Genomic DNA, 72,089 nt, shown 5'->3' with positions numbered 1-72,089 from the left:
TATAATGCTCTGTGTGTACTATGTTCAAGCACTGCACAAGGGTAGAGAATTCAACATTTTGAGAATCTTAAACAGCTAAATTATTTAAAAACTAGGTGCTTGTGTTTATGGTTGTAATGATAGGCACAAAAATGTTGAAGATAGTGCTTGGTGAAACTGTAAAAGCCTGAGTGGAGTAGGTGTTAATCTGTGTCTTCCTACTGCTCAAGTGTTTTACCCATTGTGGTGTTAAAGTACCCTGATAAGCAGTGGACAGGAGTTCAGTGAGATTTCTGTAGCAACTGACACAGTTCTTTATGTTTCCTGCTGATTTACACAAGTCAAAATCTTACAGAAAAGTGGCCAGTGCAGTATTCAGTCAAAGAATTCAGCTTTAATTGGTGTACATTCTGGATAAACTTGTATATGTGTGTTTGTGTTTGAACTGTAGAATATATGCTATGATTATTTATTTGCTTTCTTACTTGACGCATTAACCCATTTTGGGCCCAATCAAAATGAACTGTTCCAGAACTGTACCCCACACACAAACTACTGCAGTGCAAAAATATATGCATTTTAAAATGAGTTTATCACTTAGAACGGTGTGTACCATGTGTCTCCTTATATCAAGCTGGTTAGAAAAGAGAGAACACTGTAGTCCAAGAGTGGGGAACATCCGGCCCGCGGGCCGTATACAGCCTGCAAAGTCATTTGGACTGGCTCGCGGAGAGAGATGAGCAGCAGATCTGCGGGCGAATGGCGGCACTGCGGGCAAACGCAGCAGGCAGATCCCCTGATCCCACCTTCCCCCCCCCCCGCTTGCATTTACCCACTTGGCGGAGGCACACTCCCGAAGACGCCCTCTCCCTAGGGGAGTCCCGCACCACGAGAGCAGGCAGCAGTGGCAGTGATAGCAAGCTGCTCTCGTTGCTGCTGCTGCTGCCTGCTGTTGCCAGCACCACTCGCTGCCACCGCTGCCGACAGCAACCTGCAGCACTGGCGAAAGCAGCCCATGCCACCATGGTGAGAGCAAGTGGAGGTGCAGTGACAGCAGGGGGCACTAGCGCTGGCGAAAGAACTGCTACCACTGACACTGACACCGCCGCCACTATGAGTGGGCCGCAGCGGTGGTGGCAGGGAGAAAGGGGACACAAGCGCCCTTTCTCCCGCGCACGTGACATCACTCCTGGAAGTGACGTCATCATGCACATTGCGTGATGATGTCATTTCTGGGAGTGACGTCACATGCATGGGAGAAAGGGCGCTCCCCGCATGGGACAGAACATAAACTTGGCCCTCGGCAGAAAAAAGGTTCCCCACCCCTGCTGTAGCCTATCAAACATGTATTACTGAAATGAAATGTAAGGTGTTGTTCCAAATGTTATTTCCACCATGTTGTCAACAAAGTCTCACTGCTGTTTCTTTTCTGATAGGGGAACTGGCAGACGTGGTGCATGGGTGGAAGATGCTTAACTTTTCCCCACCAGCTGACTTCCCCTAGCAAATTGTCCTACTAACCATCTGCCCCCCCCCCATCATCATAAACATAGGTCTGGAATCTGGGTTGGGGAAAGAGCCATTAGTGGAATAAATTTCATGGGAGAAAAACTGGGTGGAAGAAGGGTCATGAGCCTTCTGCCCACCTACTGGGCCCCAATTTGAAGAAGAGAAGGCAGTGGCTGGGCTTTGAAGATACAAGGAAGAAACTCTTTCATGTTTCTCAGCAAGAGCCTTTTCCAAAGCAGAAAAGTGGGGTCACTGACACTAGAACATTCCATCAAAACAAACATTGGTGTTGGGCGCTTGCCCTCAGGAGATATCTTTTCTTCACCACTGTGATAATATGAGTACATAACATTTTCTCATTATGGAAAAGGGTTGCCAAAGCAACAGAAGGCCAAAGCCTTTGCCACCTCATCTTTTGCTGTCCCCCCCTTACATTTTGGGAGAGATCTCTGCTGTTGTTGCTCTTTTAACAGCGGCTACAGCATAGCTGAAGAATTTTCTTCAGATCTCTTTAAATTTTCCTCAGAAAGGGAATTCTAGATCCCAACCACAGAGTTCACAAACTAGTTTTATAAACAGAAATCAACAGTCACAAAAAAGAGTTTTTTCCAACCCCCTTCATACATGCTGCTGTCTGTTTGTTTTAAAATAAGCTTTTAGGGACAAGGGCATATTGTATCTAGCGCTTATTGCTGCCAACATGATAATAATTAATGTTTACATTAGGGCCAAGCCTTAAAAGTATATGTGAGCAGAACCTTATATCCCTTTTATAAACCTTTTAAAAATAAAACTAAAAAGTATGAATTAAATATTTCAAATTCCCTGTTTCTTAAAATAGCAAAAGAAGACACTTCATTCATAAAGTATACCTCTCAGACACATCAAATATCTTAAATCTCATTTACAAGTATGAATGGTGCCTGAAAGCTCAGCTTCAGAAAAATACTTGTTAATTTAGCAGGCATTTAGAGGGATCTATTATACTAGCATTTACCACTTGCTGTCTTCCGTCAAGTTGACACAGGAAACATATGAGAAGAAGGTAATTTGATTAAGGAGCAACAGACACTCTCGGTGCAGGGCGGGGGGGGGGGCTCCTTTGACAATATCTTTGCAAGATAACACTACCTTGGAAAATGTCAAAGCAGGACTTAAAATGATTTAAGAATCTAGGGGCTGATCAATTTAGGCCTTTCCCTCTCAAAGCAAAAGAACTGGAATAGGCTAACCAGAATCACACATGACACCTCAGTAAAGAGTGGCCATGACACGCTATATATTTTTATCCCACAAGGAAAGCCACCTGGTTAAAATATCCTTTGAAGCAGAAAAGCAGCATTCATTTTTGAAAATAATAAATTAAATTAAGGCAAACAAAAAAACCCAAACCAGCATCTATGAACACATTTCTTAATCAACACAATCCATGCTCAATGAACACATGAAATGATGTCGGAAGTAGACATGGGCACAAACCAAAAAAATTTAACAAACCAGCGGTTTGGGGTTCGGTGCCGATGACGAACCCGAGATCGCGACCCACAACGAACATTTCCCGTTGCCGAACCGGTTCATGGTTCGAGGTTCGTGGGGCGTGGAACGGCCCCCGTTGGCACTTACACAACCCATATTCCTGGGGAGTCTTTTGCACGCTCTCCTACAGCCATCACCCAAGTTTGGACAAGATTGCAAAAGGGATCATGGAGTTATACCCTCTCCAATCCAAGGCCCGAGGAAACTCCCACTCGATACAGTTAGAGCGACCGGTTGACGTTCGCTCAGTGTGCAAAATGTGGGTATCGACGGTGGCCACCAGGCCTGGCGGGCACGGGGAGACAGCAACAAGCCGCCTCCCCTCAAGAGGTGGGGGTCTGGCCACTCGCCAGCAGCACCCCCCATGTGCCCGCCCACCAGACGAAAAATGAGCACGTTGGTATTCCCAGTTCAGGCCGGAAGGTGTGTACTGGGGGCAGCTGCCGGGCCTGGCGGGCACGGGGAGATGGCAACAAGCCACCTCCCTTCAGAAGGCGGGGCTCTGGCCACTCACTGGTGGCACCCCCCATGTGCCCGCCTGCCAGGCCAAAGAGGAGCGCACTGGTAGTCCCTGCGACGGCAGGAATGTGGGTGAGGACGGCGGCCGCCGGGCCTGGCAGGCACAGGGAGACGGAGATGAGCTGCCACCCCTCAGGGGGTGGGGGGTCTGGCCACTTGCCAGTGGCACCCCCCATGTGCCCACCCACCAGGCCAAAAAGGAGTGCACTGGTATTCCCGGAGCAGGCCGGAAGGTGTGTACTGGGGGCGGCCGCCGGGTCTGGCGGGCATGGGGAGGTGGCAATGAGCTGCCTCCCCTCAGGGGGCAGGGGTCTGGCCACGTGCCAGCAGCACCCCCCATGTGCCCGCCCACCAGGCCAAAGAAGAGTGCACTGGTATTCCCTGCGATGGCAGGAATGTGGGTGATGATGGCGGCCACCGGGCCTGGCAGGCACAGGGAGATGGCGACGAGCCGCCTCCCCTCAGGGGGCAGGAGGTCTGGCTGCTCGCCGGCGGCACCCCCCATGTGCCCGCCCACTAGGCCAAAGAAGAGTGTGCTGGTATGCCCCGAGTGGGTGGGAGAGGACCTGTCATCATGAGGAGGGAGAGGGGGAATATCCCCCAGCATCCGTGGGTCCTCACCCGAGGGTCCCACCGAAGAACAGTGTGGCGGAGGCAGGCAACAGTACACACCTTCCTGCCTTGCCAGAAAATATGGAAGGGAGAGGACATGTCATCATGAGGAGGGGAAGGGAGAATATCCACTGACCCCTGCTCAGAAGAGCAGGTGGCCCCCTTTCTCCCCACAATGGATGTTTCACTGGGTGAGGAGGGAGACAGGCTCAGGTGGTGCCTCTTCAGGTGCCGAGTCAGGGCCATTGAAGACAAGTGCTTTGGGTTTTTGCCCCTGCGCACCAGGACCTCACAGGCATGACACCGCACCACACGGGGGTCATCAGGAAGGGCCCAAAAGTGCCTCCATACAGAGGCGTTGTAACGCCGGCCGCTAACTGTCCCAGGGGAAGGAGGATGAACGGTTACAGGCTGCGCTGCGGGGCTGGACACGGATGATGGGTTGAGGGGTGGACTGCGGGAGGGGACACCACCGAGAGTTTGGGATGGGGACGGGAGGGATCTTTCATAACACACATACCATTCCTCCAGGGATCCATCGCCCACCCACTCCTCTTCAAAATGTTGAGAGAAATTCTCTCCCTGCCTGCGCAAAGACCTCTTGGGCCTCCACAGCCCACATAGGTGAATTGGGGGGGGGGGAGTGGGAGGACTCCCTGTGGCCCCCGAGCCACACCGAAAACTGCTTTCCACAACTGAACCAGGAGGACTGCCATCGCACTTCACCCCACCACCACCCTTGGCAGCCAACACAAGAGGAAGACTCATTGTGCCACCAAACTAGAATTAAGGACAGGAAAGGAGATGACTCTGTGTGCCCTCTGCCGTGGTGCCCACTGAGCTTGGCCCCAGGGCCTGGCAGCAGCCCTGGCACCAGATGGAGGGAGGGACTAGAGCCCTAGCTCACCACGCCCACAGATCTGAACAGAACAGGCACTAATGACACTGTGTGAGCCCTCAGTTGAGGTGCCCATTGAGCTTGGCCCCAGGGCCTGGAGGCAGCACTGGAACCAGAGGCTGGGGCTACAGCCATAGCCCAGCACACCAAGATGCCTGGGCAGAACATGCACAGTGACTAAGAATAATAATAGTAATAATAAGAATCACAATTAAAATGATTAGGATTGTGATAATAACACAAATCATTTGGTGAGCCCTCAGCCGAGGTACCCACCAAGCTTGGCCCCAGAGCCTGGCAGCAGCCCTGGCACCAGAGGGAGGGACTAGAACCCTAGCCTACCGCTCCCACAGACCTGAACAGATCAGGCACTGATTAATAATAATGTGAGCCCTCAGCCGAGGCACAGCAGGTGGCCGGGGTGGCGCGCGGGCAGTTTCCCAGCTCCACAATGTGTGCCCCCATCCTGGCGCCCCCTTTAGTGCCTCAGCACTCAAGGCAGCTGCCTGACCCTCCTCCATGGATGTGCCAGCCCTGACTCTTATGCTCCTTACATTGGGAACTCAGAATAAATTAGGTGTTCTGTTCGTCTACTGGCCACCTCGCTCCCCAACAAGCATCCTCTGTGAGCTGGCAAAGATGAAGACAAAGACCATGCTTCATTGTTGCTCCTTCTGGATCAATCTGCAGCCTTCAACACAGTAAACCATGCCATCCTGCTGAGGCATTTGGAGGAAGAACTAATTATCAGGGGATGTGCCTTGGACTGGTTTAAATCGTTCCTCATGGGACGAATTCAAAGAGTTCCTATTGGTGACAAGCTATCCTCAGTGTGGGATAGCTTCCCAGTTCAACTTCCATGGTAAATCTGTTCACAGGACATATCTGACATTACAGACCTAAACTGATTTAATAGTAATTCTTTCTTTCCTGGAAATCCTGGTACTTATAGTTCTGTGAAAAGAGCTGAAGACCTTTAACAGAGAATTATCAGCCCTTTAACCCAAGCACTGGTTGAAGGCAGAGCTTTTTTTCTGGGAAAAGAGGTGGTGGAACTCAGTGGTGGAACTCAGGACTGCACAATGACATCACTTTGGGTCAGCTGGAACAAGGGGGGAGTTTTTTAAAGTTTAAATCGCCACGTCGAAAATGGTCACATAGCCGGTGGCCCCACCCCCTGATCTCCAGACAGAGGGGAGTTTAGATTACCCTTCGTGCCACTGGCACGGAGGGCAATCTAAACTCCCCTCTGTTCGGAGATTGGGGGGGGGGCGCACCAGCCATGCGACCATTTTCTCAAGGTGCCGGAACTCCATTTCACCATGTTTCAGCTGAAAAAAAGCCCTGATTGAAGGGAAGCCATAATAGTTACAAAGAAAATAATATACATTGGTAGCATGAATAGGACCTAGCAAAGATTTCCTTTCAAACACCCCAATGTGTAGTGCAAGACAGATATTCCTTTAGTCATTTCCTTAAAAATTTGCATGTAAGCAATATGGTTTCCGTCCTAACAGTACATTAGTATTTCTGGTTTTTAAAACACACGTTCAAGGGAAGAGAGCTCATTGAGGCTGACAGCTGTCATATGATATCACCATAGATTTCACCAACAGCAATTTTTATGATATTAATCTCCATATTTGGGGGCAAATTCTTCCTCTCAGCCTCACCACATGTAATAAAGCAAGAGTCATCACTACAGCTGCTGTAGCATAGTGGTTAAGTGGTTCAGCACTTTACTGGTTCGAATCCCACTACTGCCATGAGCTCAGTAGGTGAGCTTTGGTAAGCCATTCCTTTCAGCCCCAGCTCCCCATTATTGTGGGGATAATAATAACGCTAACTTGTTCACTGCTCTGGGTGAGGCACGAATCTGCCTAGAAGAGCGGTATATAAGCACAGTTATTATTATTACTACTTGCAGGCTGGTCTCCAGAATTTGACAATATTGCTTAAAGTTCAAAATGACTGGAGGAAGGGCCTATGTCCCACCACAATCAAAAATAGAATGAACTTTTCACTTTGCTAAAACAGAACAAGAAAAAAAATCTCTCAAAATACCACAAAGAACTGTCCAAACAAATAGGCAAAATCATGCTGCCACAGCTTTTCAGTACACGTTCCTTCAGTGCAGTAGAAATGAAAACCTATAAATATCACTCAAAAACAGAAGTAAAACTAGCTGGTGTGTCTCTGCAAACGGGCAGTCCTCACTTTCTGCTTTGGCAATAAAAAAAAATGAAAAGGAAGGATTACTTGGGGAAGGGGCAGGTTACCATTGTTCAATACAAATATTTTCACACTAGGTCTTACAAATGTGTTTGTATATATCTTACTTTGACCAGTTATTCCAGAAAAAGTTTGAATTTGATGTTTTACAAATGTCACTTTAAAAGCTGAAAAATCTGAAGGCTACATTTAGAGGTGGGGGTTGGGAGACAGACGCCTTCTCAAGGGTACATTATCATCATATTCTTATGGAAGAATTCTCTTAATTGTTGTATTAATTATCCAAGGAGTAGGAGATATTCATGGGTTTGGCAAGCACACACCACTTCTTTAACCTAAAATTATACTTCTTTTACACTGAGCAATTATACTTCTTTTACACTGAGCAAAGAACCAGGCTCAGGCTAATAGACTTCTTTCTGTCATTCTCTTTCTTTGCCATCTTGTTGTGGTGAAAAATGCAAATAAATCAATGTACTAAATATAAATGAAACAAAGCATTTTTGAAAAGTTCCTATATAAAAATGAAAAAAACCCAGCCACCCTCTTAAATACGTTAAGTATGAATTTTTAAACACTGCCTTGTAATGAAAACAGAATTTGGGCTTTTCCACACTGAGTTATTGCTCCAGCTTGACTTCTTAACAGCATCGGTTTTTCCTCTCCCTTACACTCTGTATGGTTGCTGGTTGCTCCTCTCCCAGTTTTTCTTGCAGTTTCTCCCATTTCCCACCCCCAGACTACTTTTTTGGTGACCTGAAAGGAGGAAAAATAGGAAGAAGATGGAAAAAATGGGAAAGCAATGATACTGTGTGTAAGGGAGGGGGGGGAATGGTACAGCTTTAGTTAAAAAAAGGTAAGGATTTTTTTAAAAAGCAAATTGCTTCATTTATACCCCACTTTTCTTCCCAATGCAAACCCAAAGCAGCTTACATCATTCTCCTCTTCTTCATCTTCCAACTCACAACAACCCTGTGAGGTAGTTTGGGCTGAGAACATGTGACTGGCCCAATGCCACCCTGTAAGCTTCCATCGCAGAGCAAGGAATCAAATCTGGGTGGCCAAGATCCTAGTCCATCACTCTTGCCAAAAGTCCTTTGAGGTTTGTAGCATTTCAAGTGTTGAGGGAAAGGGATAAAATACAGATAAAATCTAGGGGTTATATTATCCCATCACACACAGTTAAGGGCCATGCATTCTGTTAGCACAAGGCACATCCTGCCAGCACAACAGTCTCTTTTACTGTTGGGCTGGCTGAATGTGCTGTTCACCATGTGTCTGGTACTACCATACAGCCCCAGGAGATCAAAGGATCTGAAACAGATGCCATCTATAAGAGCATATTTAAAAGTGCTGTTGTAACTTCTGTCTAGACTGCCAAAGACATTCTGGTCCACACCCATATGTATCTATACTGAGGAATGACTGAGTCAGACATAAATATGGTACCTTTAAACTTCTCACCATAGGGTTTTCAAGGTAAGAGATTAGTAGAAGCAGTTTAACGTTGCCTTCTTCTGCACAGTACAAACCAGGGCTAGCTAAGTGACATTGCCATTGTCTCTGAAAGATCTTCCGCCAGTGTCACCTTCCATTACTGCTGCTGCCCAGTAGCTATCCTTCAAAGATTCCTCTGCCCCCTCATAACTGGAACTGTCAGTTCTCTTCTGTTGGTGTAGCTGTTGATTCCTGAAGGAGGTGGGTGAGTCTGGTGTCTCAGGGCCAAGCTACAAGTGACGAATGACACTTGAACAGCAAGTGTATTTCTCCCTGTTCACTTGCCCTCCACTCAATCCACTTGCCGTTCAAGTGTCATTCGTCACTTGTAGCTTGGCCCTCAGTTTTAACCATTACACCTTGAGTGACTCTTCCAGGAGCTTAGACTCCTAACCAAGGCTGTGCTCCTGATGGTGTTGCTCTCACCTTCACTGACACATTCTGTGGGGTAGAGAAACACCATTCTGTTGGTGAATTTAACGTTCTAGGTGCTACAGGAGGGAGGGGCCAGTTCTGGAGTGGAATTTGATTAGAGGGAGAGCAAGTCGGTTGGTGGAGGGGAGTTGAAAAGTTGACAGTTGGTGGCTGAGGAGAGAGAGGGATGCCTCTGAGGGGAGTGGTAGGTTTGAGTTAAAACCCCAGTAACAAAGTATCATGCCTGCCCTATACAACATCCAGCTAGGGCATTATAGAGGAGAGAGAGAGATTAGGGGGTTGGGTTTTTCCCTATGTTATATATTGTCTTCTGTTCACTGCATACTTGTCTGGGTGGAGTTATGAACTTAAATAAATTTTCTTGATTAATGAAGGAATGAAGACCCTCGGTTCCACATAGAACACCAACCGCTTGGGTCTGTTAGGAGGGGAGAGAGAGAGGTCAAGGAATACAAAGGGATGTAACCAGAGGGAGGTTAGGAGGCTGTCCCGCCTAACCAGGAACCCATACAGGGACAGTGGTGGCAGCAACTACCTGGAGACAGGAAAGTAAGACAGCCCCTTCAGGTGCCTGGCTAGGCAAAAAGGGAGGGGTAGGCAGAGCGGGGTCTACCAGTGGGAGGAAAGGCCCTGTTTTGCCATACACTCAAACACCCTCACCATGTTAAAGTGTGGTGAGTTTTGTGGATACCATGGACAGCCAAAAAGATAAATAATTGGGTTCTAGATCAAATCAAGCCTGAATTCTCCCTAGAAGCTAAAATGATAAAATCGAGGCTATCGTACTTTGATCACATCATGAGAAGACAAGATTTTCTGGAAAAGTCAATAATGTTAGGAAAAGTAGAAGGCAGTAGGAAAAGAGGAAGACCTAAAATGAGATGGCTTGACTCAATAAAAGAAGCCATGTCCTCCAGTTTGCAAGATCTGATCAAGTCTGTTAATGATAGGACGTTTTGAAGGTCTTTCATTCATAGGGTCACTATAAGTTGGTGGTGACTTGATGGCACATAACACATACAACCTTTAAACTGCCAAAAAAGAGATTACAAATATATTTATTTCACAAGAGATGGTTTAAAAAAAACTTTTCCCATATTCAAGATTTTTGTGGAGAGATGGGAGCATTGTGACAGAAAATGCACATGACAGCAGACACAAGAGTTTTGCAAGAGTTTTGCAACAGTCAAGTTGCTAAATGTTTCCACACTGAGATTATTCAGATTGTAAACATTTAGTAGCTTCAGAAACATTTGACAAGATCACCTGATCACTAGCACAGTTCAATGAATTTGACCTTAGCTGAACTCAGACAGCAGAGATGCATTTGGGCTGGATCTATTCTGCTAGTGGAGACACTTTCCTCCAGCAGAAGAAATCTTCCGTGCCTGAGGAAATCTAGAGAAGGCTCCTCCTGAGGAAAATACCTCCGTTAGCAAAACAGGCCTGTGGCATCCAACCCACTGAAAACATGTGGCAAGGAGAAATTTCAACAGTGTGAAACTATCAGGAGGTAAATGTCTTTGCACTGTGGTTACTTTTGCAACTTCCATTTCATCAGACACAAGTTGTTGTTTTTTAAAAAAATACTTTCATGCCTCAGGCAACTATCAGCATTTTCTTTAGATTAGACAATGGGCAATTCTTACTGATCTGACTGATTCATGGGCAGATGAACAATCTCAGCATTTGTGGTCCACCACAAACATAACATTTACTAAGCACTTTTTTCCCACCTTTAAACATGAGCCTCTAATTTGTCACACACACTTCTCAACGCTATCTATACCACATAGTCACACTAAGGGGGCGACATGAAAGGGAAAGACAGAAAACTGATGGGAGAAGGAAAATATTTTATTGTATTAATATTCTTACTTGACCTGTCACTCAGGGCCTCCTGCCTCACTTTCTGAAGCCAATTACAGGAATGGCAAGGTACAGTGGTGTCTATTTCGAATCCCACAGCATTGTGGGGAGATAAGAAGGAAAGGAAGCTGAGGAGATGTTATTGAAGAGGGTGAGGAAAAGAAAAGAAAGAGAAAGCGATGGAGTAAAAAGAGGAAATGGGCAGGATTCAGAAAGAAGAAATTGTTTCCAGTCAATTCATCCCCGTTCATGAATCTGTGAGAGTGTAGTATATGTCTTCACTCCTGGAGTACCTTGCAGATGCCACAACATCTCTTCAACTTAGGGGTTGCTAGCTCTGAGTTGGGAAATTCCTGGAGATTTGGGGGTAGAGCCTGGAAAGGGTGGAGTTTGGGGAGGGGCTTCTTTGGGGTAGATTGCCATAGAGTCCGCTCTCCAAATCAGCCGTTTTCTCCTGGAGAACTGATCTTCTGGAGATCAGTTGTCATTCCAGGAGATCTCCAGCCACTATCTGGAGGCTGGCTACCCTACTTTAACTTCAGAAGTAGGGGCTAGATCTCTGATTCTCTGCTGCTTTGTCTTATTTTCAGAGAATAAGAACAGCCCTCTGGGGCTGCCTTCCACCCAACTTTAAATAAGAGTGTGACAAACCACAAATACCTGTCAGTCTCAAAATATCTCACAAGACATTCCATGATGTCCCCGGACACATGAGCAGATGAAAAATCCCCAGTATTAATGGGTTGCTAAAACACGACATTTGCTAAGATTTTTTTTACCCTTAAATGTAAGCATCTATCTATAACACGCAGTTCCCAGCAACCTTTCTGCCCCACAGTTGTTCCGGCAACCCACAGCAATATTTGTCCTATCCCAATCACAGCTGAGAGCCCTACTCTTCCCTGAAATGAAGGTGACTTGGGAAAGCTTTCAAAGTGCAACACAGGAATATGGGCTGTTGTGTCCAGTGGCTGCCATGGCCGTGCTTGCTGGTATCGCATCTCTGCTCAGAGTCTGGGCTGTTGCCCGTGGAGGATCCCTCTGACACCAAAGAAGTTCTCGAGTGGACAGCTCAAGCAGGTCCTTACTTGCAAATACAGCAGTATTCCTTCAGCAGTACGCTCAGCTACAAATAAAAAGGCATTAAGGTCACCATCGGGGGTCAGCTTTGTCAGCTAGAACCAGGTAGGTCCCCTGGCCCCAGCACTCTGTATATCGGCTAGCAATGTTTCATGTCAGTTGCCTTGTTGCCCTTGTATAATTCTTCCACAAGCCTGTTCTTTCTCCATAACACTACTGTACCACGTCGCTGAACACTTTTTCATGGTGATCTGTGAGTCATCACAACTCAAACGACAAAGGAGGCATGGGTATGGCCATTTCTGGGTAGGTGGGCTTGCTTGCTTCCTGTTAGAGGAGTCTGCAACCTCGTGCAATTAAATAGCCAAACTACAACAAAATTCAGAGCAAGAAATCAACAAAGTCTATTTGCATAACTTAAAGTATACGGTATAACATTACTGATAATGGACGTGTTAATAACCTGTGAAGTTTCTGCAGCTAAGACACTGGTCATTGCAAGTCCTTTATTAGGACATGATACACACAAGATCTTGTAATAAGTATATTCAGAAGCCCTGTGCAATTGTTTTAGTGCACTGGCATAAATCTACACATGGCTCGCTCTTGGATTACTGGCAGTAGTTCTTATCTGTCATTTCCCTTCTTATAAAGTATCTCTAAGAAGCTCATTAGTCCAATCAAAATCTTTGCCTGACATTCCCGTCACATATTCGTTATTCCAGCATCCCATCTCCTCCTCCAATATATCTTACAATTTTCATTTTCTTTTTTAACAAGACATATTTTGTTCTGTACTGAGCTGCACTCAGCTCAAGGTTGCAGACCCTTTTAGACTTTCTAAAGTAGGCCCACCTCTGAAACTTGATCTACTTTTCTGGTAATGCTTGCAAAGTGACTCCCCGCTAATTCTCCAGTGTAAAATGCAAGAATCTCACATTTTACGGCAAATGGCTAGTGTGTTCTCCAGGGTGCCTGGGAAAACCCGACTGATCAAATATGTCATAGCCACTGAGCTGGGACAGTTTGTGTGAGTCTCCAGGTGGACAATTCCCTGGATACATTAGGAGGATGTGGCCAGAGAAATGGAAGAGATGCTACATTGGGGATCACAGAGCCCTCTCAAAGTGTAAGGCAAAGTACCCTAGTGTTCGTGCTCAAGCCTGATGGGACGATTCGCTTCTGCATCGACTACCAAGAATTGAACAAAGTAGCCCATTTTGAACACCTACCCCATGCCATGGACCAATGTTCTGATTGACCAGTTGGGGAGGCCTGATATCTAACCAAAGGGTAGTGGCAAGTCACAATATGGCGAGAGGTTCATAAGAAGACCTCCTTTGCCTCTCCACATGGCCTCTTTCAATTTAGACAAATGCCCTTCAGCCTCTACAGGGCAGGCACAACCTTCCAGCGCTTGGTTGACACTATCCTGTCAAGATATCATGCCTTCCACCTGGCCTATATAGATGATATCATCATCTTCAGCTGGAACTGGGACTCTCACCTGCATAATCTTGAGAATGTCCTCTGAGTCTTCAATCAGAGCTGAAGGCCAATCCAACTAAAAGCCATATTGGATTCTGAGAGCTACACTCAGGGCTCATTTCAAGGGGGAACACACAGGAAAGCAGTTCCAGCAGTTCCCCAAAGAGGTCATGTCAGGTAGCCCTGCCCACCTGACTCTCGGCCATTTTGGGCCTGTTTTGGCCTGAATTGGGGCCGAAACAGCCCATATCAGGCCTCTGACAGGTGGTGGATCACTCTCCACTCATCAGTGGCCCGATCCTGACCATTTTGGGCCCAATTTCGGCCCTGAATGGCCAGGATTGGGTCCAAAACAGCCAGAATAGGTAATGTCAGGGGGTGTGGCATATGCAAATCAGTTGTACTAATAGCACACTTCCAGTGATAGCAAGAGGCATGGCATATGCTAATGAGTTATGCTAATGAGTTCCTCCAGCTCTTTTTCTATGAAATGACCCCTGGCTACACTACTTGGACTTTGTCATTGGAGAAGGACTTCTAAAGCCTCCACCAGAGAAAGTGGCCCCAGTGATGGAGTTCCCCAGCCCCATTCCTGGGAACATCGAGGCACTATAGCCGATTCCTACCTCACTTCACAAGCCAAGCTGCGCTGCTGTCTGACTGTCTCCAGAAGGGACAGCAAAATCCAGTGCAATGGCCACCAGAGCAGGAAACAGCCTTCCAAGCTCTCCAAACAGCCCCGTTCAAAGCCACAGTTCTTCATAGCCCAGATTTCAGCAAAGCATTCATGCTGCAAACCAGCACCTTGGAAACAGGCCTTGAAGCAATCATCTCCCAGGAGGTAGAGAACCAAAAACCGCACATACTATTCCTCAGCTACAAGCTGCACCCACCCATGGTTGAGAGGGAGACCCTGGCAAACAAATGGGCTGTAGAGGCCATACAGAACTATCTATCCACAAAGGCAAAGGGGAAACAAAACAGGGACGGTGATTTACCAGAAGCAAGATCCAAAAATAAAGAACAGTCTGTAGTAAACAAACAGACAGTTGGGAGAGAGTTTAGATTGAGTTCCTCTTAGTAATTTACAAGAGGAAATCTCTAAGCATATAGACTGTCTTGCAAAAAAAAAAAATATAGGGTGGTGGTGGTGATGCCCTGGCAACATTTGTCTGAATGGCGATGATGTCATAAAGTTGTGTGAGTCAAATGAAATTGGTCTGCGGCTGTCACTGGCTAAGCCGGTTTGATCCTTGAATGGACAAAAGAATCTAAAGATGAAAGGATAAAAGATGCAGTACTTAGGAAAGGAAGAGCGTCAGAGAGAGCTACATGAAATTATATCTATTCCTTTTTATCTGCACCCATGTCCAAGGGTCTAGTTTGCATACACGTGGACTTGGGCAAGCCTACGCCTGCCCTTACCAGCACAGACTTGTCCTTTATCATAAAAAGGGGAAACTTCCTAAATCTGGTTCTGCCATTGAGTCAATATTGCATACAGGTTTTATAAATATACAGTCAAATCTTTTGTTACGAGTATTCAACTTGTCACTAGTAGAAATTATTTTGCCTGCATTCCCCACTGCAGCTCTTATCCAAGACAGCAAATAGCTGGTTTCTTTTTTTTTCTTTTTTTTTTCTTTTCTTTTTTTTATTTTTTTATTACCTACATTAACTAACAATACAGAGGGGAAGAAGGGGGGCAGGGGAAGGAAAGAAAAAAAACAGCAACATATAACAACACTACACTACAAATAATGCTTTCCCTTCATACTGCCATTATTAAAAAATTAAAACTTTGTAAGATATTGATGGAGTGGTTGACCTTGCAAAATACAGATTACAATCCAAATTAAGTCTTCCTCCCCCCCCCGGGCCTCGGACGCAGTTCTCTCTGAGCAACTGCAACCGCAGTGCTCGTTCCCTCCCCCCCCTTCAGACTTCAAATCCTTTTCTTCTTGCTTGGTGTCTTGCTGGAATTCTTGATTTTTGTCCTCAAAATCCCTTAGTTGATCTTCTGATATTATCTTGTAAGCTTGATCTTTGTAACTAAACCAGATACCTTCCAGAAATAGCCATTTATACTTTATTCCACGTTCCCTCAGAAGAGCTGCGAACTTTTTATACTTAAATCTTCTTTTCTGAACTAAAAATGGGACATCCTTCAGTATCTTAACTTTATTACCCAGAAAGTCCAGATCCGCATTGTATGAGTTGTATAGGATAGTGTCTTGGATCCTCTTAGATGAAAAATCGATGATGATCTCGTGAGGCAGCTGACGCTTCGTTGCATATTTTGAAGAAGCCCAACGGACTTCCAAAATGGTGCTTTTTACCTCTTCTTTAGTTGCCCTTGCGGGTGTCGCCAATAGTTCCGAGGCCAGACCCCATAAATCCTCATTTTCCTCCTCTTTCACATTCTGGAGGCGCAAAATTGTCTGTGTTCATTCCACTTGTAGCCCGATCAGCTGGTTCTCCACCAGCTTTAACTCTTTATTCGTTGCCCTCACGAGTGACGCATTTTCCCGAGCAGACTTCTCTGCCCCCCCACTGCTTCCTTAATGGTTTTCACTTCGCTCTCAATTAAGCCCACCCTTTGATCTGTTTCATTCAGCTTGTCAACAAAGGGCTTTATGGCTTCGATCACCAACCTCTTCACCAAGTCCTCAAGCGACTCTCCTTTCCCCTGCAGGGCAGCCGAGATTGACTTGCCCAAAGCGGGACTCTGCTTTTTCGCTGCCATTTTAGGGGGGGGGACCGCCGACCAAATTCTGAAACTCAGCGAGGGGGAAGAACGAGCCTTCTTAGCTTCAGATCCCACCACTCCTTCACGTGCGCTTGTAATAACAGAAGGGATTCGCTTACTTACAGGCTTCCGCCTAGTTCTGCTCTTTGCCGTTTTCCATGGCCCGGCAGCACTCGAGGTGCCGCGCATGTCTGCCAGCCTCCATAGGGACAAACGGGCAATTTACCCCCCGCATCGATTTCAGGGGGCTCTTCCCGCCGCGTCCCAGACCCTGCCTCCCTCACTGGGAGTCCTGGGGGCTAATCTTCGCAGATCAGCCGCCCAGTCAGGCTGCTCGGGCGCTTCCTCTCGGACCTACGGAGAGGAGCATCCGACATGGCCGAGAAAACGAAACCGAATCAGCAAATAGCTGGTTTCTGATTCTGCCTTTTGCCCCAGATTTTCTGTAGTCACGTAGATCATGGCATGCTTGCTTATGATATTTTATTCTTTTTATTTCCTTTGTAACTCTTAAGTACTATTTGTTTTGTTAATAAACTGAATGTTATTTAAGTAAAACTGTGTGCTCTGATCTGGAGGGATTCTACCTAATGCCTTATAGAACAATCCTAAAAATGTTTTCCTGGAAGTAAGACCCATGGAAAAGACTTGACTAGGGCTGTTTCCACACGCTCTTAAAGGGATGGCCCACTCACCAAATGCTGGCAGCTTTCCCCCAGGAATCCACACAGCTTCATTTGCAAAACAGCTGCCGGCCATTTGGCTTTCATTTGACTTCCATGTTTTCAGCACCTTTTGTGGGACCGTGGAAAATACATTCCCAGAAAAGGCACCAAAAACATGGAAGCCAAACGGGCCACAGCCATTGCAAACAGGGCTATGTGGACTCTTGGCAAAAAGCCGCCAGCATTTAGTGAGTGGCCTATCCCTTTAAACGAGTGTGGAAACAGCCCAGGATTCTGGGTAAACTGTTTATGTTGGCATTGTAAGAATCCTACTATAATTCAGCTGCAGCAGGTGATGGCAACACATCCCACTGGACAAATAAACATCAACAGGGCCAGCATCAGCATAGCCTCACATGGGGCAGCTGCCAGGGCTCACGGCTGCCAGTCCCACGTGCACACGCACACACATATGCCCTTCCCCAACCCACTCACTTGCAAGTACCACCTGTGCTCCCAGCTGCAAGCACTTCCCAGTGCTGCCAGGGAAAGGGCTGAGGGCAGTGTAGACAGCTGTGAGTATGGACAATAGGTGGGCTCACAAGCAGAGCAGTGGAAGGATGCAAAGACACATAGTAGGTTTATGGGTGAGTGGGAGGGAACTGGTCCAAAATCTGGAACTGGCCCTGGATGTCAGGGTAAGGAGAGTCAAAAGGCCCCACAGATTTCCCAAGGAAGCAGGGACCTGAGGAGGTGGGAGTCCAAAGGAAACGCCCCTGGAGGGACAGACAAGGAAGGAAGATGAGAACTGGGAGCGGTTATATAGAATGAGAAGAGCAGAATGAAGCATGTAGGGAAACTCTGACTCAAAAAGGAGAAGTGGGAAAGAGAGAGAAAGGACAGAAAGGAGAGGTGCACATGAGTGTCGCCCAGAGATAAGATGCTCTGAATTCCCTGGAGTTGTCAGGACATCACACATTAATTGGGATCTCTGATTGCAGTCCTCCCACCTTGCTTTTATTCATGGCCATACCTGAATTATTCCTCAGATCAGCACCTAGACCCTTGAACTCTCCCGTTCAGATGCTGCAGCATTACCAATAAAAGGCATTTTACTGTCCAAGTATTCCAGTTGGCTCTTCTGTCGTAGGGGCTATGTTCCCTTCTGCTTTCACCGCCAGTGATTAACAAGAACACACAGAAATTCACACACATTTTGTACATTCTGCTTTTTAAAGAGAAGGTTGGGCCAGAAAGGGTCACAAATAAGCTTTTTGAAAGTGTATGCTTAATTATAGATTGAAGGCAAAATTCCCCATCTTTTTATTATTATTTTTTAATTTAGCATTTTCTGAGCTGCTCTAAATCTCCAGATACCTGCTTTTATGTTAGTCTGAATGATTCTTTTAATCACTGCAGCTGGATTTCCTTTCAAGACATCCTTCCCTGACATTGCTCCAAGAAAAAATGTGTCATAGCAGTTGTTGAATATTACGGCAAGACCCCAGGAGATTGTTCAAGCATCATGCTGTCTAGGGCGTCACAAACCATTAAATACGTAGGCTAGTTGCACCACAATGTGTCTACAGATGCCTCCGCTTCCTTAATTTCTTATAGGGTAATAGAGCTGACACACGTCTATGAATGCTTGCACATGTTCTAATAGGCGTACACACTCCCAGTGCAACCTACTTCGCAGGGTTGTTCTAGGGATAAAATGAAAAAAAGGGAGACTGTTGTAAGCCACTTTGGGTCTAGGGGAAAAAAGTGTAAATGAAGTCAATAAATACTTCTGCACAAATTTGCTCATTCCTGTATAAAATATGGGGGATGAGTCAGGGTTGTGGTTTTTTTGCAAAAACAGCATGTGTGACTGAGGAAACTAAACTTTGCACACACAAGCCTTATTTTACTAAACTCAGCTGTCTGAATTATTGTTCTCCCAGGCTGTTCCAATATCTGGTCAATGGACCAGAAGACAAGAGAAAAAAGCTGAGAGCAATCAAACACAATGAGGTAAGCAGGGGCAGGATTTAACTCTTCTTGCCCAGACAAACCATTGAGGGGGAGTCCCTCCTACCACCGGCTTTATTATCCAGAAAAAGGAGGAAAAATTTACACGCTGTTATTCTTCCTTGTGCCCACTCAGCAGTGGCAAATTTTTACTGCCTATAAAACAGGGATCCATCGTCTTTTTTGTATGCAACAAGATAAATGGGCTCCCTCAATTAATTGTCAAGAATATTGTCCCAATTGGGAGGATTAGAGTCTGAAATGAGCTCCCTATTAAAACCTATGGGAATTAATAAAAAAGGGAAAGAATCCAACATGCCTAATAAAGAAAACAAAAACAAATAATTAAATTAACAATATAAATATGAATAACATCTTAACTCAGTCCCCTACATTTTACATAGCTAAATTTGGGATACATTCCATTGTACTTGGGAACAAAACAGATGTTTCTGCAACCTTGCGGGATCCCCCAAGTTGCAGAAAAATCTCATAGTACATTAGGAGCAGGGCTTTTATTCCTGGAAAAGAGGTGGTAGAACTCTCAAGAGGGAAATGAGGGGAACTGATCTCTGTCTGGAGATTAGGCGGCGGGAACTCCGTTCCACTGAGTTCCAGCTGGAAAAAAAACCCTGATTAGGAAGTTTAACCCCTCCCCAAACAAAAGTGTTTGTGCTCATGTGCAGAAAAAGCACTCAGCTCTTCCTGTGTCATGATTGGGAGCAGAGGCAGAAGTGGCAGCCAATAGTGGGAAGGGGGGAAGGAGAGGCTCCCTGGAATCGCCTCCTGGAATCTCACAGGCCCTCCAATAACAGATACTATTTAACAGGACATTTTAGCTGTTTAAAAATTGCCACAAGGCCCCAATCAGGATCCCTTCACATAGGATCTGGATCGGAGCCTCATGGCAATTTTTAAACAGCAAAAATCACCTGTAAAATGGTGTCACTGGGCAGAGCAATGGCAGCCATGAGAAGGTGAGTTCTGAGGGGAAGGGGTTGAGAGGGGAAGGAGAAGAGGCAAGGGAGCTCCAAATGACCTGACCAGATTAAAAAACAGCAGAGGAAAGAAGTGGCACAATGTCAGTGGAAGAGGGGAAGTCGAGAAGGGTCTTTGGGAGTAGGAAAAGAAACCAGGAACGATCTGTAGTGGGGGGAGTATGGAATAGGGAAGAATGTGTGGGGGAGGAGAAAGGAAAAGAGAAGGATCTGTGGGGAGGGGAGAAAAGAACAGGGAAGGGTGTTTGGGAAGGGGGGAGTAAAGGCAAGGGAACGGGATTCTCTTCCCCCCCCCTCCCCACAACTTCCCTGCTCCCTCCAACATCACCACCACCTTGGGACTGGATAAGAGTGTCTGGCAGGGACGAGGTGAAAGGGTAAGGGTATTTCATAGGCAAGGGGAGAGTAAGGGACTTTCCAGCAGAGTGGGGGATAACCACAAAGGGCGTTTGGAGAGTCGCACTGAAGAATGCTTGCGGGGAATCAACATGGAAGGGTGAGTGGGTGTGGCAGTAATAGGGAAGGCTGGCTTGGACAACTGTAGCGACTGCAGTCTCCAGGTTCCCTCTAATCCCCTTTAAGATACTAAGAAACTATCAGGACATACTTTATTTGATTCTTTATCAGTCAACAGGTACCAACCAAAAATACCAACTAATATATGACATGGAAGATGCTGTTGCCAGGGCCGGGTCTTAGTTTCCAAAGTACAGATCAAAGCCTTGCCTCAAATTAAATATCGAAGTTGGTTCTTATAGAAGTCATTTCACACATGATAATTTTCCTACAGAAATATCATTCCACATAGGAAAATACATATACTTGTAATGTTACTAGTTGCCGGACGGCTCCCCCTGGCAACTATGTGGGAAAGCCAGCTAGCGACCCACTTCCAGACGCTTCGTGATCCACTTCTGGGTCCCAACTTACAGGAAAATCATATTCCACATGCCAATCTAGAAAGCCACTCTCAAAACTCTGTTTCTGAAACAAATCAAACCATTTTGTCAATGCATGAACCAAAAGAGAGCAATGTGATACCTCAAGGCCACAAATTAACCCATGCAGCCATGCTTTGGGTAGCCAAGTTCATAACAGATGGTATCGGCCTGAAATGAAATCAGCGGGGCTGCCTTTTACACACCTGGTTTAAATTTGGAACATGCTGCTCCAAATGGCTTTTGTGAAACCCCGTGGGTCATCTATTAACATCAAAAGGCATTGGGACTGTGGATGGTATGCTAGAGCTTATTTAAACATATCTGACGACACAAAAGCAACTATCTTTCTCAAACCAACAGTTAAATAATAATTTAAGAACAGTGGGAGCTCGGTTTCATCTGTGGCCTGAAAACATTAATATAATTAAATATAATCATCTGGCTATGTTTCTTTTCCCCTTAAACTAGCCTGCACATTTCTTTGACAGTGACATCGATCTTTCTGTTTTCTTATTTTGATTTTTTTTTAAAGTAAACTTTCCTGAAAAGTCTCTGGAAACATTATACTTTGATTGCTTTATAGGCCAGATATTGTTCAAAGGTTGCACTGAGAAGAAAAAAAATTTGATTTAATAGATTAGGAAGAAGCTTATGAGAAATAACTGGAAAATGTTAGTAAATCAGCTGACATGCTGATTCAGAATGAGAGGGGTTGGGGGTGGGTGAGTTCCTGCTTATACAGACAGAGATCAGATCAAGTTTCGACATTCTCAAATTAAAAGCAGATACCTAGTTTGGAAAAATATTTTGCTTTTGATGGTAAAATAGACATGATATTGCATTTTACCATCGTATATTATTTCATGTCACTGCTTAAGTTGACAAGACAGGCGGGGCAGCCAATTCAACAAAACACTGCGTTCTCCTGCTTGTCCTTTTTAATGAAGAAAAGTTGCTCCTTTCCTCTGGTGAGGTCATCCGAGTAATATGTGATATGTGTGGTCTTATCATTGCATAGATTTGGGAACATCAAAAAGCAACTATCCAGACAAGGGTGATTGCTGGTGACTGTTCCAGTAATTCTAACTGGAATGAGAACTGCTCAATGTTAACGAGGAATGAAATGTATCCACTCTGTTGTGCATAGCTCTGTGTGGTTAACAACAACAACAAAACCAGAATTTTGCAGCGTTAACTTAATTTCCCATTGATGGGAAAGATGGATTTTGTCTACTCTGTATGTTATGAAAATCCATCTATTTGGGCTTGGTTTTGCATAATTAGCACTCCGTTGCCAAAACATGGGGACGAAGGGTCAAGCTAGACATGCAGTTTTTTAAAGATCCAACTCGAGTTCCCCAGACCCAACTCAAGTTACCTGCAGCCACACAGCAGCTTAGGGGAATGGCTTTTAAAAATATAGAGAGCCCAAATGGCCTCAGAACACCTCCATGGGGGAAGAAGGGGGTCCTCCCCTCCTAAGCTCTTTTCCCATATCAAAATAGCACAAGAGGGAGGTTTTTCTCTGTTTCTTCTGCTCCATGTGGAGTAAAAACTTGCACATTTACCTAAAGAAGTGAGCTGTGACTCACGAATGCTCATACCCTACTACAGATTTTGTTAGTCTTATAGGTGCTACTGGACTCTTGCTCTTTTCTACTGCTACAGACAGACCAACATGGCTACCCACCTTGACCCTAAGACAGTTGAACATCTTTGCACAATGTAAACTATATAGGTTGGGTCCAGGGACCCCACCCTGTGACCTATGTGACATTAGACAGGAATTAAGGGTTCTTTTCCATTTCCATGTGTGTGGTGCCTGTTTCAAATTGTGGCTGGGATAGATGTGGAGAAGGTACTTCAGTCTCCCCGTCTGCACCATTTTCCTAACCTGAGATGGTCTGGAGGGGCATTATTTGGCCCAATTAAAACCCATATGTACACTTGTAGGATTCTCCAGTAGGCCAAATAGCACCATTCCAGGACTGTTTGGGATCAGGAAAATGGCACAGGAGGGAAGACTGAAACCCTTTCTCCACATGCACCTAAGAGCTAAAACACCCAAGACGAGTTACAATAGGAAACTCAAGTGAAGGGAAATGCAATGGTAGCCAGGAAGCCGAGTTCTAAAAGACAGATCGAAAGGCTTCATCAATTTCCCCTCTCTACAGAGCCAAAGAGAGTGCTCTTGGGAGGGTTAGTTTATTTCATCTTTGCCTCCCAGAAGGGGAGGTAAAACTGACAGAGCCTTTGGGGAGGCGAAGAAGAAATAAACAACCCCTCTGAGGAGGGATCTCTATAGCTCTGTAGAGAAGGGAAATTGACAAAGCCTTCCATCTGTCTTTTAGAACCGGCTTCCAGGCTAACACTACATCGCCCTTCACTTCAGCATCCTTGTGTAATCCGTCTCATGTGTTTTATCTTTAAGAGTCACTTCTTTCATGAGTTCTCCATGAAGCCAACCTGGGCTCGTGCAGACACACAACTCCTGTGGGGAATGGCATGCATAAAAAAAGGAGAGCCCAAACGGGCTCAGAAAGCTGCCACTGGGGGAGGGACAGTTCCTGCCTTTCTCCCAAGCTTTTGTCCCCCATGCAAAAACAGTGGGAGGGGACACTTTCCCCATATCTACTGCTACACGTGCACAAAATATCTCTCCGTGAAGCAGATGAAACAGAAAACTCTCTCCCCTCCCCTCTTTTTGCACTGGGGGAAAAAGGCTCAGGAGAAAGGCAGGAGTTCTCCCTCCCCCAGTAGCAGCTCTCTTTGGGCTCTCCTTTTTTTTTTATGCAAGCCATTCCCCAGAAATGCTGCGTGTCTGCATGAGCCCCATGACGGAATAACCGCCTGTAATTAGTGCTGCCAAGTGACCCGCTTTGCCCAACAACAAAAACACTGGAGCCAAGACGTTGTGATGAAGTGCAGATGGTGTATTATACAAGTCCATATATTACAGGTGCAAAAGTGCTCAGCATACATACATACAGAGAGAGCAAAACCAGAGTCCAGTCCTTAGGTCAGTTACCAGAGTTATCCAAGATTGTTCTGAGCGACAAAGGTTTGCACCAGGCACCAAGCTGAGCAGATCAGCAATGCACAAACCTTTGGCTGGACTTTTAAGTGTCCACTAGCCTATAGGGTGAGTTGGAGTCAGCCAACCAGCACACGGCTGATGCAATCTTGCCGCAATCCCAGCTTAATTGATCAGGTGTGAACTGTCAGAGAAATTGCTGACTCACCCTATGCTCTATGTTAAAGGGCACAACAGCCTTTACACATGTGCAAGTGAGTTTATATTCTGACACCCCAGTTGGCTCCATGGAGAACTCAAGAAAGAAGTAACGTTTAGAGTGACCCACAGTCACAATCTGAATCAGGCATCATGCCTACAGGAGCTGAGGAGACCTGGTAACTCACATCTGACAGTTACAAAAGACATGTGTTGGGGACCCTGGACCCAACCTGTGTACTACCATACCGTGTAAAGGGATTAATTCAGCCCTTGATTGGTGGAAATCTCATTGCATGTCTATCTTCAAAATGATACGGTTCCCATGTGCATTCAGGGAATCCCTGTGAAACCATCCTAATGATACACCCTGTTTAACTTGCATTATCAAACTGTTCATGCATCCACTCATGCAACATTGTAGTATCACGGCTGCAAACACGCATGATAGCATAGCTACACTTCCACTGCATTCCCCCCCCAGAAATGAAGCTGTGATCTTGCACACCTTTATGGCTCTGTTGTTACACTATATCACTGCAGACCACTTACATGAGCAGTTTTAAAAAACAAGTTGGCTGCCAGTCTGTCACTGGAACTGAATCTCTATTGGTATACCACTCAAAGTTTAATGCTGTGCTTTGCATGCACTTTATCCAGTTGTCATCCAAAGCCACAGGGTGGGATCCAGCCAGGTTTTTCACTCATCCTGGGCCGATTCTCCGTACCACAGCCCCCATCCTTCATGGCTTTTGTCCAAGCAGACCCCATGATCCCCAGCACAACATACAGAGGCCAAAGGGGACCCCTTCCTATTTTCACCAGCAGAAAAGCTGGTTGGAGTAAACCAAATGTATTTATTATTTGAAAAATGTCTGTGAAATCTTCTCTCCCAAATCAAGATACAGATCAATAAAACAAAGCATTAAGGCCATATATTAAAGTCCACTGAAAACTAAGAACACAATGAAAAACTGAAGAGCAGCTTAAAATCAAGCCAGGAGTAGTATATCAGCGAGATTGCGGTTGCTGGGCAACAACAGAAAAGGGCAAGGGGAAAGCCTGGTGAACAGAAACCCACAAATACTGCTAAACAGACTTTGCCAGCCACCTAAAAACAAACCAAAAGAAGCTCTCTTGGAATACAGACTAAGCCTAGGATGGATAATCACAATCAAGGGATTAGAAACAATCTAACAATGGAACATAAATAAAAGTCTAATATAAATTTACTAGAAACAAAGCCTATTGAGGGGGAAAATACAATGGGCTCTAGAAAGGGGAGAGTGGGCAGGCAGGCATTCCCGGGCAGTGAAAGAGTGAGGTGGGCATTGCCACCTGCTCCACACCTGATGCCAGCAACATGAAGGGATGGTGGGCTTTGCTACCTGCTGCACATCTGATACAGACTGGGTAAAGGGGGGGCAGGCATTGCCACCTGCTCCACTCCTGACCCCAGCTGGTTGAAGGGAAAATGGGCATTGTCTTCTTCTCTGCACCTGATTATGGCTGTTCTCTGCTGGGTGAAGGGAGGATCAAGCACTATCTCCTGCTCCTCGCCTGATCCTGACAGGTGAAGGCAGGCGGTGGGATTTGCTAGGTGCTCCGCTCCTGATCCCAACTGGGTGAAGGGGGTGCGGGCATTGCCACCTTCTCTGCTCCTAATTCCAGCAGGTTGAAGAGGGACAGAGATGGCTGCCTGCTTGGCTCCTGATTCCAACAGGGTGAAGATGGGGTGGGCATTGCCGCCTCTCAGTGCCTTATTCCAGTAGGTTGAAGGGGACAGGCATTTCCACCTGCTTCACTTCTTGTCCTGGCTGGGTGAATGGAAGAAGGGAATTGCCTCCTGCTCTGTGCCTGATCCCACCCAGGTGAAGGCACTGGGCGGGCATTGGCACCTGCTCCACTTCAGATCCCAGCTGAGTGAAGGGGGCGGGCATTCCTATCTGCTCTGCTCCTGTACCCACCTGGGTGAAGGGGGTGGGTATTGTTGGCTGCTCTGCTCTTAATACCAGCTCGGTTAAGGCAGAGAGTTGGCATAGCCACCTGCTCTGCTCCTGATCCCAGCTGGGTGAAGGGGGGGTGAACATTGCAACCTGCTCCAATCCTAATGCTAGTTGTGGTAAGGCAGAGGTGAGCATTGCCACCTGCTTCGCTCCTAATACCAGCTGAGTTAAGGCTCCTGATCCCAGCTGACTTAAGGGAGGTAGGCATTGACACGTGCTCCGCTCCTAATACCAGCTGGGTTAAGGCGGGGGATGGCATTGTCACCTGCTCCACTCCTAATGCCAGTTGTGATAAGGTGGGGAGCTGGTATTGCCACCTGCTCTGCTCCTAATACCAGCTGGGTTAAGACAGGGACAGGCATCACCACCTGCTCTGTTCCTGATTCCAGCTCGCCGAAGAGGGACAGGAAATGCCACCTGCTCCCCTCCTAATACCACCTGCGGTAAGGTGGGGGTGGGCATTGCTACCTCCTCCACTCCTAATACCAGCTGGGTTAAGGCAGGAAGCGGGAATTGCCACCTGCTCCACTCCTAATACCAGCTGGCTGAAGGGGGGCAGGCATTGCCACCTGCACCACTCCTAATACCAGCTGGGTTAAGGTGGAGATGGGCAATGCCGCCCTCTCTGCTCCTAATACCAGCTGGGTTAAGGCAGAGAGTGGGCATAACAGGGAGCCCATTTGGTGTAGTGGCAGCAGGACTGGTGACAGTAAGAGCGGCAGGACTCTAATCTGGAGAGCTGGGTTTGATTCCCCATTCCTCTCCTTGAAGCCAGCTGGATGACCTTGGGTCATCCACAGCTTCTCAAAGCTCTCTCAGCCCCACCCACCTAACAGGGTGATTGTCGTGAAGATAATAACAACACACTTGGAAACTGCTCTGAATGGCTACTAAGTTGTCCTGAAGGGCAGTATATAAATCAAATGTGATGATGATGATGATGTTATTAATAAAATCAGCAGTGGAGGATGCACCAGCTAAAAGGGCAAAGTGCTGCCACCACCTTCTACTGCCACTCTGTTCCCCCCAGATTTCCCAAGAAATCTACGTATTGATCTCCCGCTTTAGAAACAGTACTAAACTATCACAAGTACCCTTTCTAAACAGTTTTAAAGGGGATTTTTTTTTAAGAGGAGAGCTTTTTTTCCCAGAGTTAGCTGAATCGTTCTGAGCAGTATTCCTGTCAGGTGGATGATAATTCTAGAACTAACATTTGGGCAGGGTTGTTTGCAAAATAAAATTCGTTCTGGAAGAAGCACCTTCATTGGGGGGGGGGGGGCGAAAGGTCACAAATGTACTCCACAGATTACCATCCTGCTGACACATTCTTGAGTTTATGGCTTCACGCAGCATTTCTTCATTTTTGCTCACCACCTTTCAGGCTGCTTGGAACACTGCCAAAGTTTACAACCCACTGACAGTTTCAATCTCTCTCAAACCAAACCTCATCTGAATCTGATCACTGTCTCCACCACAAGATTGATGAGGAGGAAGGGGAAAGCCTTCTATAGATCTCTGAAGAAAATAAAGATACCATTCATCATCTCCTCTGCGAGTTTTTCTTTCACTATTCATCTACAATTGAACAACAAAATATTATGATAGCATTGCACAATTAAAACCAAGTTGTTGATCTATGCAAGCTGCTTTAGAAAGCGATGCAAATGTGACTGGGACAGAACTGGGGCCATTACATATCAATGTCAGGTGGCCAAAGAAGCAAGAAGGGGAGACATATTAGTCCCCTTCCCCATACAAGAAGGTAGAACAGAACTGTTCTCCCGCTAGGAATAAGAAAAACAGCCTTGTCAGAAAAAGACTTTTGTTCAACTTGAAAGCTTACACAATTGACTCAAAAACAAAGCTATCTGTTGAACTGTGATGGATCTTGGAGAATAATAGTAATAACAACAATAGAAGCCCAGCTACACAAGCAAGTCCCTCCATCTACCTTTCTCTTCCTTTATTCTTCTGAATTGCTTCACTATCGAGAGCAAAAGATGCCATAAGAAAGCTGAGAGTGCTGTAATTTGCCTCCTGAGATACAAAAAAACAGTAAGAAACAAGTTGTCTGTACAACATGAATGACACTTGTGACATCACCAGCCAGCAAACCAATGAGCTCTCTTTGCTCTCTTTGCACATTTCTATGTGACATATATCCCAGCCTCCTTTGTACTCTCTAACATAACTAATAAGAAGTATCCAAGAAATAAAGCCTGATGCAGATGTGAGAATCGACTGTTCAAACTTCATTCGCATAAGAGATATGCGGGTATAGATATGATTTAGACAAAGGAGGCAATGGGGAGGTTGAGGGTGGCAGACAAAAGACAAAGCCCCCAGTGGATAGTGAGGAAGTAAGATTGGTGGAGAAGAAGGTGAGGCTGAAAAAATTGAGGAAGGAAATTGCACTCACCCACCCACACCACTCTCTCTATGCCTTCTCCTTATTTGGTGAACATTCGGCCAAAAGTATGAAGTGGCAGCATTTATATAGCACATTTCAAACACACAAAGCACTTCATGTGGGCCTAAGGCTAGGAAAAAAATGACCTGCCTGATGTAATCTAGCAAATTGGTCACTGAGGTGAGATCTATACCGGGAATCCGCGTCCTTCTAGCCTCATATAATAAGAACTTTGCACAATACACTCCTATACAGAGTTACTTCATTCTCAGTTAATGGAATCTGATGGGCTTAAATTGGAATAACTCTGCATAGGATTGCACTGTCAGAGCAGAGTATAATTCGTTTCCATCCATCCCAAACTGGCTCATTGTCAACCCATCATTCCTCCACTCGGTGCCAGAAATACAAGAACCTAACACCAACATACTTTCCAGGCAAGAGTAACATATGTGCGACCCTTGAATACTAAATAAAGGCCTATATTACGATCATCATTTTCCGTTTTTTCCGGCTGAAAATTGTACACAAATGCATCACAATGACTTTTCCATTGATGGAAGGTACTTCCACCAGCACAAAAGGAAGAGTTTCGCTTATTTCCCGCTCCAACTACAAGCTTCATCATCACCTGTCACACTGCTGCCAAGGGTCCACCAAACTCTGAGGCCAGAACTGGGGGGTGAGGGTGGAGGACATTGCAGGATTCAGTGGGAGGGGGAAGGCAAGATCCCTTCTACAAGAGCTGCTGTGCTCAAATAGCATAGGATCCAACCAGTGGTTTCATCCTTCCCTCCTACTTCACTGGTAATGAAAACATGGGGGTTTTTTCCTGAGATAAAAGCAGATATATAACTGTAGTGCAATAGCTGAATTATTCAATCCAAACTGGCATCGTTGGCACCATGCCATCACAAATCCACAACATGAAAAATGAAAACACAATCTACAACCAAAAGTTACCTATTGTCAGCTTGTGATACTCCCCTCCCTCCACCCTTGCCAAACACAACCTACTAGCCAATACTGAGGTCTGCAGGGGTCATTACATAGAAAAAGAGCTGGAGGAACTCATTAGCATAACTCATTAGCATAACTCATCAGCATATGCCATACCCCTTGCCATCGCCGGAAGTGTGTCATTAGCATAACTGATTTGCATATGCCACACCCCCTGACGTCACCTATCCTGGATGTTTTGGACCCAATCCTGGCCATTCAGGGCCGAAATTGGGCCCAAAATGGCAAAGATAGACTGAAAATGGCCAAAAAAGCCCCCAAAATGATCAGGATCGGGCCGCTGCTGAGTGGGAGAGTGATCTACCACCCGTCTGAGGCCCGATCCGGGCCATTTCAGCCCCAATTCAGGCTGAAACGGGCCCAAAATGGCTGAGAATCAGGTGGGCGGGGCCACCTGACATGTAACCTCTTTGGGGAACTGCCAGAACTGCATTCCTGCACGTTCCCTCTTGAAATGAGCCCTGGTGGTCTGCCACATTACTGGACAACACCTACACACACACACACACACACACACATTGTGCCAGGGAGGCAGCAAAATCTGAATGTTCATTTAGCCCCCATGATCTATCAGCTGGCTAATGTGAACCACAATTTATTTATTTATTTATTTATTTATTTATTTATTTATTTATTTATTTATTTATTTATTTATTTATTTATTTATTTATTTATTTATTTATTTATTTATTTATTTGATGTTTAGCCCATCCTCCCCGCAAGCAGGCTCGGGGCAGATCACAACAGCAACCCTCAATTTAATAAATGCATTATAAAATACAACAAGATCAATATCTACAATAAAACCAACTAAACAAAACCAACATGGCGCCTAGAAATTTCACAGTTTAAATGCAGCAACTGTGCATAGGACAGCACAGCCGAGACAGAAATACCATCTGCTGGTAACCAGAGCCGCAGGGGCAAAGCAGGGAAGACCTGAAATGATGAACCACCCGCCTCAGCCATAAGCCTAGTGGAACATCTCTGTTTGACAGGCCTTTTGGAACTGTAACAAATCCTGCAGGGCCCCAGTCTCAGCTGGGAGAGAGTTCCATCAGGCTGGTGCCAGAGCAGAGAAGGTACTGGTTCTGGTTGAGGGCAGGTGGACATCTCTTGGGCCAGGGGCAACCAGCAAATACTGCCTGGAGGAACGCAGGTCCCTCTGGGGGACATAGGAGAAGAGACAACGATCCCGTAGATATGCTTGTCCCAGCCTTTTTTAGGGCTTTAAATGTCATAACCAAAACCTTGAATTTGATTCAGAATTCAGCTGGAAGCCAGTGCAGCTGATGGAGCCCATAATGTATATGTGCTCTGAATGGGGGAGTGACTTAGGTGGATATTTAATTATCACTTACCAGATTAATGCTAAAATCCATTTTTACACTAATAATTATTTATTTAGAAAATCCCATTTTGTTCTGCAAGATTTATTTGCACGGCATCACAAATTAGACATGGAAATGCGCTGCATGATAAGCTCAATAGGTCACTACAACAAGGATCCCTGTTCGTTCTAAAACGCCAGCTATTTTGCCATCCAAAGATTAACCTTTTTAATAGAGTCCTGTCAAGAAATTCATGAATGTGTCACCAACTGCCCTTTGTAGTATTAAAATCTAATGTCGAGCGCTGAATTATACAAAGCAAAAAAAAATTAATATAGATCCTTTCTAAAATTATTTTAATGTTGCCCCTGATACCTCAAATTCTGGAATACGAGAGCACAGTTTATATATGAGATGTATGGAGGGAGCAGGACCGTGCCTATTGGCCCCACTTTTGCCCATAGTTGCATTCAGCATAATTTTGTATGATGCATATGTGCAATGGGTTGGGCCCAGCTAGCTTTTTCACTCAGACTCATCCAATTCCCCTCCTCACTACAGCCCCCTTCCTGCATGGCTTTTGTTTATGTAGGGATCACATGATCCCTAGCATTGCAGATTTGGTGGTCAAAGGGAACCCCTCTCCCTTTATCATCAGTGGAAAAGCTGGTTGTATCTAGCCTCATGGTGGAGGAGAGTGGCTCCTGACTTATGGTGAGGTTTTCATGGCAAGAGACTATCAGAAGTGGTTTGCCATTTCCTATCTCTGCAACTCTGGACTTCAATGGAGGTCTCCCATCCTAATACTGACCAAGGCTGACCCTGCTTAGCTTCTAAGATCTGACGAGGTCAGGCTCACCAAGGCTATCTAGGTCAGAGCATCCAACCCTGTAAGTGCATGTATATGGTGAGATCTGGCCCCTCAGCCTTGCATCCTTCATACATGTATTCCATATGAGTTATGAAAAGGTCCTTTTCAGAATGTGTGCAGCATACATTGCGGAGACAAGGGGTGTGATCCTATTATATACAGGCATTGATTATATATAATGAGTAATGAAATAGTATATCCATCATTATGATGGGCAGAGTGTGTAAAGAAAGGAAGTTTGCATGCTGTAGAAACCTCTGTATGGATGTGCTCCTACAGATTAATTGGCAGAGTGAAAGTACACCCAGTTTGCATAGGTTCAAGCCCTTGGGGCTGTATACAGATAAAGGTATAGGCAACATGCAGTTCTGATCCTCTGGGTTCATTTGCATCTGCAGGTGTCTCTACACCTTGTATTTATGCAAATAGTAACCTGATTACTTTTCATGGCTGTTTAGTCCTTTGCCATGAATATCTCTTTCAGTGATTTTACCACAGCTGCAGTTAGTTCTAGGCAATGTCCTGATATTTTGACATTTACCTTTATTTTATTCCAATTTAGTTCTCTGGAACCGTGGTAGGTGAGTACATTTAGGCAGTTCTCTTTTTTTAAAAAAATGATATGGGGAGGGGAGGCAGGAGAGAAGAGCAGCAAAGCTATTACGCTGCCGTATGTATGTCCTTCCCTTAATACGTGCAAATAGCCACTCTGTTATTGTAATTTAAAACGGATTTGCAGAAATACTGTGCCAATGTCGTTAGGATTAGAGATGCAATTTTAAAATAATTCATTTCAAAACCCTCATTTATTTTCATTGTATTTGTTGTTATTACTTTTGTTTTCTTTTCCATTGATTTCTATGGGAAACACATTTCCAGCCGTAACTTCTTTTGTTTTTCAGTCCAATCTGGATGAAATTCTCAGGTATTGTATTTCTCACCCAGAGGATGATCAGCATTCAATTTGAGATCAATGAGAGAAAGAATCTCAGTATTATAGTGCAATTGAAATTCTTATCTGTTAGAGTCTGAGCAGAAGCAGACAACCAGCATCCCCAGAAGACAGGCAGCAGGTCACAGTGGGGCAGGGGACTGCATCTGGCCACCGAGGAACCCAGACAACAGTGAAGGAAGAGGCTGGCAGTGGCACTTTTAGTTGCTTAGGAAGAAAAGCATCTTTCCCAAGCCAGTGAGCCAGCCATGACTGGAGGAAACACTATGGAAATAAAGGTCTGGCTGCACCTGTTTTATCAAGGTGTTTGGCTTTGAGGACTACAAAATTTCCATTTTCATATCTTCTCGTATCTCTGGACCACCACCACCACCACACCCACCCACACTCTTCCCTGAACCCGTTTATGAGGACCGGAAGGCTTTGATGTCAGTTTCATCTCTCTGGACTCTTTCTCCTCCCCTCCCACCCTAGGACTTCCTTGAACTTGCTAAACTCCCTAGACTGCCGGTCATTGCTGAAACGAATGAATAAAACAAGCCATTCATTGAGAACTTCATTAACTTTTTTTTACCCTGACGCATGTAACAAACAGGGCTTGCGAGTGTGGTGTAGGAGAAAGAAAGGCTTCAGCCTCCCCTTCTGTAGTGTTTTCTGAAACCAAGATGGCCGGAGGGTGAGCTGTTTGTCCCCACTGTGGGGCTACAGGTGTTGTAGTCAATACACATGCAGCTCCGCAATGGGACAAACAGGGTTCACTCTGTGGGTGTTTTAGCTTGGGAAAACAGTGCAGGAGACAAGGTTGAAGCCCCCTCTCCTTCCATCATCATCATCATCACCACCATCATAACAACCACTGTACTTATATACCACTCTTCTAGACAGATTAGTGCCCCACCCAGAACAGTGAACAAGTTAGTGTTATTATTATGCCCACAATACACTGGGGAGCTAGGGCTGAGAGGAGAAGATTACCCAAGGCCACCTACAGAGCTCATGGCAGTAGTGGAATTCGAACCAGCAGAGTGCAGATCCGCAGCTGAACCACTTAACCATTGTGCTACAGCAGTTCTCTCCATGCCACACTCCTGAACCTAAGCTGGTTCTGGTGTGCTTGAGAACATCAGTTCCCCAATGACATGGTTCCCTGTCCAACTCACATCACACGTATTCTTCAGTCTGGCTCTGAGAATTCTGCTCTGAAAAGATTATCAGGGCTTCTACCATTGATTTAGCTGATGTTACAGGCACACAGCCCTGGTTTTGGGATGGTACTTTTCAACCTCAGCAAATACACACACAGCATCTGCTGGCACATGCAATTCTTTATCCTTAGCAATGCAACAGAAAGCTTGTTTCAATGCATGTATAGTTCTGGTTTGATTGGGACAACTGTTTATAGGAGCATTGCTCATCCTTGCTTGCCAGGCCAACAGAGATTAAACATTCAGGTTTATATTTTCAGGGGACTGTCCTACATTTTCTTGTACTTTTTTCACTTCCACATGGCCAGTATTTAAAACTGAACTGTTTACTTTAAGCAACTACAGCCTCAAATTCATCCAGAAAAGGGGGAATGAAAAAAATAATCTCACCATGAACTCTTCAACCCTAAAAAGAAATAATGCATAAGATTTAAGGAAATTCACTGCTGGATTTACATGTATATATGTCAAAGCTCATTTTGCCAAGGTACATTTTAGTAACTGGATGACTGTCTGCTTGATTCTGGTTTTTTTTCTTTTTCCAAAGGAAGATTCATAGAAAGGAATTATTGAGGATAAAAGTTCTGGACATGCTACATTTTTTAATTCAAATTTTGCAGAGCAGTTGGGCAGATGAGAATCTTAAAAAAAAAAGATTCTGCACCCACCTTTAGTTTTCTTACTTCCCTCCATTAGTAGTCTTTGGATTGTTCTAGGCACAGAGTAAATGGAAGTAATTCAAACTGGCAACTGCAGGCAACTCTGACAGTAAAAATAGGTACTAAGAGCTTGGAGCAATTTTGCAAGATCATTTCTTCAGCAGCATGCTCCGGAAGAACCAGAGAACCGGACTTTAAATACAGCAGTTAAAGCACAGGCATATAACTATTAATTGAAGTTGTTAATTAAAAAGCAAGCAGTAATAACAATTCTGTGCTTCTATGTCTACATTCATTCAGCACTGGTGTTAGCGGTCAGATCTGCCCTCATGATATTAAGAAAGCTTATGAACATAGAAAATTTCATAAGCCCCCTCTCTGTATATGTTTTAAACACAGAAATGCTGCCAAGCCAGAAAGAAAATGGATCCCAGATCCTGGCTGGGAGCTGGAAAATTACTAGTGTGTGAGATGCCAGGTGAGACCAGCTTTCAGTGCCCATGCCCCAGAGATGTGCAAAGATACTAAGACAATAGGGTCTTCCCAAAGTTCCTAAACTGATTTCCTTAACACATCCTACCAATATTCCCTTATCCACTGTCCCATTCCAGGCTATTCAGGGCTCTGATAGCCTCACCTATCCAGCCATCACATGTCATCAATTACTATTGATAAATTTAGTTTCACCCAGGAAGGCTTAATCAAACCTTCCCCATTTCATTGTCTCACCCTGGAGACAGCTTTCCAGTTTACTGTCTCTCCCCAGAGACCGCTCTCCAGCTCTTTGTGTCATCCCGGAGATGACTGTTAAGTTATTGTTTGAGAGGCAGAAGACGTAACCCTGCCCCAGGGTACATTTTACAGTATAGTTGGATTCCCTCTCCACCATAGTTGTGTGCATGACCTCAGATCCAGCATCCATCCTCAGACTTCCATCTGAGCTCTTCTTACATTGAAGCACTGGTTGCTGGACACTTGGACATGTCTCATGGACACCCTCTTCTGTACTGGTAACTATCACCCAATCCCAAAACTCTGTCCAATTTTCATCCCTACTTTCTAGTTAGTTCTATATGTGTGCTGTGTATCTTGTGTACAACTACCCTTTTATTATTGTAAATAAAACCCTTTTTATATTGTCGAAGGCTTTCATGGCCGGAGAACTATGGTTGTTGTGGATTTTCTGGGCTGTATAGCCGCGGTCTTGGCATTGTAGTTCCTGATGTTTCACCAGCAGCTGTGACTAGCATCTTCAGAGGTGTAGCACCGAAAGACAGAGATCTCTCAGTGACACCTATACAGCCTGGAAAATCCACAACAACCAAAACCCTTTTTGATTGAACATCTGCTTCTTTAAAGAAAGAGTTCTCTAGAAGTGGCAATCCTTGTATACATAGGTGAAGAAGATCATGATTTACCCACCTCTCACTACCTCTCCTTGCATGTTAATTCCCCCAACTCACAAGGAGATCTGCATTTAGGGTAACACTGGCATTCCTCTTGTATACCAAGCTAGGAATTTCAACAATATCTAGCAACGTATTTTTCAGAACCGGTAACTGCCTTGAAGTACAATTTTCAAACAAAACAAACAACTCACCACTATTTGTTGTGCCCCAGTTCTGTTTTATGATTGTGCAACAATAACTATGCAGCCTGAGCCAGTGGTTGGGGGTGTACATCTTCAAGGTTTGTGTCACAGTTTGGATCCATATGCATTCTGTATACACACTCATAATTCCATAAGGGCATCCATACAGAAACAGCCTTTGCACATGAACCGCTCATCCTTGCCTGATTGGGGATATACATGCCTGCCTTGTATCCATTAGTTACTGCCTATAGGACAACAAATATGATCCTGTAGGCTGTAACTAGATACAGAAATCCAAAACTTGCTCTCCGTCAACATACTGGGCTAAAATGTAAACAAGGTTCTTGAGTTTGTCAAAAGTACTAGGGGCCACAATTAAATTTCTAAGTGCCACAGTGACCAGCTACCTGGAATTTGCTGAACCCTGCCATAGCGAATCGGTTATGTATTCCTTCTATCTCACACAAAGCTAACCAAAGAAGCTGTAGGTAGCTGTAAACCAAGCTAACCAAGGAAGCTGTAAACCAATCTGCTGTTGATAAGGGGCATTCCCCCAAAGCTGCCATCTTGAGTAGAATTTACCCTGGGAAGGAATGATGTAACTATGGTTGTAGAGCTCATCATCCACAATGTGGGGTTGCCCAAGAGGCAAAACAAACAGCCCCAGTTGTCTATACACGATAGTTTATTAATAAATGAAGTAACATGTAATTATATCACACCATATTAGCATCTCATAACAGCATTAAGGACACAAATGCTCTGCGTTCAATTTTTATTAAAGTATTATTTGGCAAAGAGTAATTCAATATCTGCCAGACTAAAGGGTAAGGAGCCTGAAGCCTGCAATTAGAACAAGAATAAATAAGACAAGTGAACCTTCTCAGGTGTGTCTAAGGGATTGTAGTTATTACTTGAAAACTGCTTTTTGAATCCACTCAGCAAATATGTGATTAACATATGCACGGACTACAAACAGAGTAGTAGTCTGAGATGGGGCGGAGAGTATCTCTAAGTTATTCCTAAACTGCATGTGTCTATCAATGGAAGAACTGCTCCCATCATTTCATTTCTTTATTATTTGATGATTTGCCAATGTGGCTGGTTTATGACATCAAATTTATTTCATTTAAGTTACCTACTTCATATAAGTTGCTTTGGGTCCCCTTTGGGCAGAAAGGTAAGGACCTTCTCCCTAGAGGGGACGCAAAGCAACCTACATCATTCTCCATTATTTCTTTTTTTGCTCACAATAACCCTGTGATGTAGGGGTAAACTCTTACCACTGCGATGGTTGTTGTGGATTTTCCGGGCTGTATAGCCGTGGTCTTGACGTTGTAGTTCCTGACGTTTCACCAGCAGCTGTGACTGGCATCTTCAGAGGTATAGCACCAAAAGACAGAGATCTCTCAGTGTCACAGTGTGGAAAAGAAGTTGGCAGGTAATTTATATCTACTCAGGACGGTGGGGTTGGGCTGAGTCATCCTGTAAGAGTTTCCCAGGGTGTGGAATGTTAATGGAGGGAGGTTTCACTATATCCAGAGGAGGTTCTTTTGGTGCTTGATATGCTAATCTTCTCTGCAGGGCTATTGTAAGATGTAGAGTATTTTGTTAGCCTGGTGTTTTTCAGGACTGGAAACCATGTCCTATTCATTCTTAAACTCTCTTCTTTCTTGTTGAAATTATGCTTATGCTTATGAATTTCAATGGCTTCCCTATGCAATCTGACAAAGTAGTTGGAAGTGTTGTCCAGTATTTTAGTGTCCTGGAATAGGATACTGTGTCCTGTTTGAGTTAGGCTATGTTCAGCCACTGCTGATTTTTCCGGATAGCCAAGTCTGCAGTGTCTTTCATGTTCTTTTATTCTTGTCTGGATGCTACGCTGTGTGGTCCCGATGTAAACTTGTCCACAGCTGCAGGGTATGCGGTATACTCCTGCAGAGGTGAGGGGGTCTCTTACCGCTGCCTCCCAACATGAAACTTCTCATCTCAGTTTCAGGGCTACAGATATGTAAGGCAGTCACAGATCACCATCCATCTTGTCTCTCTTTAATAGGTAGAGAGCCTTGACCCTTTTACAACCTCTGGGTACCTCCCTCACTTCTTTCCTAGGGATGTCACCAGACAGAGCAGTCCAGTTCCCTATATTTTTCACCCTTCACTCAGCTAGTGCCCAGGGCTATTGGAGGCAGGGAACATGACACTTCTTCCCCTTAAACACTGCCACCATGTAGTTAATTCAATTCTTTGGTCATGACAAGAAAAGTTTGTGGTGTGCACATGCCCACGATGCACATTTGGTGGGCTCACATGAACATAACCCCACAGAGGGCTTTGCTCGTTTGTACGCTGGTTAAGCAGATGAAAGAAATCATAACTAGGGCCAGTATTAAGAACTATCCTTATTATAATCAAAACTTTAAAAAAGATATTCCATATGTTATTAAATTAATTTGATATATCTTTGTATATATGACACACATTCCTTACTTGCTGTCTTCAAAAGGCGGAGGCCAGTTGCAGTTCCCAAGTTTTTGGGATCTCCAGTTTATCTCCCAGGGCTGCCAGCCTAATCCAGGTTGTCTGTAAATCGTTTTAAAGCCCAATGAAGTCTATGGTCAATTACTTAATAAACATAACTCATGAACTGTTAGTAGAGCTAGATTCCTGTTTTTGTCAGAAGTAATGGACAATTTGTAGTTCTGATATACGTGAGACATAATGTAAAGGTCTCCACATAACATTATCAGAATAATAAAACACCAGTTCTGTTAGGAACTCCTGCACTCTTAATAAAACTTTTTCAGTGCAATCCTAAGGGGGCGGGGAGTGGCTTGGGAGACAACTAGGAGGTTTGATAGCATATCCTGTGCCTATGCTATTGTAACCTCCACTTTCAACTGTGCAGCTGCTGGGCAACTGTCCAGCTGGCTTCCCTGCCAGTGTTCAGCCATGGCAGCTAGGCATGGGCAGAGTTGGGATGTAACTCCTTGTACCAGCATGCCAGGGAGGCAGGGTGTATGGTGAAATATTGTAAGAATCATAAGTCTCTCTGAAACATCAATCAGTTTTGGTCATTCAGAAATTACACAGACCTGAAGTCCAAATGATGTTGCTAAAAGGGTTTTTTTTAGCTATTTCTATCTCTCTTTCTGACTCCGCTTGCATTTACCTACTTCTATGATCAGAGGAAAACCTAAACTTATGGACAGGGCAATCCTAAGCGGAGTTACACCATTCTAAGACCATTGACTCAATGGATTTAGAAAGGTATGAAATCTGTTTAGGATGGCACATTCACTTACAGAACCTAAAGCAGCTGTATGTAAGATAACTGGAGCTTTGTCTATCCAACTTGTTTTTGATCTACAGAGTGTCTCCATCTGAGAGTATGAAAGAGGAAAAAAGCAGAATTATCATCCTGAAACCTAGAAAACAAGCCCCTTCTTGCTCAGCAGATGGAAAGTGAAATGCAAGGTCTTCCCCCTCTCTATAGGAAGGGTTTGAATTAATTTTTCAATTCAAAGAAAGGGTTTGAATTAATTTTTATTAAAGTAGCTAGCTGAAACAAAGTGAAAAAGCCCCCCAAAGCATAAACTGGTACATTCAATTTAATTCTATTTACTTTGGCCTGAACTGTAAGGTCTCGCATTTTCCAGCATGCTCCATATCTGCTTTTATCATTTCTGTTCAAGTGGTTTTAAGATTGATTCTAAACATTTGTGTTGTGTGCTTTCCCACATATTTCCCACATTCTCATTCCCACATATTTTATTCTGTCTTCAACCCAGTGAAGGTCCCCAGTTATTACTGTGGCTTTTTTGAAAGTTCTGTTCTTACTCCAGTTAATGGTGTAACCAGAAAGCGCCCCAGATTGGATACTGGCATAGATGACATGACCAGGGGTTCATCCTGATATTCTCGGTGTGCAGTCAAGAAGCCCTTAATATGCTCATTCTATCTGACTGCACATGCCAAATGTGACGAGGCAAAATCAAATAGGTCTTTTTAATTACTTTGCTTTCCAGCCAAGTTCCAGGGTTAAGCGTCATTTCAAATCCGGCCCAATATTAGTTGGAAACAGTTAAGTTTCATCCCATGGCTTGGACTGTATTGATTTAATTTAATTTTAATTTAATTTATTAGATTTATATTCTGCCCTCCCCACGCCAGCAGGCTCAGGGCAGATTACAATTTACAAACATTTAAAATACATCTAACCATTTACACAGTTTAAAATTATAAATATAAACATCCTAACATTTAAAATACATATATATACATACATGTATACTGAAAGCCAAGCTACAAGTGACGCCTTACACAGGTTGGACACTTGTCGGCTTCCCTCAAGTTTTGATGGGGAAAGTAGGTGTCCTGGTCTTACAGCTTGGCTCTCCATTTAATTGAAGTTTACAGACACCCCCCCTACACACACACACATCCAGTGGAGGGGAAGGGGGGCACCCAGAGACAGCCCAACACCTGCACTCCCCGCCCAACCGCATGTTCTCCGTCCCATAGACTGCCGCTCTTTAAACTTCAATTAAATGGAGAGCCAAGCTGCAAGACCAGGATACCTACATTTCCCATCAAAACTTGAGGGAAGCTGACAAGTGTCCAATCTGTGTCAGGCATCACTTGTAGCTTGGCTCTCAGTGGCATAATAAAATGCACTATACACATACACAAGACACCCCCCTTTTCACCATCACTAGAGCATTTACAGTGAAACTCAACAGATGGAGGATGTTGCTAGTGGGGAGGGCACAGACCATGCTCGACTGAACAGGGGGGCTCCGCCTAGCATCAACCATATGCCTGGAGGAGCAGCTCTGTCTTACAGGCCCGGCGAAAAGATGATAAATCCTGCCGGGCCCTGGTCCCATTAGACAGAGCATTCCACCAGGCTGGAGCCAGGACCGAGAAAGCCCTGGCCCTGGTCGATGCCAGGTGGGCCTCCCTGGGGCCAGTGACCTTCAGCAGATGATTGCCATTAGAGCGAAGAGTCCTCTGAGGCTCACATGGGGAGAGGTGGTCCCGCAGATACGCCAGTCTGTCCACATAGGGCTTTATAGGTTAATAACAGAACCTTGAACCTGATTTGGTACTCCTCTACTGGTAACCAGTGCGACTGACGCAATACCGGCGTTAGGTGCTCACACCTTGACATTCCAGTGATGACCCGCACTGCTGCAATCTGTACCAGCTGTAACCACCGGATCAAGTTCAGGGGAAGCCCAGTGTGGAGTGCGTTACAGTAGTCAAGCCTAGAGGTGACCATTGCCTGGATCACTGTCGCCAAATCGCGGGACGAAAGATAAGGGGCAAGCTGCCTGGTCTGTCGAAGATAGGGGGAAAAAATGTGGGGCATAGCACATCCTTTCATCTGTACCAGTTTAGCAAGCACACATAAGACATTAGCACCAGGTGTGCTTTTACCATATTTGTACCAGTTGCAGGAAGAGAGAACCTCAGTTCCCCATGCTGGATGCTGCCCCATTATAGATGGTCACAAGAACTTGGAAAGCTGCAGAATCTTCAATGACCTCTGTTAGTCTCCTCCCGTGAAAATCCCACCAGGGATCACCAAAAGTCAGCTATGGCTTGACGACACTCTCCACCACCATGGGGAATATAAAAGAAATTCACTTGTTTTCATCAGACCGATGCTACAGGCTATGACAAGGAGAGACACACAGTTTTGTCTTCTAGCAGAGACAGAGTAGGTCCACAACCATTCCGTACTTCAGTTATACTTTGTGCCGACCTAAACAGCAAAAAGAACCACAACAGCTCAGATCAACTGAGCCCTACACTGACTTTTTAGGCTAAACCTTTAAGTTCCTAGCATCTCTGAGAAAACCATGTTTTAATGATCTCCTTAGGCTAAAGATGGAGTTAAGGCAAACTCCTAATCTTTCTGTTATTTATTCTTTAAAGATAACTGCTCTAGTGAGGCATTGAACTGAGCACCAGGAATTTGAAACAGAAAAGCTAAATGACCATCCTTCCCTACGTTTGCTTCTTTCATTGTTTCTTTGGAGCACAATCTTCCTTGACGCTCCATATGGAAATAAATGGGAAATGCCAATAACATTTCAATAGAACTTGCAAAGAGAACTTGCTATAAAACTGTAATCTAGGGATTTGGTTTTTTAAAAAAATCTGAACTACTGCAGCACTGCTCCCAATTTTTTTATGTGAGCAAAAACGTGGTATTTTGTATTCATAATTTCTCAAGATGGCTATTAAACCAGGTGATTTCAGACCCACCTTCCAATACATACATTGCATAGCTGAAACACCAGCAGGCAGCTGTTTCAAAAACCAGTTCATGTCTTTACAAGACTGGCTCACATTGAAAGCTACTCTTTTAAAATGATTTTTCTGAGAAATAATTCCAAGGATCTTTTTCTTTGCCTTTTTACGGAATTAGAGAACTGTATTATCTATAACTCCTACAGCGCTTTTGCGCATACAGGTGGCTGTTCTAATTTTTAGTTCCTGTATCCTGTTAAAAAATCCCATCAGATATAGTAGTCTGAGCAATCAGTGAACTGACAAAAGCCACTCAGGGCCCATTAAAAACTTCATTGATGCCATTTCTCACAATAATACTGGTATTGAGTGTGTCAGACATACAAAGTATAAACATTCCCATTCAGGGAAACTGATAAGCATGAATCAAATAATGGAAAGTTGCCATAATACACAGGTGAGCCCATAAGATGCTACAAAATATCACTTGCTTGTCATTGCAGGATTTGAGTCCAGTGGCACCTTATAGACCAGCAAGATTTTCAGGGTATCAGCTTGCGAGAGTTAAAGCACCCTTTGAGGGAGTTATGAGTCATGACTATCGAAAGCTGATACTCTGAAAATCTTGCTGATCCCTAAGGTGCTACTGGACTCAAATCCTTCTGTTCTACTGCAGACCAACACAACTATCTACCTGAGTTTGTTTATTATTGGTCGTTTCAGAAGACTAACATGCTACTGTTTTAGAGGCGTATTTATTTGTTTAAAACATTTTGACCCTGCTTTTCCCGCATGGCCAAGGAGTTGCAGTAAGCCACAACCTCCTGCAAAGCATCTCCAAAATGAACTTCTCTGTTTTACACGTTTATCTTTCCTGAAGAACACGGGTCCAAATGCAGCAATCACACGTAAACTGGACAAGGAGAGAAGGCTGTAACCACTTGGGGTCCCCACTGAGGGGGAAAGTGGGGAATAAATGAAGTAAATAAATAAACAAACTTGCCACCCCAGACGGAAAGAAGAGACGGACAAAAGTGATGGGAACTAACGGGCCATATTTATTTGGCAACAACATATCATTGAACATATATGCACGGCAAGGGCCTAACTAGCAGTACAGGTCAGGCCCTGGGGTCACCCCTGGACCTCCACTCTGACCTGTCTGGGTGAGCCCCGCTGCCCCAGGCACGAGCCATCCACATGCATGGTTGGGAGCCATCCAGCCAGGCAAATGGCTCCCCATTCCAAGCCTATAGCACCGCACCGCATAGCAGGAGGGCCGTACTTGTCTAGGAGATCCACATGGCAGTCTGCCCTCTCAGCTGGCAGCTGTCAAGCAGTACCAGTGATCCGGACAGACCCCAATTCCCCCCCAAATGGGGATGTGCCAAGGGTGCTCACCAGCCCGCTCATTTCTCCCCTTCCTAATCCTGCCAGGGGACATCCAATTACAGCTCCACCATAAGCCAATTACCACAACCCATGCAAAAAGAGCAAGGTAGGCAAAAAACATCCTTTTCCAAAGCCAAAATGGAGAAAGGAGAAAAAATTTCTCCCCAGCTCTGGTAAACAGTGACCAGCTAAGCCTGTACTACTGCAGGGTGGGTGGGTAGGCCGAGCTCAAGGTAACTACAGGGGAGCAGGGCCAGAGCCACCTTATAAGGCTCTTGGCTCTGCCCCCTCCTTAATCCCCGATTGGCTGAGAAGTTGTCTGTCAGCTCTTCTTCCTGCAGGGAAGCAAAAGGCGGCCCCCAGCCTTAAGCAGCTACACTGCTGGCTGGATGGGCCGAAATACCTCAACAAACTATGAACTGGCTACCAATGAGCTTCATGGCTGAGAAGAGATGTGAACTCAGGCCTCCACCATATGTGTTGCCCAATTCAGATCAGTTTCAGCCTTCTCCATTGTGCCATTTTTCCAACTTGATATGATCTAAAGGGTACTATGTGGCTCATTAGAGAAACCTTTGTATTCCATGGGATAGAGATGGGTTTCCTAACAGGAATATCACTGGGTCCTTTGCAGATCAGGAATCCAGTGCAGAGGAGAGACTGAAACCGCTTTATGAATTACCACATACACAAAAATGGAGGAATCTACAACTCATATTTGACACACAGTGGGGAGTCCCAGAGCTAAACTGTGTAGTGGGTGAATCAACGATGGCCCACAGTGGGGAAGGGTAGTGAATTGTTCATAGTGATTAGAACTAGCCAGCAAAATCTCTGGCTGCATGCCGATAATTTAATCAGTTAACATTCCGCTTATCTCCATCTCAGAAGGAATCAAGTCTGGAGTTTATATTTATTTTATATCACTCGGAATAGTCAATCATCCCCAGGTGATAACTCAAGCAGCTAAGGAAGCTTAGCTTCCACAGTCCAGCTGATATTTCCAGTTTCTGCCAGCCCAGGAATTAGAGCATCTACAAATGTTTACGCCCCCCCCCCCCCAAAAAGATAGTGAAGCTATGTGGGAGTATGTGGGAGAACCAATCTCATCCCTCGATTTATCTGTCTTTCACCGATCCAGTATTTGCTCTATACAGTCTAGTTTCTGTTTTGAAACAAACATTGCATTATACCCAGGTAACATGTATTGTACATAGAAACACATTTTTCCAAGCAAAACAAACCTTGACCCACTATTGTGCTTTTCAATATTTGACTAAGCTAACTAAGGCCTTTGAAGTATTCACATTTGCACTGATCCATCCCCACCCCCACCCACACACAGACCAGTCCTGGTTTCTCTCTTACTTTTTTTGTTTTGTACAAAACTTTGAAGTGGCCACTAAAGAAAGACGTATTTCACATATATAATGACCAGGGTAATGCTCATCTTTCAGAGGAAACTGGTTTCTCTGTTCATTTCAGAGTCTCTATAATAACATTTGTTAAGCTACATAAATATGGTGATGTTGTATTCAAACTACCCTCAGTTTTAGCATGGAGATTTTTGTTCCGATCATTTCACTTTAGCATTACACAGTATAATCCTAAGTAGAGTTACACCCTTCCAAGTCTACTGAAGTCAATGCTTTGTATAAGCAACGTGTGCCTTTTCGCTATTCTAGTCCACAGTTAATGGTCACAGTCTAATGGCAAGCATATAGTTCTATGTTCACAAATATTTCACTGTTCTTCTCTCTGAGAAGAAAATGCAAGCTTTTAGGAAGATGCACACAAGTCCAATGGGAAATAAGCTTGAGTAAGGTTTCCATCTCAGAAAAGAATGGGAAATCTAACACTTGCATGGCTCTAGAGAACGGTCCAGGAAAGTTCCTCTAAAGGTCTCCAAAGCTTCAGTTCTATGGTGAACTCAGGCATTACTCCCTTTCCTCTTCTAGCACTACTCTGATCCATTCGATTAACAAATTAGATATGATGAAGACAGGCTCGGTGCGTCCATGGAGGCGGTGCAGGCAGCCTCGAGCGCTGAACTCTGAAGGAGGTGCTGTGCCGGCCCCCGATGCCCCCCCCAACCTGGAAGCAGGCCGCGTCCCTGTTTGCCACTCCACCCCTTTGCTGCTGCCACCTGCCTCAGCTCTGCCCATGGTGGCATGGCAGCAAGGAAGTATTTTATATGGGGGAATATTTAAATATTTTATAACTTCAGGGATTAGTATTTAACCATTTGGTTTTAGGGAACTCAGGTCTTAAGGTTTTAAATATTTAAGAATCCGAACTCTGGAATTTTATTGGACAGCTCTGTAAATAATATGACTTGCCTTGATTGTAGGTTGTATGTTATTACTTTTGGTCTCTGACCGTAATAAATGTACTGATTACTGGCATGGCAGCGAGTGGGGAAGCGAGCAGGGAAGTGGGTCATTTCCCTCCTCCTTTGCCGCTGCTGCCTACCTCAGGTAAGGGGGATGCTCCTGAGCAATGATGTAACAAGTGACGTCATCGTGCAGAGCCAGAGCATGAGTGTGTGTTTTTTTGAATTTGTGCATGAGGCAAGAGTCACCCCCTCCTGCCCCGGGAGCCCCACGACCACGCTACACTGCTGCCCCTCCCAATCACCAAGAATACTCAAAGCAGACTGGGAAAGCTGTAAAAGGTATAATGTTGGAGATGTATTTAAAATTCATCATTTTTAAGCCTACAATATCAAGTTGGTTGGGGGAGTGCAAGTAGGTATCTCACCTCAGGTGCCAGAAACCCTGGCACCAGCCCTGGATGAAGACACATATCCAAATGCCACTTAAATTAGGCAAAGGAAACTAAAGCAGTATGAGACTACATCTTAATGTCCCCTTCCTAAAATTAAAAGATTAGTAAATTGGCTACTGAATAAGTTCTGAAGGGAAACTGATTTCCCTCATTTAAAATTAACAAAACACTGAGTCTGCCCTTGAATACATGTCTCTCCTGAATACAGTGAATAAGAGGTGGATATATTCTGCATTACGCGAACCTGGATAGCCCAGGTGAGCCTGATCTCATCCAATCACAGAAGCTAAGTAGGGTCAGTCTTGGTTAGTAAGTGGATGGGAGACCTCCGATGAAGACCAGGGTTGCAGAGGCAGGCAAAGGCAAACCACCTCTGTTAGTCTCTTGACATGAAAACCCTGCTAGGGTTCGCCATAAGTCAGCTAGGACTTGAGGGCACTCTCTACCACATATTCAGCATTAAAAAGAAATTCCATTCTGCAGCTAAGTAGATCTAAATCATGGTGTATATTTGAATCAGATGGCAGGCACAAAACTCCTATCATACTAAGACTGCTTGGAAAAGCTCCCCAGAGCTGGTATTGCCTTGCAATGAACTGTCGATACAACTCCAACTGTTGATCAGAAGGTTAAATTGTTGATGATGTTGCTTTTTTTTATACAACTGCGAGAACTTCAATAAAAATATGGGGAAGGTGTCAAAATTTAATCCCAGTCTTTTTGTTTTCAGTTGAAACAAAAAACTTGCACTCCATCGTCTTCCTTTAGCATCTGAATGTTCCTGAGGATGTGTCAAAGTAATGGACCCTTGTTTCCAAAATATTCTTTCCTGGCTCAACACAGAGAAAAAGAATCAGACGCAGGCTTCCTGTCTGCCCACCAGACTTCTTCCTCAGTGGTCCGTCTCCGATTACTGCAGCATCACCCGAGTAATAAAGCCTCGAATGTTCTAGAAGCCAAATGCCTCACAAGAAGGCAGAGGGAACAATAGGCCTGCCACGATGTGTGGCAATTTCTGCAGTGACGGAAAAGACAATAATGATAACACGTTTCCAGACCTCCTCAACTTTGTCAACAGAAACAGAAGGGCACTCTTGTCCGGGAGCCGCACAAAGGAGCAGTTCCCCTGGGGCAACAGAGGGCAAACATAAAATGCTGTGCATAGTTTAGAGGGAGACCATGAAGGATGAGCAAATAACCCTAAACTATGCAGACTCTCCAAAAAAAAAACATCTTTAAAGATATTTTCTATAAACTGAAACCATTCCTTGGGGAGGGGGGTTAACCAACTTCTTGGCGACTGTTCAAGAGACTTCCATCTGCCTGAAAGAGATCCGCAGTTCAGCTACTGTCTTTTCACAGCTTTCACCAAGTCACCCCTATTTTCTGCCTTCCTGTAACCAAAGATATCCCAGAATAAAACACCCTCCAGGCTTCATATGAAAATAGCATCCTGACAATGCGGCGTTTCAGATTTAGGATTTTTTTTATGTTCACCCCACGCACTTCCTGCCTATTCATTTTTAAAGTGTTAATGGGAGACTAGAAACCTCAGCCAAAGAACTGCACGTCAGTCTGTCCTGACCGCCATGATAGAACTGGACACATAGTGGGCTCACTATGCCGTCTGTCATGACAAGCCCGCTCCCACACAACTTTTTGGCTCTTACCGCAACACGTGTGTGCTAGACAGTAATGTTTCCCTTATAGCAAAAAATGCTAATCGGCTGGATTTCTCTGGCCGTTTCCACATGTCTTACCTGTCTGCAAAACATCGCGCAAAAGACCCGGAAGACAGCGTCTTCTCGCCCGAAATCACGCCAGGAAGACGCTGTTATCTGGGAGTTTTGCGCGAAATCTGTTATCCAGGGGTCTTTCACGCGATGTTCCGCAGGCAGGTAAGACGTGTGGAAACAGCCTCTGTCAGGGCTCCTGTCCGTTGTCCTCCCTTGCCTTCACTCTTTGCTCCTGCCTGTAGAGCACAACCCCAATTTGGCCCCAGCTCTGTTTTCTCCTTGGCTCTTCCTTCTGTTCAACTTCAAATATCCACACACACCCCTTTCGTTTCCAGACCTCTGCTTCTCAGACAACTGCCTACTTCCTTCAGCTGTCCCGTCTCCAGAAAAGCTTCCTCAGTACTCTCGTCTCCCCCCGCCACAGTTTACACCCCCTCCAGAACATAAGCACAGTAAAAAATTTCTTCAGAGCCCTCTTTGATTAACATCTCCTTGCTTCAGTTCCCAGCATCCTCCATCTTTTTTTATTCAAGCCACATTCTCCACTTCCCTTCAGGTTCTTAGACTATAGCCTGCTCTGAACCCTCCTTCATCCCTCTGACTCTGGGCCTGAATCTTAGGCTGCTCTGTGAGTTTTTTCCGATTGATCTTCCTTCTCAGAAGCTGGAGCATAAACTACATCACTCCCCTGAGCATTTGAACGCTCAGGGCCAAAACTCTGTGACTTGTTTTAATTAGTCAGGACTGGCTTTCCCAAACACAACTCACTTTCCCCACAGCCGTACAAGCAGCTGTGAGGAACATCCATTTAAAACTCTGTGGGGGCCTGATTCAACTGGCGGGGGGTGATAGCTCTCAGCAGCCTCTTTGAGCAAGAGCTATAAGTGATGGCAGGGCTAGTCATTTGAATCCTGGGCCTAGAGCATCCCCTGATTCCCCCTCCCTATTGTATTCAATGCATTTGGGAGAAAGGGAGAGGATGAAGCAGTATTGCTGGCATCTTGTCCAGAGACAGGTAGTCACTATTAGAGATGGGCACGAACAGCAACACGAACTTTAAAAAGCCATGAACAGCCCAATCAGCTGTTCGTGAGGCCTCATTCTAAACTAAGGTTGCAAGCCTCCTTCGTTGCTGTTTGTCAAGCCAGACAATCTGGCACCTGCAATCAATTCCCTTGGCAACCGGAGGCAGGGACTGCCTGAACTCTGTCTGAACTCCTGCTGTTGCCCTGGAAACCCCAATCTAAGCCCAATTTAGCTTGATAGGCAGGTCTTCCTTTCAAGTGTGGAGCTCCAAATTTGTTACAAGGAAGCAAAGAGCGGGGGGGGGGGGGTTCCCAGCTCTGGTTTTGCACACAGTGAGGGAGAGACAGTTGCTGTTGGCATTTTGAGAGAGAGACAGGGAGAATGCATTGGAGCTTGAATTTTCTTTGTGTGTGGTGGGATAGGGATCCACCTCTTCATGTTCCAGGGCTGCTGCCAGGCTCTTGGCCAAGCTGTTATTTATTACTGGTACCTTTCCTGCTGCCTGCTCAGGTAAGGTTTCTGGGTGTGGTGCAGTAGGGACCTACCTCTTCAGGTTCCAGGGCTGCTGCCAGGCTCTGGGGCCAAGCTATTATTTGTTATTGGTACCTTTCCTGCTGCCTGCTCAGGTAGGGTTTCTGGGAGTGGAGTGGTAGGGATCTTGATGGCTGGAGGAGAGCCTGCTGGCCCCACAAAGAACAATTAACATGTTTGTGAACAGGTCATGTTCATCAATGTTCATTGTTCATTGTTCATGGATGGCAATGAACAACGAACACCATGTTCGAGTTGTTGTTTTTTTCTGTTCGTGCCCATGTCTAGTCACTATAGATGGAGAAAAGCTACAGAAACATACAGGCACATATATTTTCTGCAAGTGAACTTGGGTAGTTGTAGATATAAGACCAGTATTTTCCACTCTGTCCCAGGTATTTTTAGAGATAACCACTCTCAACAGCAGAATTTAAAATGGAGAAAGTGACTGTAGCCTGCTGGAAACTAGAGGGCTTTGCTGTTCAGTGGAACTCACATCAGAGACTTCCGCCATCCCGAAAAGCATGAGTCACCAGCTGCCAAAAGGCATAACCAGCTCCTTGCTACACTGCATTGGTTGCTTTGTCTGGACACACGAGAAAGAAATTTCAACTTCAGTTAGCAGTTCCTCGGCCTTTCCAGTAAAATTGATTCAGAGAGAATCCTTGGTGCCCACTGATTTTACATGATGGCACCAGAAGATGTATGCCATCTAGGGTTGCCAAACTCCAGGTGGTAGCTGGAGATCTCCTGGAACTACAACTTATCTCCAGGTCATATAGATCAGTTCCCCGTGGATAAAATGGTTGCTTTGAAGGGTGTACTTTATGGCTTTATACCATGCTGAGGTCTCTCACCTCCCCAAACCTTGCCCTCCCCAGGCTCCACCCCCCGAAATATCCAGGAATTTCCCAACCTGAAGCCAGCAACCATCTTCTTCTGCTTGGAGACATGAGGAAGTCTTCTATTCACAAACCAGACATCTTTGTTTGCTGGCGAAGATTAGTAGGTGAGTCAAACAATTCTATAGGGAACAATCACATGGAATTACATTGTTTTATACCACGACTAATCTTGGCCTGCACACAAAGAAGTCTTGTAGGCAAATGGAAGACTTTGAAGGTCATCACCTATAAGTAAGTGGTTGGCGTTTGCTATTCCATCAAGACAAGACAGCTTGGTGCCTGCCAGAGCCACCTCGCTAAAAGGCATTCCCCATTTAATAGAAGAGCACAGACTGGATCCCTGCCCTCAAAAGGTCTAGTGCAACTCTCCAGGGAAGGATCAAGAGTTCAGACAAGAAAGTGTACAAACTTATTTGTACTGACTATAGAGTCCAGAAGATAACTTGCTGAGGCCATTTCAAGTACTATACTCTGGATAAAGGTAACATGTAGACTGGCCTTCAGATTGACAGTATGGCACAGATGCCCACAGGGGCAGACTAGAAACTCAAAATGGCCCAGGCATAAGCCAAGCTGAGGGGACTCTAGTATCAGAAGCCAGTGCTGCAAGGACTACTCAGGCCAGTAGCCATCAGCGTCAATGATGAGTGTCAGTTCATTGGTTGGCAGTGGTGCAGGAGGCATTAATAGGGAAGCTGACACTCATTGTTAATGCTGTTGGCCATGTCTGAACCGAGCAGCCCCTGAAATATTGGCAAGCTATTAGAGTTTGGCTTGGCTTGGCTTGTCCCTGGGTGCCAGTGACACTCCATGGCAGTGGCCCACGGAGAACTTGCCCCATGAGTTAAATGGCTTAGTTGCCAATGGATGTCAAGCCAAAATATGATGTTTGCCTTTGGAAACCACTGAAGACATGAAATGTAAATTACAGCAAATGTTCCCAAGTTCAAGTCAATGGAGCTTGGGGTTGGCAGTTGGTGAGAAAATGATTGAAAGGGAAGGAATTAAATTAGCTCTCCCTCATTCCAGAGTCCCCCCTAACTTTCAATCCTCCCCTCAGCACACAGTCTGCATTGTGTTAAAGGAAAGTCAAGAAAAATAATCACGGTACTATTCATCATGACCACGATATTTCACCATGCAATATTTAATAAGATCTGGAATCATGTAGTAATGAAGGGGGGGGGGGGACAGATGACATCTCTGAGGTAACTGGTTCAACAGCAACAAAAAATTCTTTGCATCACAACAGAACATGCTGGCAGGTACAGAATATAAAAAATAATCAGCATACCTGTATTATCCTGAAAGTAATAAACCTAATGAAATAATTCTCTTCGTATTTTGTAGTACTACCGCTCTATTTTTTCTTCATTCAAATTATCATTGTAACTCTGATTTTGTTTAATGGAGGAGAAAACTTTTTTTAAAGTACCTCATGGAAGGGTGGGCGGAATCATTGGTCAGGGATTTTATTTTCAGTGAGTCATTCACTTTCCTCCAGTTGCCAAGCAATTTCAATAATCCATTTAGGTGCCAATTCCAGAAGCCTCTCACTGACCATGTTCCATAAACCAGAGGCTAACTTCTTTTCACAGGGCAGCTTTTCATAATCAAATAGGGCTTTGGGGAGAGTTTAACAACAGACAAGTTAGAGCAACATGCTTTAGGCCTCTATCGGTCACATCTAATTTAGGAAAGTTCATGGAGTCAGCCAGCTCAAAACGTCAATGTCACTGCTGTACATATAAAGGGAAATTTCTGCAGGATAAAGGCTTTAATAAACTGCACAGAGGACAGCTGAAACTTGGATGGCTCCTCATTTTTGTTTTTGCTCTCAGACTTGAAGACAAAGGTGGAGGATTCTGAGCAAAACGAGTCTTCCAGGGCAAACAAGATCCACCAAGATCCCAGATATAACAAAGAAAGGCAAATCTGCACAAGGCATGGTTTTGTCTGCTTCCATTGGCCCAAATTCCTGGAAAATCACTGGTCTGACATAAGTTGGGAGCAGGTTTTTACAAGCTTTGTAGAACATGAATATACATGAACCAGAGCTAAGGTTGCCAACCTACAGATGGGGCCTGAAGATCTCTCTGAATTAAAACTAGTCTCCAGACAACAGAGATAGGCTCCCCTGGGGAAAACAGCTGCTCTGGAAGATGGACTCTATGGTATTATATCCTACTGAGGTCCCTGTAGGGTTACCAACCACCAGGTGGTAGCTGGAGACCTCCTGGAATTGCAACTGATCTCCAGGTTACAGAGATCAGTTCCTCTGGAGAAAATGGCTGCTTTAGAGGGTGGATGTAGTGGCATTATACCCCTCTGAGGTCCCGCCCCTTCTGAAACCCCGCCTTCTCCAGGTCCCCCCCCCAAACACACAAACCAAATCTCCAGAATTCCCCAACCTGAAGCTGGCAACCACAGCAGCCATTCAAAACATTTCAGCCAGGTTTCAGAAATTCAGCATCTGACTAGGAAAGACTCTATGGAATTATGCCATACCAAGTTCCTTTCCCTCCTCAAACCCCACTTTCTCCAGGTTTCACCTGCTAGATCTCCAGGAATTTCCCAACTTGGAGCTGGAAACCCTAGTTTTGAGTCACAGTTATCTTCCTATATAATTGAGGGCCAAGCTACAAGTGACGAATGACACTTGAACGGCAAGTGGATTGAGTGGAGGGCAAGTGAACAGGGAGAAAGACACTTGCTGTTCAAGTGCATTCGTCACTTGTAGCTTGGCCCTAAGTAAGCGTGTTTCAGACAACTCACTTTATACCCTGGTGCACCACCAGAGGGTGCTGTTGGAATCAGGCGCCAAGAAGTCAGAAATCTCCACCACCACCCCCTTCAACCTGCCGGAATCAGAAGTTGGCAATGCTCGCACCCTCTTCACCCTGTTGGAATCAGGAGCGGAGCATGTAGCAAAACCCACCTCCTGCCTTCGCCTGTCAGGATCAGGAGGTAATGCTAACTCCTCCCTTCACCCAGCTGGGTCAGGCTTGGAGCAGGTGGCAATGCCTGCCCCCCTTTACCCAGCCTGTATCAGATGTGCAGCAGGTAATAAAGCCCACCACCCCTTCATGTTGCTGAGATCAGGTCTGGATCAGGTGTCAATGCCCACCCCCCTCCTTCACTGGCCAGGATCAGTGATGGAGGAGGAAATGCCTGCCTGCCCGCTCTCCCCTTTCAAGATCCCATTGTATTTTCCCCTACAACGGGCTTTGTTTCTAGTTCTTTGATATGTGCCTTTTTTTAAAAGCTGAAATCCCAAGCAATCAGGTGTTTAATGGGGAAGGCAGAAGGAGACTGAATCAGCCTTCACTTTCTCTCCAAAACAGCTGATTGACATTATTTTAGCTTTGTTGGAGCTGTGAGGGGAGCCATATGTGTAACATCCATTTATATATGTGGTTTCCCAGCTAGGGGCAACACAGACAGAAGTCTGGCTTCCATGCTTAGAGAGTTAGATTGTGGCAAAAAGCTTGTGATCACTCCCAAGCTGCCATGGAAAGAACAGAGGAACCCCTTGGATGACTCTTCACCGACATCGACTATGAGCACAAAAAAGCAGCTGTAATTTGTTAAGCAATAACAGATCCATGGTAGGAGGCTTGGCACCCATGTTGGTCCCAACAGGGCTGAAGAAAAGTGTTTTGTCCCTTTAATAGAGGTGTAAAGTGTTGAAATGCCTGGGCAGCTGAATCTTTTGATGGCATGGAGGTAAATCACCTGGTAAATAACATTCCCTCTAATTAAAGGGACAGGACATTTTTCTCCAGGCCTACTGGCAACCCTACTTACAATCACATGGCAATTCCAGCCCTGCTTAACTCAGCATCTGCAATTCTCAGTTCCCAGCAGTTAATAACAGACAGTCAATCACTAGTCACCCAACGTCACAGAACAGCCATGGGAAGGCGGGGACTGGCTTTGCATAGCACTGAAGCTTAACAATAGTATGAAATACGAATCCCATTTCCCCAGTGGGGGTGAGAAATCCCCCACTTCCTCCCTTCCTCCCCTGCTACCACTTACCTGGCCAGCAGGGGGGAAAGGTGCGGGAACAGACGTGCTCCTGGGCTGGAGCAATGATGCCACTTCCCAGGAATGACATCATCATGCTGCCCCCAGAGTGCTCACATGGTTCACAGCGGGCCAATTTGGGCCCCAAATGGGCCAAATTGGGCCATTTGGGCCCAAATTGGCCTGCTATGAAGCACACATATCCCCATACCTGCATGATGATGTCACTTCCTAGAAGTGAAGACATCACACAGGCACGGGGGCACACATGCACTTTGCACATGCGCGAAGAACGTGATGAGAACAGCAAAAAGGTAAGCTCCAGGTCCCTCCTCCTGCCAGGAGGGTAAGGAGACCTGGAAACCCTAATGTGATGATATCACAGACCTGCTCCAGCCACTCTAGGCACCTGCATACCATCTCCACCTTCACCCCCTCCTTTAGGTGACCTCATAGTGGTTGCAATTGGAAAGCAATAGGTCCTCAATAACACCATTTCACAGCATCATCTTATTCCCGGGCGGTATTCAGCAACTAGATGTACAACTCTAATTATTTCAACGTGCACTGCCAGTTTTGAGCTTTGGACCCCTACAAGCTTGCAATGCAATCCTTCAAGCTCTTTCCTGGGAGTAAGCCCCAATGAATAGATCTGAGAAAGATACTAAGCAGACCTACTCAGGATTGCTCTCTAAATCACCCGCAGCTACTCTCATGTTCAAAGAAGCCACACGAATTATGACAGAAAACGGGGTTGCAATCCTATTAAATCATCGTCACGGGATCCAAGAATGAAGACATGTGAGAGAACAATACATTAAGGATAATTTTAGCTCTGAGTAAATTTTACACTCCAGGAAAGACTGCAATAATATTTCTGATTTTAAATTGGAAGCTGCCAAATGACCGGATAATCTTGTTTGACAGAGGATATCCAGAAGAGATTGTAGAGTCAACTGAGAACAAAGCTTCAACATCAGGTCAGAGAGGATTTGGGTTAATAGAAAATCTGCAAGTAATAGAGTGATTTTGCAGTCTGGCTTTTGATTGTGTCAGCATGGTGTGAAGTATTGGCTTCATAGAAAGACAACATGAGGTCTCAACTAACTATACTGGAGACCAAAGGATTAGGCTATGAAAAAACTATGGAATAACAAATTCCCTAACTATAGAATAACAAATTACTTACATCAACCAAGTCTAGAGCATGCTGCTAACTGTGGCCACCATACTAGAAACACCTAGGTTAGAGCAGAGAAATAGGAAATACTCTTAAAGGTAAAGTAACATCATTTACTAGGGTGCCCAGGTCTCCTGCTATAGTGGCAGACCTCTTACCCAGCTTTCCCCCACCCCATTGCTCTATAGGACAGTGGGGGGACGGTGGGGGGATCTGGTGTCATGCCAAGACTGCTACGTCACTTCCAGCATGAAACAGAAGTGCCATCATCATGTGAACATGATACTCTAGTATTCACCAAAAACTCACTGGTATACCACAGAGTTTTGTTGAATCCTAGAGCACTGCACCAATGCGATGATGACACCTGGTACATGGTGGAAGTGACACTGTGGATTCAGTGTGATGCCACTCTGGTAGGCCCACAGCCCCTGCAATCTCCCATCAGGTGCCCACAGCAGGCTGACCACCTTACTATTTTCGGAACTGTTAACATGTACACAGCAAGGCCATTAAATTAGCACATCAGTCAACACTGACATTTATTGGAAGATACATCAGCCTGTATTATCAATTACTTCTAAAAAGACTAAGAACTTTGAATGGTTAGTACATGACAATCCTAATTTAGAACCACAGAGATAACCCCACATCAGATAGATTGATTTCCCATTTTATATACATTACAAAGAAAGAAATAACATTTGTATAATGTTGTAGATGGCAAAAAGATAAGTACTAAAGTGTACAGTATTCAGTAACACCAATTTTATCTATGCTACAGATGGGGTCATCCAAAGCATGCTTACTCATATGGAAGTCCCATTCACTAAAATGAAATTAACAGTGAAAGCCTAAATAGAGTTACTCCAGTCTAAGCCCATTGATTTCAATGGGCTTAGATTGGGGTAACTCTGCTTAGGATTTCACCGTATCGCACAAATAAGTGAGCACAAGACCACATAAAGAGGCTACAATCCTAAGCACACATACTAGGAAATAAACTCAATGGGACTTACTTCTGAGTAAACATGCTTCAGATTGCCCTGCGAAAGTCCTTGCAAAACATGCTGTTACACAACTCTAATTCTTCTACGGTTCTATAGCAATCAGTTAATTCCACTATGTTGGGGTCTGAAAGGTAGACCAAACTGCTGCACAAGCCAATTTAATGAGAGTGAGGAAGCTGCCTATTGGCTACAGGGCACAAGATAGCTTCTGCCCCATATTCTATTGGATGACTGAATGAGGAAGCCTGAATGGCATAGCCAATGGAATCTTATCTCTTCCCTTCCTACTCTAGTCCTCAAGTGCCAGGTCAAAGGCAAGCCTACCGAAAGATGAGCAAGGATGAGAGACTGTTGCGAATGGTATAATGTATTCTGCCATGCATTCATCTCTGTATAAATCATCCTTCACCTGTCATTTGTTATGCAAAAACACAAAGATGGCTTTGTGCACATTCGTTTTAAAAAGCAAGAAGAACAGCAGCTCTAACAGAGGATCAAGATCTCCGAATATATAGTCAGTAAGGATTTAAAATCTATTGAAGAGAATGGTAGATCTGCTTGGTACAATTCTTCCAAAAAGGATAGGGAGACCTTACGTTTATTAGATCAGGACCCCAGCATCACAATAAAACCAGCTGGCAAGGGACTGATACTCATGTCCAGTATGACCATCCTTATGTTACTGAGGTTTATAGACAGTTGGGGGACAGATCCAGTTATTGCCCCATTACACAGGGCCCTACGACTAAGATTGCTTCTTTGATTAAAGTAGTCCTTGATGAGGCATTGTTGTCTGGTGAGATTACTGACCATGTGTACAGGGCACTGATTAATCCTATACCCAGGATGCCCGTTTTTTATGCCCTTCCCAAGATTCACAAGAATATTAACCTGCCTTCTGGCAGACCCATTGTATTGGGTACTAATTTGGTTTTAGATCAACTTTACTACATGATTGCAAACCTTTGTTATTAAGATGCCCTCGTATGTTAAAGACACAGGGAGTTTCATGCAGATGATTGAGGGCATAACTTTAAAAGCAGAGCATGTATTTGTTACTATGGACGTGTCTTCACTTTATACCTCTATCCCCCTTGAGGGGGCTAGATATGTGATAGAGACCACTCTGTGTGCTTGGTCTTCCCAATCTCCTTCAACACCTTTTTTACTGCAGTTAGCAGATTTGGTATTGGAGACAAATTACTTTAAATTTATGTCACAATTTTATCTCCAAACCAAAGGTGTGGCAATGGGTTGCACCATAGCACCGAGTGTGGCCAACCTTTATATGTCCCAACTGGAACAGAGATTGATATATGACTGGGACCAAAATCCATTTTTGAGAGCATTTATAAATATTTTCGATACATAGATGATGTGTTCCTAATAATCGAAGGGAGGAACGGGTACAGCCTGTTGGTGAATGGCTCAATGAAGTGGAGGAGAATATTAATTACACCTGCCTGTCCAATCATAATTTTGTTAATTTTTTGGACATTGTGGTGTATGGGGTGAGGATGACAGAATAGACATCTGGACCTTTAAGAAACCCACAGACCAGAATTCCTATTTGGATTATGGGTCCTTTCATTCAAAATATCTTAAGGACAATATTCCATATGGTCAGCTTTTGAGATTAAAAAGGAATTTTTTACAGTACAGGGACTACCACAGAGGGGTTAATATTCTTAGAGAATATTTTTTTGGATCGTGGGTACCTGGCTAATATTGTATCTGAGGCTAGATTTAGGGCTGACAGATTACCTAGGAATGAACTGTTAACATCTAAACCTAAAAATAAGGAAGGTCGTCTCAGATGGGTCCTTGATGTCACTCCCTTGGCCCATAAGATTAAGAATACTGTCTGCAAGTACTGGCACTTAGTGGAAGATATCCCTGGCTGCAATAGACCACCCACAATCAGACTCAGAACTACGGGTCTCCGGGATTTAATTGTACACTCTGAACAACCTGCATTACAGGATTCCACTTGACATAATACCTTGGGCCACTATCCTTGTGGTCATTGTAGAGTCTGCTCTCTTTCCCTTTCAGCCCAAAATATCAGTTTAAAAAATGGACAATCCATCTCTTTGAGGCGTTTTTCTACCTGTCAAACAGCTGGGGTTGTCTATCTCATTGAATGTGAATGCAGAAAATTATATGTGGGTAACACCATTAGACCACTTAACATCCGCATTCTGGAACATTTATCCAGAACTAGAAATTGTGTTTTAGAGGCTCCCCTTACTGAGCTTTTTTTACAGTACCACGAGGATAAGAAAGCATTTTGTTCCACGGTTCTTTTTGGAGCTGCAAGAGGTTCCTCTGAGATCAAGCAACGAGTCCTCTTATAAAAGGAAGCATTTTGGGTCCATTTTCTAAATACTATGTGTCTGGGGTTGAGTACCCCAAGCACCCCGGACTTGCCACAGCCCCCTTACCTAAATGCCAATGGAATGCCGACAGCAGGCCCAGGAAGCCCCAAGGAGGGGGTGCAGCTCCAGACAGCAGCGAGGGAAGGGAAAAGGGAGCCAGAGAGAGAGAGATACCAGCCAGGGGCACACCATCCAACCCCACCCCAAAGGGCAAGAGGCAGACATGCCTGCCCAAGGCACCAACAAGGGGATGGAGGGACTGGAAGCCCCTGTACAAGCCCTAGAAGGAACCAGCAACCACAGCCACCTAAGGAAGCCAGCTGAACTCCAGGAGACCAGCACAGCACCTTGTGAGCAAAGACAGAGGAGGCTGTGCAACCTCGCATGGAAGGGCCCTGCCAGCCTTGTCCTACAGGAAAGTATGAGGGAGAAGGGACGAGAGAAAGGAGGCACACCTGAGGAAAGCCCCAGCTGGGATACATCCAGCCCCACCCTGCAAGAAAAGAGAGGAATGCAAGGAGATGCTAGTGCAAGGGAAGAAACACCTGAGGGCAGGCACAGCTGGGCCACATCAGGAGAGGGAAGAAGCCTGGGAGGAAGGGGGGGAAGGTGAAGAAAACCCTATAAAGGCTGGCTTAGGAGGGAGCTTGTGGTGGGTTGTGGAGGAGTGTAGGAGAGAAGGAGCATGAGGGAGCAGTGGAAAGGAGGTGGAGGAAAGAAGAGGAAGAGTAAGTCTAGAGGAGGGAAGGGGCCAGCTGTCATGTAAGGCAGCTGGGACTCTGTCAGGTTGAGTGGGCCTGCGAGAGGATTGAGAGGGTGCGAGGGTGAGGTATACCCCTCTCCTTCTACAGAGTGGGAGCCCACATAATCCCTGATGGTATCCCTGGTCCAAAGTCAGGCATGCTGGCACCTCCCAGGTTGATGCCCAAGGCAGGACCTGACACTATGAAACCCGTTGGACTTAACACTGTATTTGATTTGTCTTGTTTTTTATAATTATACTAGTTGTGAGTCAGGTATGTCTCTAATTCCTTCCTCCATTTGGGGATCCTAGCATATAAAGGCTTTCTAACATCTAGTACATGTGTACATGGCTTAGATATCGGGTGTGCTGATACAGAATCACAGGAGTTTTCAAGTGGGTCTGTGGGTGAGTGAATTAGCTCTGTAATAAGAACAAATGATCCTTTAAAGTAATTTGTTCAAAACAAGAGATAAGCTTTATTATATTCAGTTTTTTTCATTTAAGATACATGGTGGGTAAGTCATATGACCACTGATGAAGTTTTCTCAATGAAACAAAATTAATATAGCTGGCCCTTGTTGGGTCCATGAAGATTTTTTCTTGTATTCACCTGTAAAGAAAGCATAAAAAGAATTATTAGGATTATGGTTTTGTCTACTTACTTGTTGAATTTTGATTACTTATGCTGAATCCTGCATCTTCGCTTTGGAAGCATCCTGTTCTACACACCTAGTAGAGAACAGACAGGGATAACACTTAGAGAACTGTGGTTGGATTTTTACTGACTTGGATTTGTAAGCTGTCACTTTCATCATTGGCATATAGGACTTGCTGCTTTCTGATATATTCTGTGTGGTGTGGATATTTTCTGAATTGTCATGAATGTATGTTTGAATATTTATGATACTAGTATTTATTATACAGAACAGCACTTTTTCACTTTGCACTTTATACCTGTTTAAGAACATTTATAAATTGGTTTTAAAGATATTGTATTTTATATTATTGGTTTTATATTACTGGCTTATTGATTTTAAAGATATTGTATTTTATATTATTCTAGTAATTGGAATCCCCCCCCTGAGCCTGCTGGTACAGGGAGGGTGTAATACAAATCAAAATAAATAAATAAATATTTATATTTATTTATTCAATATTTATTATAAGTGTATTTTGTACGTTGCTTTTTTCCCCAACTTGTGGGTTGTCCACTCCTTTCCTCTCTTCTGGTTCGGGGAGGCTCCCTTTGTTTTGTTCCTAGCAGAATGAGGAGCTGGTGAATATTAAGTTCAATAAGAATGCAATGCAGGAAGGATCACGGGGGGAGACTTGTAGAAATACAGAGAGAAGTGGGTTCTCCCAGAACCAGAAGGGTTATCTCAAAAAAAAATTGTACACAAGAAAAAAACATTCAAATGACACACACACACACACACACACACACACACTGGGGGGGAAATACAGTAATAAACAGTGGGCAAATTGCTACGTCTGCATCCTTGCTTACAGTGCCATCTTAAACTGGCTTACTCCTTGAGAGTCCATTGAAGTCAATGGGCATGGACGGGTGTAACTCTGCTTAGGATTGTGTTGTTAGAATAATTATCAGTCCAGACATGATCACCAGGCTTGCGTTGAAGAGAGAAAATGCTCTGGTTCCCCAGGTTTTATCCTGACCCATCTATCCCCAAAGGACAACTTACTTCCAAAGAGTAGCGGGCCCCTCTGAAGTCAACTGACCCATGATGCTTTGCCTCTGTCAAGAAAGAGGTGACATTATGTCACATTTTAGCAGTAACATTTCAATTGATTTTTCAGAGTGAAACAGGACAGCATAAGCTAGAGTGGTGTAGTGGATAAAATGTCAGACTAGGATCTGAGACACCCAGGTTCAAGTCCGTGCTCTGCCACAGAAGTTCAGTGGGTGACGTTGGGCCAGACAAACTCTCTCATAAGGTTGTGTGGATAAAAAATGGAGAGAAGGAGATGATGTAAGCAGCTGTGGGACCTCATTGGGGAGGGGAAAGGGCTATAAATGAAGTAAATAAACAGGGTGAAAGACATTTGTTTTAGTTCTAAACCCCAAAGGAAGGGGAGCATCCTTACAAAGTATGAATTATTGAATATGCAGCAGATTTCATATTAGGGACCATTTTATTACATAAGGGATGGAAGGAAAAATAATCAGTTGCATGGAAGGTTATTTCAGGTCCTTGGATCATTTTATACACAATCTGGAGAATGAAATGCTACAAAGAATACATAATGGGAGATTTCATAACTATGTAAACATATGAAGTTGGATTCCATGGAAAAGATCTGAATGTGTAAGAGGGGTAGGTCTGATTAGAGATGGGCACAAACCGCATTACGAACTTCAAAAACCCACGAAATTGGCGATCACGCAATCATGATCCGGCGGTTCGTGATTGTCCTCGTCCAACAAACCAGCATTCAGAAGAAACCTAGTTCGGTGCGTTTGGCCGTGGTTCAGGAAGCCAGACACTCAGGCACCAGCAATCAATTCCCCTGGAAACGGAGCCAGGGGAATGCCTGAACTCTGTCTGCGCTCCTTCTGTCACCCTGGAAACCTGAATGGAAGCCCAGCTTACCTTGATCGGCAGGTCTTCCTTCCAACCACGGAGCTGCAAAGCGGTTACAAGTTGGGAGAAGACACCCAGGGGAGGAACGGGGAAGGGGATGTTCTGTAGCCATGGGCATTCCAATCTCATCCCTGCAAACCCTGATAGGCAGCTCTGACGGCCAAACACAGACCTCCTGCATTGCTCAATGGGACCTGTGCTTATAAATAGCCGTGGGCTCCCAGGCTGGGTTTCACTTTCAGTGAGCAGTGGAGTGGGACAGAGCTCTTGCTTGCCACTTGCTAGCCTTTGGCGAGAGAGACAGAGTATAATTCAGATTGGATCTGGGGGATAGGGATCTATCTCCTCTGGTTCCAGGGCTGCTGCCAGGCCCTGGGGCCAAGCTAAGTGGGCACCGTGGCGGAGGGCACACAGTCATCTCCTTTCCTGTCCTCCTTAATTCTAGTTTGGTGGCACAATGAGTCTTCCTCTTGTGTTGGCTGCCAAGGGTGGTTGTGGGGTGAAGTGCGATGGCAGTCCTCCTGGTTCACTTGTGGAAAGCAGTATTGGGTGTGGCTTCAGGGCTGCAGAGAGTCCTCCCACTCCCCCCCAATTTATATTTCAATTTATATACTGCCCATCCTCAGGGGCTCTGGGCAGTGAACAAGTTAAAATCAATAAAAACAAGAAAACAACAATACTAAAATCAACATACAAAACAATAATGAAATGCACCTGTCGGGGCTGTGGAGGAGGCCAAAGAGGTCTTTCCGCAGGGGGGAGTGAATCTCTCTCAACATTTTGAGGAGAGGGTGGGCAATGGATCCCTGGAGGAATGGTATGTGTGTTATGAAATATCCTTCCCATCCCCATCCCAAACTCTCGATGGTGTCCCTGCCTGCAGTCCACCCCTCACCCTGTCATCTGTGGCCAGCTCCGCAGCACAGCCTGTAACCATTCGTCCTCCTTCCCCTGGGACAGTTAGTGGTCGACGTTTCAACACCTCCGTATGGAGACACTTTCGGGCCCTTCCTGATGACCCCTGTGTGGTGCAGTGCCATGCCTGTGATGTCCTGGTGTGCAGGGGCAAAAACCCAAAGCACCTGTCTTCAATGGCCCTGACTCGCCACCTGAAGAAGCACCACCCGAGCCTATCTCCCTCCTCACCCAGTGAAACATCCATTGGGGGGAGAAAGGGGGCGACCAGCTCTTCTGAGTGGGGGTCAGTGGGAGGATCACTTTGCCCAGAGGGTGATCCTGGTGGGAGCAGAGCACTCCAGCAGGCCGCGCTCATAGAGGTTGTCCCCTCGGGGTCTGGGACAGCGCCGCTTAGAACCTCTAGGCTGATGGCTCAGGAGATGGCTGCTGCTGCACTGTTCCTCAGTGGGACCCTTGGGTGAGGACCCGTGGTGGCTGGAAGATCAGGCCCCCGTCTGAATGACATGTCCTCTCTCTCCCACACCAGGAATACCAGCGCACTCCTCTTTGGCCTGGCGAGCGGGCACATGGGGGGTGCTGCCGGCAAGCGGCCAGACCCCCCGCCCCCTGAGGGGAGGTGGTTCATTGCCGCCTCCCTGTGCCCACCAGGCCCAGTGGCCACTGTCAACACCCACCTTCTGTACACTGGACCAACGTCAACTGGTGGCTCTAATTGCATAGAGTGGGAGTTTCCTGGGGGTCTTGGATTGGAGAGGGTATAACTCCAAGATCCCTTTTGCAATCTTATCCAAACTTGGGTGATGGCTGTAGGAGAGCCTGCAAAACACTCGCAGGGAATATGGGCTCTCTAAGTGCCATGGGGGCCATTCTGCACCCCACAAACCACGAATCGCGAACCTGTTCGGCAATGGAAAATGTTCGTTGCGGTTCGGAACCTCGAGATTGTCGTTGGCACTGAACCACGAACCACAGAGTCATTAAATGTTTTTGGTTCGTGCCCATGTCTAGGTCTGATATGTCGTTATCATCATCATACATAATAAGAGCTAATAATTGTTATTCAATTAGCATTTCACAAATAGAAAACTTTTTTAAAAAACAAGATAGTTTGAATTCTTATTTACAGAAGTTGGACACAGGACTATTGTACTATTTAATCACAGAAACAGTCACTTTTAAAAAAGATGACAACATACATAAAGCATACAATTTAAGAAAACACACCCTTTTGAAGTCTTGCTTTCCCTTTAATTCATCCTCTCACGATGCCAAGAGGTTGTTCTTTTGCATTGCCTCTGCAGGAGTGCCTAAGGAAACAGACACAGCCACTTGAGCAATCTTAACTGTGTTTTTAACACACCTTGCAACAGGTTCCCCTGTTCTTCAGGAACAGCATTTTGGGTGAGATTTCAGGCTGCAATGGGTGGGGGGCAGAGTTGCTCTTTCAGGCACAAAAGTCCTTCCTTGCCTGGATCTTTTCAAAAGGATCCATCCTGCTGTATTTAGGTGCAAATTTTCCCCGTCTAGAAATCATCAAAAACATCCCTATCAGGTAGCAAAGAACAGCTTTCTCCCCTTGGGCAACCCCCTACCGCCATTCTCCTGATCACTGTTCAGAAATCATCTACTTACTGGGTGACCTAATCAAAAGCAGCAGCTTTAAATTCTATTCACAGCTGCAATGTTAATCAAGTGAATCAGAAACTACGGCAGCCCCCCATGAAAAATGTCATTACGCACTTGAAAAAGGTTGCGTTTCTTGCACGACCTCCTAGAATGCAGTTTTTGGGTTTCTGTTCAATTACTTTGTGGTCCATCATGTGATTTAATCTCACAACATTATGAACAAACGAGGATTTTTATTTATTCAATTCATTTGGATTTCTTCGTCATCCCATTTAATTTAGTCAACCTTTTCATTCAGTGAAGATTATTTTTGCTAAGAGCATTAGGAAATGCCAGAGGAAATGGCTCTTAATATTATATCGTGGAGTCTCCGTTTTGTTCCATTTTTTATTTCCTTAAATAATTGTTATAGTAGTTGTGTATTATCCATTGGTTTCAATGGGAAACAAATTTTTAGTAAGGACATTCTCATTTTCCATCCAGTTTGGAAGAAATTTTCAGGGACCACACCAAGGATTTCTCTGCACTAAATGTCAGGCTCAGAGGAGAAAGGGTCTCATTTTGACAAGCAATTAAAATGTTTATTAGTGGAGTGCACAGAGGGAGAGGACCCTATTTTAGAATACCTTCCGTGCCGTGAATTATGCAGGAGTGATTCATTTTCTTTCTCTAGCCCTGCCCATCACACATATGGAGCAAAGCTACGGATTCTATTTAGTCTGCATTTTCCTGTGGGATTCTCAGTTTCATAGTTAACAGACTCATAGTGCAATCCAATGCTAAGTGACTCCAGTCTAAGCCCAGAGATCTTAATGGGCTTTGACCAGAATAACTGCAATGTCTGTCAACTACTGGAGGTACTGAGCTCTTAACAAGAGGATGTGCATTTAAATCTACATTCTGCCTCAACTATCAAAGACTGTGGCAGCTGTTGGAAATCAGCCCTAATCAACAGTGCAATCCTATACAGAGTTATGCCTTTCTAAACCCATTGACTTCAATGGACTTAGAAAAGTGTGTATTACAAGTTACAACCTCCTTTCTTTTTCAGTTAGATTTTGCCTTTAACCCTCTTCTTACATCCTCTGGGTTGCTGCCACCAGGAACAATATCCCAAAATAGTTAATTTAAATTTCCATTTTAACAACATGCCCAAGCGTCAGGCTCCTTCGTGGGACTATGTGGCCCTGAGGAAAGGAATGGGATATAGGAATAACATATACTCTGGAAGGAACAAAAAAAACAAAAAAAAAAGCTTGCCTAACTGAACTAGGATAAGAATACCCTCAGGCTTCTGCACAGCTTGCCTAACTGAACTAGAATGAGAATCCCTTCAGGCTTCTGCACAGCTTGCCTAACTGAACTAGAATGAGAATCCCCTCAGGCTTCTGCACAGCTTGCCTAACTGAACTAGGATGAGAATCCCCTCAGGCTTCCACACAGGTTGCCTAACTGAACTAGAATGAGAATTCCCTCAGGCTTCTGCACAGCTTGCCTAACTGAATTAGAATGAGAATCCCCTCTGCCTTCCACACAGGTTGCCTAACTGAACTAGGATGAGAATCCCCTCAGGCTTCCACACAGGTTGCCTAACTGAACTAGGATGAGAATTCCCTCAGGCTTCTGCAGAGCTTGCCTAACTGAACTAGAATGAGAATCCCTTAAGGCTTCTGCACAGCTTGCCTAACTGAACTAGAATGAGAATCCCCTCAGGCTTCCGCACAGCTTGCCTAACTGAACTAGGATGAGAATCCCCTCTGGCTTCCACACAGGTTGCCTAACTGAACTAGGATGATAATACCCTCAGGCTTCTGCACAGCTTGCCTAACTGAACTAGGATGAGAACCCCTCAGGCTTCCGCACAGCTTGCCTAACTTAACTAGGATGAGAACCCCTCAGGCTTCCGCACAGCTTGCCTAACTTAACTAGGATGAGAATTCCCTCAGGCTTCTGCACAGCTTGCCTAACTGAACTAGAATGAGAAACCCCTCTGGCTTCTGCACAGCTTGCCTAACTGAACTAGAATGAGAATCCCCTCTGGCTTCCACACAGCTTGCCTAACTGAACTAGGATGAGAATTCCCTCAGGCTTCTGCACAGCTTGCCTAACTGAACTAGAATGAGAACCCCTCAGGCTTCTGCACAGCTTGCCTAACTGAACTAGGATGAGAATTCCCTCAGGCTTCTGCACAGCTTGCCTAACTGAACTAGGATGAGAATCCCCTCTGGCTTCCACACAGGTTGCCTAACTGAACTAGAATGAGAATCCCCTCAGGCTTCTGCACAGCTTGCCTGCTTTGCCCAGACTGCCTCTTTTCTCTCCACTCAGTAACTTAAAACTGCAGTTCACTCCACCCATATTCTCAGTCATCAACCAATCATGTCACTCCCTCATCCCTCTCTTTCACCCCTAATCTTCATCTGTACCACACCAAGCACTTAAAGACACACACATGCTTAAAATCATTACAGTGTGACTCTGCTTAGGAGTCTACTATAAATTTTCAAACCCACTTGGAACAGATGTTTTACTCCTATGCACCTTTAAAGGCAAGGCAATTTAAGATATTGAGGGACCTGTTCAAAGAAAAGTCCATTTTCGTTTCCAAACTCAGTCTCAGTATCTGCCTTAGCCTTGCGTTCAACACAGTGGCTTTCTTGTTCTCAGTAGAAGGGCAGCAGCAGACGCGCTGGCTGAGTGGAAGAACATCTGCTTTTCATGCAGAACGTTCCAGGTTCAACCCCCAGCAGAAAAAGGATCAGGTAGCAAGCGATCATTCCAATCCTAAGGGCACTTCCCTGGGAGTAAGCCCCTTTGAATAACACTAGATTTGCTTCTGAGTAGACCTGCTTAGGGTTGCACCCACTTAAAAGAGCTCCATTGCACACCCTAGAGAGAGTCACTGGTAGTCAGCATAGACAATACTGACCTTGAGAGGCCAATGGTTTGACTCAACAAAAGACAGTTTTGTGTGCTTGGAGTAAGTTAGGGCTATTGCAGAGAATATAACAAGAATGGCCAGAGTCTTGAAACATTTTTGCCATGCTTTCCGGCCTCCTCTTGAATATAAAGTTGGCACCATCTCACAGCAAGGGCTTCACAATAATGGAACACACACGCTCAAGAACAGCTCAGGCAGTATGCGTGCATTTCTTCACATGTGTGTGTACAGTGCTATCAAGTTGCAGCCAACTTATGGCAAGCCCAAAGGGTTTTCAAGGCAGGAGACGATCAGAGGCGGTTTACCATTGCCTGCCTCTGTGTAGTGATCCTGAACTTCTTTGGTGGTCTCCCATCCACATACTAATCCAGGTCAACCCTGCTTAGCTTCTGAAATCTGACAAGAGGATAGCCTGGGCTATCCATGACAGGGCATTTCTTCACATACATCACTTGAAATGTTTAGGGCTACCAGACACTATTTAACATTTATATGAGAGTTGGATCTAGCTCAGTTGGTTATTCCAGACTAAGCCTGTAGGTTGCTGCAGGGTAAAGAAGAACATTGTGTCATGAAAGCTGCCATGTAACAATACTTCAAGCCTCCCCTGGGCAAACTCCCAGTCAAGGAAGCTTGGCAAGCAAAGCCACAATGAGAACAGTCACCCTCACAAAATCTAGCAGTGCAACTTCTATCTCCAGAAACCGGTCAGCAGCAGTTTCCATTTCCCCTCATGAGTAGCAAGCATACTGAACGGCTTCCAAGAATCACAAACCTATCTGGAGCTACTTGATCGGCGATATATTCCAATTCGTTATATGAGTTTCAAGACTTATGCATAATAAATTCAGAAAGCATGTGTGTAACTGGATAGTTTTGCCTTGAAGCCTCTCTGATTATGTGCAGGAGATCTAAAAGTTAGATGTGCCACAAAGTTTTCTAAATTCCTTGACCTTTCATTTAATCAAGAGGGAAAGAAACACAGTCCTGGAGTGTAATTTAGTTTTACTCAACTTAGTGGTCTCATTCCTTTGGGAGGGGTACTGATCAAGATCTTTCAGTCTCCGTAGATCCTCAACCTTGATTTGCTCAGGAGAGTTGGGAGTTGCAAAGATGAAGGAGGAGACCAAAAACTTGGTGGTCCCAGCTGGAATTATGATGAGCTTTGAGCAGAAGCAGACAGTGTTCATGTACAAAAGTTCAACCCCTACCAAACATAAAGCCTAGAAACAATATTTGCTGCAGCATGGGTGCAGCTCTTACCTTACTACATTGGCACTTGCTGCCTTAAAGGGGGAATGCTGTTACTTGCTCTGTCCTGGCACAAACAGTGTGGGCAGTGGCAGCAATGCTCCTACAGGCAAAAAAGGAGGCTGCCAGAAAGGCTGAGCTCCCTAGGTTAAAGGGGAATCTCTGGGCAACCACTGTTGCCGATTCCTCTGCCTTTCCCACAATCATAGCACCCATATAAGGCCATCCATCCCTCTGTACCCAATGGCTACTGTGTGGTTTCGATGTGCATGTGAGCAGAAAGCTGAACAAACCTTACCTGCCTTCGCCTGCTTCGGTGTCAGTCGCTACAAGCACCACAATGTAACACAAAGCTTGGAATCCTGTGCTTGTACCATTCACAAAGAGCAAGAGGCTGGTAAACAAGGCACTGGACCTTCTTCAGCCTTGCACAAATGAGGGTCAAGCTAGACTAGCAGGGTTTTAAGAGCTGGATCTGGGTTCCCCTGACCCAACTTCCCTGGAGCCCCACAACCGCTTTGCAGAATGGCTGTCAAGAAATAAAGGAGGGCTCATATGGCCTCAGAAAACCACCACGGGGAGAGGAAGGGCTCCTTCCTCCCCACGCAGGCTGCTTCCCCGTGTTACAATAGCACGGAGGGGAGTTTCCCCCCGTTTTTACTGCTCTGCGTGCACAGAATACTCGTCCACGCAGAGCAGCAAAAACAGGGAAAAACCTCCTTCCCGTGCTATTTTGACACAGGGAGCCCCTCCTCCCACCATGGAAGCATTTTGAGGACATTTGAGTTCTTTAATTTTTTAACAGCTATTTCCCAAAGCTGCTGTGTGGCTGCAGGGAACTCGAGTTGGGTCTGGGACACCCAACTCTTTAAACACCTGCACATCTAGCTTGACCTTGAAGCATGTGAAGCCAGCTAAAACCCAGGTATGCTATACAGCATCAGTTTATTTTGCAGCAAATGCATACTCATTTACTCAAAAGTAAATCTCACTTAATCTAATGGCATTTGTTCCCAAGTAAGTACGCAAAGAATAGCACCCGTACAATCTTTTATTTTTGTCTAGAAGGTCCTTAAAGTAAAATGTACATTCTTGATCGCATCCTGAATTGAAAAGAAAAGAAATCCAGCCAGATTCTGGAATGGTAAAAGCGACTGGTTTGCAAACCCATTTCATATTTTCTCTTTCTCACTGTCTGTTGATCTTTACAGAACTGTTAGTATGTGCATATATTACGGGGTTTGTAACGTCTAATCTAGATCCACTCTCATCTGTCCCCACATTCTCATTCCTGGTAAACTGTACTTGTGTTTCACATGTTTTATTGGCTCCGGGAATGAATCAACTCAAGCCACTCACTGCATGGCTGCGGGGCACCTATGTTCATTTATTGAAGGTGACTAATTTTTTTCCACAGTTTACATGTTATAATGTATATGATGATAATACACAGCTGAAGAGTTCAGCGTTATAAAGTCTAACTTAATAATCAGATATACCACAGGTCCTATTGTATGCAACTGTTTCTGTCTAAATAATATACTTTACTACAAACATTGTTTTCTATTTTCAACTTATTGTTCCCTACCTCTCAAATAGCAAAAACTAAGATATACACGCTAAGGTAGAATAGGGTGCAACAGTTTGCAGCTCTCTCTCTCTCTCTCTCTCTCTCTCTCTCTCTCTCTCTCTCTCTCTCTCTCTCTCTCTCTCACACACACACACACACACACACACACACACATATTAGGTATATTCATAATTTAGGAGGTACAAAACTAAGGTATACTTCTTAAAATCCATAAATATGCTAGATATTTAAGAGCCCTGTGGTGCAGAGTGGTAAGCTGCAGTACTGCAGCCCAAGCTCTGCTCACGACCTGAGTTCTATCCTGGCAGAAGCCGGGTTCAGGTAGCCAGCTCAAGGTTGACTCAACCTTCCATTCTTCCGAGGTCGGTAAAATGAGTATTTAGTTTCCTAGGGGTAAAGTGTAGATGACTGGGGAAGGCAATGGCAAACCACCCTGTAACAAGAAGTCTGCCAAGAAAACGTCATGATGCGATGCCTCCCCCCCCCCCACCCCATGGGTCAGTAATGACTCAGTGCCTGCACAGGGGACTACCTTTACCTTTACCTTTACGCTAAATATTTATATGCTAAGTTATAAATTCTATATTTCATGCTGTTAAAACAGTAAAATAAGTTTAGGTTTGATGAGAAAGTATTACATATAATGCAATTATTCCCAAAATTTCTGGATATTTTACATCTCTAACTGAGCCTGTCAGGTAACTCGGTTCTGTAGGGCATGAGTTCAGGATGTAAGCTTCCCTGGGGTTCTATGCATTTGGCATTGCATTTTACACACTTTTCTCTGTAGTCCCTTTAATGAGTTCTGCAGAGCCATGAATGCCTCTTGTAGGACCAGGCATGCATTTGGCAGCCCTTTTGCTGACCAACTAACCAGGT

Source organism: Eublepharis macularius, chromosome 7, assembly GCF_028583425.1.
Source record: "Eublepharis macularius isolate TG4126 chromosome 7, MPM_Emac_v1.0, whole genome shotgun sequence".
Classification (NCBI taxonomy): domain Eukaryota; kingdom Metazoa; phylum Chordata; class Lepidosauria; order Squamata; family Eublepharidae; genus Eublepharis; species Eublepharis macularius.
Note: the sequence above shows the minus strand (reverse complement) of the source record.